Below are 72,089 nucleotides of genomic sequence, written 5' to 3'. Positions count from 1 at the left end.
ACTGTTGTACGGGCTGCACCTCTGCCCCTACCACGGTCCTGGCTGGTGGTACTTGTAGCTGGCCCTCCGGACTGGTAGCACGAGTCCTTACCATCTGTGAGAGAATGAAACAACAGATGTTTAGTTACTAGAATCAACAAATTCGCATGACAAGAATTCAAGAATGTAGAGTTTCCTAAAGGTTCTGCAGCCTTCTGAAGATAAGTACAGACATCTCCGTACCAATCCGTAAGTCTCTACTAAACCCGCTCATGACTCGTGAGACCTATGTAACCTAGGCTCTGATACCAATCTGTCACGACCCAAAACTAACCCCTGTCGTGATGACGCCTATCATGGAACTAGGCAAGCCGACTCATTTCCAAAACAAACCAATATTTTCATTTTAAAGATAATTTCAAGGTTATTTGACATAAAACCTCCATTAAAAGAGTTCAAATCAAAGAAAAATAGAAGTGCGGAAAAGAAAAGCCCGACATCGGGGTGTCACTAGTCATGAGCATATACTGCAATCTATCTAACAATATCAAGGTTAACTCAGCCTGGAAAATAGCTAAATGCAACTAGAGGAAGATAAGAGGGAGAAGATCAGGGGCTGCGATCACCAAATAGCTACCTTGCTATCTCCAAGAAAATCTGCAACCAGAACACTCAATAACCGCTACCGTGTCCAGCTACACCTAAATCTGCACAGTGTCCAGCTAAACCTAAATCTGCACACAAAGTGCGGGGAGTAACGTGAGTACACCAACTCAGTAAGTAACAATAATAAATAAAGACTGAGCAGTAGTGACGAGCAATAAAGCATATAACGTTCATATCAGGAAATCTCAGTAAAATACCACATACTTGTAAAAATCGGTATTTGAATCAAATTTTCTAGTTTAAACCCAGTTCCAATAAAAATCATTTAAAGACATTCTTCCAACAGTTTTTCAAACAAAGGCTCAATGCAAAGGCGAGCAAAAATGATGAAATCATAAACAACCTCTCGGGCAAACATCATAGTCACTCGTGCCACTCGGGCATACCTCACAATCACTCTTGCCACTCGGGCATACTTCACAATCGCTCATGCCTCCCAGTCACTCAGAACTCGGCACTCGCACTCAGTAGGTACCTGCGCTCACTGGGGGTGTGTACAGACTCCGGAGGGGCTCCTTCAGCCCAAGCACTATAATCTGTACGGACAACTCACGTGCCAAAATAATAAAGTATGCAGCAGGCGAGCAGCCCCGATCCACACTCATCCTCACAATTCAGGCCCTCGGCCTCACTCAATCATAAATATGCTGCAGGCGGGCAGCCCCGATCCACACTCATCCTCAAAAATCAGGCCCTCGGCCTCACTTAGTCATTAACCCCTCAAGCCTCTCGGGCATTTCAATAAAATAGGGCATTCGGCGCAAAACATTTATATGTATCAAAATAGAGTCATAAAACTGAGTTATGTGGTAAACAAGTATAAACATGACTGGGTATAGATTTTCAATCGAAAATAATGAGATGATGGTAAGAAACAGACCCTAAGGGTCCAAACAGCTTTGGCGGAAGGTACAAACATGGCATTCAGCCCAATTTACAGAAATTCTTTCTAAAACATATAAGTATCATATGGTTTCAACAAAGTATGCAACTTTACAGTTGCTACGGGACGGACCAAGTCACAATCCCAACAGTGCATGCCCACACGCCCATCACCTAGCATGTGCGTCACTTCAAAATAGTAGAATGATACGAAATCCAGGGTTTCATACCCTCAGGACTAGATTTACAATCGTTACTTACCTCAAAACGTGAAACTTTTTACTCTGCTATGCCTTTGCCTCGCAAATCGGCCTCAGAATGCCTCGAATCTAGTCACAAATAATTTGTTTCAGTCAATAAAATTTATTGGAATTAATTCCATAAGAAAATACTAATTTGTTTCATAAAAATCCGAAATTTAGCTCAAAAATTGCCTGTGGGGCCCACACCTCGGAACCCCGACAAAAGTTACAAAATCCGAAAGCCCATTTAACCACGAGTCTACCCATACCAATTTTACTAAAATAGGACCTCAACTCGACCCTTAAATCTACAAATCTTATTTCCAAATTTCTAAGTTCCAATCTCTGATTTACACCTAAAAATCATGTAATCTAGTCGGATTATTCGATGATAATTCAATATTATGGAGTACAAATGATCACAAGGGACTTACCTCAGGTTATCCTTGAAAATATATCAAAATTCGCCTCTCCTCAAGCTCCAATTTGTCAAAAATAACGAATGGGACGAAGTCCCTGTTTTTATAATTCTGCCCAGACAACCTCGGTTCTGCCTCGATCTTGGCCTTCGATCGAGGTCCTTGATCCTGGCCCTCGATCGTGGTTCTCGATCCTAGGCCTCTGATCATGTCTTCGACCCGGCCTTCGACCGTGACCCTCGGCCCTGGGCTCGATCATGACTTCGATCATGGCCCTCGACTCTGGGCTCGATCATAGCTTCGATCGTGGCCCTCAACTCTGGGCTCGATCATGGCTTCGATCGTGTCCCTCGACTCTGGGCTCGATCATGGCTTCGATCGTGGCCCTTGACTCTGGCTTGATCATGGCTTCGATCGTGGCCCTCGACCCTGGGCTCGATCTGGGCTCGATTTCTGGGCTCGAATCTTAGAGAAGAAATTTCCAACAGAAGAAAATTGCAGCAGCTGTTGTAGTTCAATTTTTGATCCGTTAACCATCCGAAACTCACCCGAGGCCCTCGGGACCTCAACCAAATATACCAACAAGTCCTAAAACATCATACGAACTTAGTCGAATCCTCAATCACCTCAAACAATGCTAAAACCATGAATTACGCCCCAATTAAAACCTAATGAACTTTGAAATTTCTAATTTCTACAAACAACTCCGGAACCTATCAAATCACGTCCGATTGACCTCAAATATTTCACACAAGTCCTAAATGACATAACAGAGTTATTCCAATTTTCAGAATCAGATTCCGACCCCGATATGAAAAAGTCAACCCCCCGGTCAAACTTCTCAAAAATAAAACTTTCGGTATTTCAAGAATACGAAGCTATTGGAATCATCAAAATAATATTCCGGACATGCTCCTAAGCCCAAAATTACCATACGGAGCTATTGAAATCTTCAAAATTTAAATTCGAGGTCGTTTACCCATAGGTCCATATCCGGTCCACTTTTCTAACTTAAAATTTTTAATTATGAGACTAAGTGTCTCATTTCACTCCAAGTTCCTTCCGGACTCAAACCAACTAACCCGAATATAGCTGAATAACACAAAAAGAAGTAGGAATGGGGAAAACGTGGCTATACCTCTCGAAACAACTGGTCGGGTCATTACACAACCCAAAATCCAACTAGTCGTGATGGCACCTAACCCACCCACTAGGTAAGCCAATTATCCACTAACCAATTCCAATAAATATTAATAAAGCAATTTAAGTAAAGAATTATCTTAATCTTATACATTCCCCAAGAACTGGTAGTGCAAATCACGAGCTTCTAAGAATAGAGTTTAAAAACTGGTATGAAGTAAATACATCATCTGTTCGAAAATATACATGAACAGATTTTTATAAATCTAAGGCTACCATGAACAAGAGGCAGCTACAACAGGAATGCAGGTACATCTTCAGATCCATCTCCCAATGAACACATCAACATCAACAACCAACATCTGCACGCAAGGTGCAGAAGTGTAGTATGTGTACAACCGACCCCATGTACTCAATAAGTAACAAACCTAACCTTAGGCTGAAAGTAGTGAGGAGCTTGTACCAAGGTAGAGACCAACTCCAATAACCAACAATAAGTCATAACAACATAAAACAAGTAATACCAGAAGTAACTCAACAATCAAATTCTCAACAAAAACATGATTTCTGAAAATAGTTCTGTCTTTCAAGTATATCGGTAAAAACCCAAATCGTTTACCGGAGTTTCCAAGAATATGACTAAGTTTGAACACAATAATTTTTTCCAAAATCCATTCAATAATAAATAAGATGTTTATTTTTCTTTCTAGATAACTAGTGTAAAACAAATGCATCACTATGCCTATCGGCCAACATGTGTGAGAAATCATGAATGATGTGATACCGTACAGCATGAGGAAAATACATCTCTATGCATGTATGTCATGTGTGCATGTCAATGCAATGTATCTCAGAGATGAATTATGTACTCACTCTCTCAGAGTACTCAATCTCACTATCTCACTCTTTCCACTTATCATGCTCAACCACTCGGTATTGTATATGGCCCATACGGCCGAGGGAAGATTCATCCCGGAATATATACATCACTGACCATCAGTCACTCAGTACCGAGGAAGGCCAATCCCGCCCCATGGAGAAGACCTATCTCCAAGTATATAAATGTTTCGGACAAGATCCATGTACAGGAAAGATACATCCCTCAATATAATCAACGACCCTCACTAGGGGTGTACAGACTCCGGAGGGGCTCCTTCAGTCTAAGCGCTATAAACCGCACGGCCAACTCACGTGCTGCACGGACAACTCACGTGCTATAGTACAAATATCTGGATCCGCACGGACAACTCACGTTCTATATAAAGCCTATAAGGCCTACTGCGGGTGGGCAGTCCCGATCCACATAATAATAATAATAATAATAATAATAATATATATAAAGCTAACATGGCTTGCTGCGGCGTATAGCCCGATCCCAAAAATATCCTCACAGTCAAACCCTCGGCCTCCCTCAGTCATCAATCTCTCCAGTCTCTCTCTCATAGGCTCACAGTGCCATGAAAATAGCCCGAAAATGATGATATGATGTATCAATAAATAATAAGAGAGACTGAGATATGATATGCAATAAAATGAATATGACTGAGTATAAATTTTCAATTTAAAACAAATAATTCACAATAATATGACTTGTGTGGGTCCCAATAATACTGGCACATAGCATCAACATGATTTTTAATATGATTCTCAGCTCAATTTCTATAACACATCAAATTACACAGAGAATGCCAAGATTATTTGACTACAAAATTCCACGGAACCAATTACGTCACAATTTCTATGGTGCACACCCACACACCATCACCTAGCATATGTGTCACCTTCCAACAATTCATATAATATATATATTCAGGTTTCATACCCTCAGCTCCAAGATTAGAAGAGTTACTTACCTCGAACAAGACGAATCCAATGTCGAGCAAGCTAAACAATGCTCCAAAAATTCCATTCTGCGCATATCAACTTCTAAACAGCTTGAATCTAGTCACAATAAATTTGATTTAGTCCACAAAATTATAGGAATTAATTTCATATAAAAATACTAATATTTTAAACAAAATCCGAAATTACACTTTAAAAATTGCCTGTGGGCCCCACGTCTCAGAACCCCGACAAAAATTACAAAATATGAACGCCCGTTCAACCGCTAGTCTAACCATACAAATTTTACTCAAGTCCGACATCAACTCGACCCTCAAATCTTCAAATTAAACCAAAAGGGTTTTTACAATTTTCCAACTTAATTCACCAATTAAATGTTAAAAATAACCATGGATTCGAGTAATTTGACCAATATTGAGTTAAGAATACTTACCCCGTTATTTTCCTTGAAAATCTCCCGAAAATCGCCTCTTCCCGAGCTCCAAATCGGTAAAAATGGAAAGTGGGACGAAGTCCCATTTTCAAAACTTAAACTCTCTGCCCAGTAATTTGCTCTACGCGATCGTGGACATCCACACGTGATCGCGAAGCACAAACTTTCACTGCCCAGAAAAGACCCTACGCGATCACGGAATAGTTCACGCGATCGCAAAGCACAAACGAAACTGCCCCCAAATTTGGCCTTCGCGAACGCAGTTGAATCCATGCAAATGCGGATCACTGATGCACAAACCTACGCGATCGTGGACTAATCCACGCGATCGTGAAGTGCAACTTTGCGTGACCCCCTGGTGCCTTACTTCCTCTTCGCGAACGCGGCGTTGCCCACGCGTTCATGATGCGTTCTCTCTTCCCAGCTACGCGATCGCGATTCTCCCCACGCGATCACATAGAACAAAACTTAGCTTCCCCAATTAACCCTACGCGATCGCAGACCTTCTCACACGATCGCGTTGAAGAAAACTAGATGCATATATCAGAAAATTTCCAGCAGAGTTCCAAGTCCAAAATCCAACTCGTTAACCATCAAAAACCAACCCGCGACCCCCAGGACTTTAACCAAATACACCAACAGGTCCTAAAACATCGTACGAATTTAGTAGAAGCCTCAAATCACATAAAACAACGCTAAAAACATAAATCACACCCCAATTCAAGCCTAATGAAAAGCTAGCAATTTCCATCTTCTACCTTCAATGCCGAAACCTATTAAATCAAGTCTGATTGACCTCAAATTTTGCACACAAGTCATAAATGACATATTCAAATTTTCAGAATCGGATTCCAGCTCCGATATCAAAAATTCAACTCCCCGGTCAAACTTCCAAACTTAAATTTCTATTTTAGCCATTTCAAGCCTAATTTAGCTACGGGCTTCCAAATAATTTTTCGGATACGTTCCTAAGTCCAAAATCACCATACGGAGCTAGTGAAATCATCAGAATTCGAATCCGAGGTTGTTTACATACAGATCATATCCGGTCAACTTTTCTAACTTAAGTTTTTAATTATGAGACTAAGTGTCTCATTTCACTCCAAAATCCTCCCCGGACCCGAACCAACTGACCCGATAAGTCATAAAAAAATTATAAAGCATAAATTGAGCAGTAAATGAGGAAACGAGTTGGTAATACTCAAAACGATCGGTCGGGTCGTTACAATAGATATATAAGTTATTTTATATTATAGAAATTAATCAATTTAGTAGTGCACTTGATTAATCTTCTCTCTCTTTTTTAGCATTTTAATTTGAAATCCTACAAATGATATAGATATTAGACGTGGTAAAAAGCTAGTCTTGTTTTTCATTTTGAAACACAAGTCTTTATTGTATTAAATTCATGTCTTCCTGTTGCAAATAAAATTGTAATACAATCTAATAAGGAAAGATTAACAAATAAACGTCTAGTTGATTTTAAAGTTCTAACTTAAGGATAATTATCATATATGGAAATTGAATGTTTATTCCTAAATATTAGGAAGGCAACTTAAATTACAATTTTATCTAGTGTAAAGTCGATTTTTAAGGGTAAAAAAGGCGAATGACATTTCACTAAGAGCCTTCGTGCTTTTAATATAGTATAAATAATCACTGGATATTGGATGTATAATGTTTATACATTGATTACACATTGTTTATACACTAATTTAGGGTTTTGAATAACAAAATTTAGTAGAAATGAAAAAGATATTTCTACAGCCAATTTGTTATTTTCTTTTTCATTTCAATGTATGGTTTTGTTCTGGAATTTACTTGTTATAGTGTGATAATAGGAATAAGTTTCAAAGTAATTAGTAAACTCAAAGAATAATAATTTATGAGATTGTAGCGGGATGCGAATTATCACTACTAAAAAACTGGAAATATCCGTCCAAGATTACCAACCGAAATCGGCCGAAAAAAACCTGACTGAAATCGGTCGAAAAATAAGTAATTTGGTCGCAAAAGTCAAAGAAAATATTTCTGACAACGGAAATAGAGGACCCACAACAAAGATGACCATATTCCGACTGATTGCGGTCGGAAATTGGTCAATCTTTGACCAAGACATGGTCATACTTCTGTGTTATCTACCAAAATAATTTTTAATTAAAACTTTTCAAATATACCGACCAAAATCGGTCGGTATATTTGAAATTATTCTTTCTCTATAACGACCCGACTTGTCATTTTAAGAATTAATATCCCGTTCAGTGACTTAAGGTCCCGAGCAGCTTTGCAATATGTATTATGACCCACGGGTGTGGTCGAGTTTGATTTACTGAAGATTCAAAATTAAATAAAAAGAACGATCTTTATTTAGAAGCTTAAATAGAAAGAGTTGACCGAAGAGTTGACTTTTGAACAAACGACTACAGAATAGAATTTTGATGATGTCCAAGCTCTGTATGGTGATTATGGACTTAGGAGCATGTCCGAAAAATTATTTGGAGGTCTGTAGTGGAATTAGGCTTGAAATGGCGAAAGATGAATTTTTGGGAAGTTTGACCGGGGGGTTGACTTTTTGATATCGGGGCCGGAATCCAATTCTGGAAATTTGCAATAGCTTCGTTATGTCAATTATGACTTGTGTGCAATATTTAAAGTCATTCCGGATTGATTTGATGTGTTTCGGCACAAGATATAGAATTTGGAAGTTCAAAGTTCATAGATTTTTATTTGAGGTGCGATTCATCGTTTTGATGTTGTTTGATGTGATTTGAGAATTCGACTAAGTTCGTATGATGTTTTAGGACCTGTTGGTATATTTGGTTGAGGTCTCGGGGGCCTCGGGTAAGTTTCAGATGGTTAACGGGTTGGATTTTGGACTTTGAACTCTGCTGGAATTTTTCTGATGCAGCATCTAGTTTCCTTCATCGCGTTTGCGAAGAGGAACTGAGAGGCTGGAAAAATTTGATTTTCGCGTCCGCGAAGATAGGGACGCGTTCGCAAAGGGTGGACAGGGTGTGCATCGCAAATGCGAGAAGCGTTACGCGTTCGCAAAAAAGGAAGTTCAGGGGGCAACTGATTGCTCGACGCGAATGCGAAGAGAGGCTCGCGAACGCGTAGGTGAACCTGGCAGTGCTTCGCGAACGTGGAGGCCCAACCGCGAACTCGAAGAGAAAAATAGAGAAAATAGGGCAGAAGACCTTTGGTCTACACGAACGCGATAGGAAAATCATGAACGCGACGAGTTGGACGCGAACGCGAAGCATGTTTTGGGGTAGTAGCATTTTTGTGCTTCACGAACGCGAGGCAATGGCCGCGTTCGCGAAGAAGAAACCACTGGACAGAAACTTTAAGTTCTGAAAATGGGACTTCGTCCCATTTTTTATTTTTACCGATTTGGAGCTCGGATATAGGCGATTTTGAGAGATTTTCAAGGAGAACAACGATGTAAGTGTTCTTAACTCAATATTGGTTAAATTACCAAAATCCATGGTTGTTTTTAACATTTAATGGGTAAATTAAGTTGGAAAGCTTAGAAAGCCCTCTTGGTTTAATTTGAAGATTTGAGGGCCGAGTTGATGTTGGAATTATGTAAAATTGGTATGGCTAGAAACGTGGTTGAATGGGCTTTCGGATCTTATAACTTTTGTCGGGTTCCGAGATGCGGGCTCCACGGGCAATTTTTGAGCTAAATTTCGGATTTTGATGGAAAATTAATATTTTCTTATGGAATTAATTCCAAGAAATTTTATTGACTGAATCGAATTATTTGTGGCTAGATTCAAGGCGTTTGGAGGTCAATTCAAGCAAGAAGGCAATTTTGGAATATCGGCATAATTTCAAAAAGGTAAGTATTTTGCCTAACCTTGAGTGGGGGAAATACCCCTTAGGCATTGAGTCTTATTTGCAAATTATGTAATTAAAAACCATGTACGCGAATTGACGAGTACGTACTTGGTTTATATGTGCTAATTTTATTTGCTAAAATCCTTAGACACCCTTATGTATTAAATTGCAAATTATTGGCACTTATAAAATCCTTTAGCTGTCTTGCCTAAATCCTTGTTTTGTTGGATTTGTTTTTATATGATGATTTTTGGTGTGATTGCCACCTTGATTTTTATGTGAAATATTATTTTGTTGAATTGTTCACTCTCGGATATATTTGTTAAGATTTTGTGCACATTATGGTCGAGCCATGGGCTCCTTATTGTGGAAAATAATATATTGTTGAATTTTGTGGCGAGTTGAAATATTTGAGCATTTGATATGCAATATGTGATAAATTGTAATATTTGAGCACTTGACGTGCAATCTGTGATAAATTATAATATTTGAGCACTTGAGGTGCAATTTATGAGATGTGATATTGGCACGTTATATTGTTGGGAAGTTTTATTCGGGTGTTTGCACGAGGTTTCTCCCGTGCTATTATTACTATTGATTTATGCACATGCGGAGTGACGAGGCATGCATATATATATATATATATATATATATATATATATATATATATATATATATATATATATATATATATATATATGTGTGTGTGTGTGTGTGTGTGTGTGTGTGTGTGTGTGTGTTGCGCATGTGGTGAGACAAGGTAGAAATATTATTGTGCGCGTGTGGCGAGACAGGGCGGGCATTGACATTGCTATTGCACACGTGGCGAGACAAGGTGGGCTATGTCGGGGATTGATTTGTGATAGCCTGGGGGCATTGTTGTTGTTGCATATTTACTTTTGGGACTACGAGACGGTACCTCGGGAGTGTCCTTTGTTCATATTTTTCTATGTTTGCACTTGCCTTTGGTTATTTTATTTTTCCGTGATATGTAAATTCTTGTATTCTTCTGTGATGTATTATTTGAGTTTATTACGTGTCTTTGAATTCCTTGTTGTATTGTGTTGGTTTTGGCTCTTTGTACAAGACTCTGAGGATTTGTGTTTTATGGTTTTTACTGGTTTTCTAGATTTGACTTGTTTCGAATAAAGAAATTGCTATTATATTTTAATTTAATAAATTTTTATGTCCAAATTAGTAATCATCGGATGCTTCATTTTAATTGAAATATCATTTTCTTCGCCCAAATGAATTCAAAAATAAACTCATTTCTTTGATGATTTCTTACTTGATTTATAAATTGTAAACTTACTTTATTGAAAATAAATTGATCATGCAGATCTTATATACATTGATATTTTTGACACGTGAGTTATCCGTGTGGTTGTGATAGAAATATGGGCACGAGGTGCCGTGAAAAATATGAAAGTGGGTTGAGACCCATAATTCTTTTTAGGATCGTGAAAGGAGGTGTCACATGGTGACTTTTACTTGAAAAGATATTTATTCAAAAGAAGTATATCGAAATATATTTATTCAAAAGAAGTATATTCGAAGATATTTATCTTAAAGAAAAATATGTGAATGATTTACATTTGTGAATGATTTACATTTGAAGGACTTGATTAATTGGTTGTACTTGTGTTCCTTACTCGTTTGAGCAGTAATTATGATGTTCCAGTTGCCTTGATGTTATATCACTGGTTGATTTTGTTGTTATCACTGCTAGTTATTTTCGATTATTTCAGTATGGTACAGGTTATTTGACTAGTGAGTGTCTTGACCGTACCTCGTCACTACTCCACTGAGGTTAGTCTTGATACTTACTGGGTACGGACTGTGGCGTACTCATACTATACTTTTACACATTTTTGTGCAGAGCCGGGTAATGTGGAGTTAGTCGATCGATCACTAGCAGTACGGATCTTGCTGTGGAGACTCAAGGTAAACCTGTTGATGCGTTCGCAGGCTTCGAAGTCACCTTCTAATTTGTATTCACACTGTTTACTTTATTCCAAAGAGGTGTATTTAGAAAATTGTAACAAACTCTATAGAGCTTATGACTTGTACTACCAATTTTGGAAATTATAAATTTTATAGAGATTTCTATTTCAAAAATTATTGTTGTTATTTAGAAAATGTTAGGCTTACCTAGTCCCTAAGACTAAGTGCCATCATGATACCCAACGGAGGGAAAATTGGGTTGTGACAAGTTGGTGTTAGAGCTCTAGATTCATACTTGCTACGAGTCATAAGCTAGTTTAGTAGAGTCTTGCGGATCGGTACGGAGACGTCAGTACTTATCTTCGAGAGGCTATGAAACTATTAGGACAATCTCACTTCTTTCATTCCTATCGTGCGATTTCATTGATCTCAAAGTTTTAACTTTTATCATTCAATTCTCTCACAGATGGTGAGGACACGAGCTGCACTTGCTAATAACGTTACCTCCGGGGCAGATGTCGCTAGGGGAAGAGGCAGAGGACGACGAGGAGCCGCAAGTAGTTCCAGTTGGAGGGGGGACAGTACCGGAGGCGCCTGCTGTTACCCCCGGACTTCAGGAGACCTTGGCACAGTTCCTGAGTATGTTTGGTACATTAACTCAGGCGGGATTGATCTCTGTTGCACCAAATATTTTGCGGATTGGAGGAGTAGCTCCGACTCTTACCACAACTCCTGAGCAGCAGGTTCACGTTGGTCAGTTTCTTGGTGTAGTACCGGTACAACCTGTTATTCCGGTTCAGCCTTAGGTCATGCCAAGGGCATCAGAAGTAGAACAAAAGAGACTTGAGAGGTTTAAGAGGTATAGTCCACCTACTTTCAGTGGCACAACTACAGAGGATGCCCAAAGATTTCTAGAAAATTGTCACTGTATTCTCCGCACCATGGGTATTGTGGAAGTGAGCGGAGTTGCCTTTACTACATTTCAAATGTCAGGCGCAGCGTATCAGTGGTGGAAAATCTATGAAGAAGGTAGACCAGCCGATGCAACACCACCAACTTGGGCTCAATTTTCGGAAATGTTCTTGAAAGAGTTTGTTCCCCAGATCACTCTCCGAGATGCGTGGCACACAGAGTTTGAATGGTTGCGTCAGGGCACTATGGCAGTGTCAGAATATGCTATCAGGTTCGATGAGGTAGCCCGTCATGCACCTATCTTGGTTCCTACAATCAGAGAGCGGGTCCGCAGATTCATTGAGAGGCTCGATTATGATATTAAAATATTCATGGCTCGAGAGTTGCAAACTGATACTCCATTTCAACAAGTAGTGGAGATTGCGACAAATATTGAGGGTGTTCTAGGCGAGGAAAGGGAGTCTAAGGAGGCCAAAAGGTCTCGAAGCTCTGGAGGGTTCAGCGAATTTTACTTTTCAGCTAGGACCCATTATAGCAGAGGCTCGAGCAGTTGGCCAGCTCAGTCCGCACATCAGATTACTCGGAGTGCTCCAGTAAGTTCTTGCAATGCACCACCGGCACGGGATTCCTATAATGGTTATTCCAGTTATCCGGTACAGACTCAGTATGAGCAACTGCAACCTCGGAGGGGCTATTATAAGTGTGGTGACACTAGGCACACTACGAGAGATTGTTCCAGACTTGTAAGGGGTGGATTTTATCAGAACACTCAGACTATGGGCCTCAGTGCAGCTACTACCCCACGTGCACAACCAGTTAGGGGTGGAGGACAGACGGGTAGAGGGCACCTAAGAGGTGGAGGCCCGACCCGTTGATATAATCGCTATGATTTGGCTGAGGCCGATACGCCAGGTGGTGTCGTTATAGGTATAATCACGATTTGCTATAAAAGAATAATTTTCCTTAATTCGATTCGGATCTGAATATTGAGGCGAGTCCTCCTATTATGCTCCACTTATAGGTGAACTTCGTAATTTTGTGACCCACTTATATGTTTATCCCTATTGGGAGATTTGAAGCTGTGAGCCCGTGTCTGTCATTTTTATTTTTGGGCACCATTGAGGGCTATAAGCGCAAAAGTAATTTTTATTATTCATTACAGTGGTATTGATGTGTTTCGGAGTAATTGATTCCAATTTTATGAATTATATTCCCTATCGGTATGAGGGTTCATTATGTGTTATGAAAAATATTTACGAAATTTATTGAAAAGAAGAAAGAAAGGAAATTGAAATTTCAGTTAGCACAATGTGCAAAATACTTGTGATTCAGAGTTGAGGACGAGATCCTCGCATTTTTATATGATGTGAAATATTTAAACCGGGCTACAAGCCGCAGTGGAAGTTATATAAGGACGAGGTCATTGTGGTAAAATATTTATGACTTTAAATTCTCCCTTGTGAAGATTAATTTGTATTATAGTACTAATAGGGAGTTATGCCTGATAGGCTTATGTGATAATTCTTTTATGTGTTTCTGTGCCATAATTGTGCTATAATTATTGAATTTTTGCCTACGAGGTGAGTGCCCAGGTGGCGTTAAATGTGACTCGTTAAGTCGGGTAAATAGTTATGAGGTCTTTATGCCTCACATTTTGCTGTCAGTGTTGTGAAAATTCGAAACGAGGTTTTGGTTAATATAAGGTTAATTGACGATGTTGTAATCGATTATGATCAACTATTAAGACCAGAGATGTGGTGATGGGCATACATATGATGTTCTTCATGTCCTGGCATTTATGATAATAAGGTGCTTGTAATGCTGAGATTAGTATTATTGATATATACATTGTGGTACCTTGTTGGGTTGTGGATGAGTTGTTAGGAGTTGTTTTGGTGTTACTATGTAGGTGGATAGGCCAATTACAGGGGAGACTCTGCCAAAAATTCTGAAAAATTTGGGAGTTAGTAAAATTTGGGGGATTGAGACGTGCAAAAGATGAGATAAGTTATGTTATGTGTTTGAGGGCGAATGACCCTAAGAGGGGGAGAATGTAACACCCCAGAAAAATTTTGAAGTACTTCAACACTATCAAGAAAGTTGATGTGTGCGTAGGCACGAGTTGCTATATCCAGTTGAGACTAATACCGTGCGTTGTTGTGAAAATAAGGCCTTTTGAAAATGTTTGGAGTGTAAGAAATTGGTCTTAAAATTTACAAATATGGATAAAAGAAATAATCTCAATTGAGATGGTGTTTTCGGGCTTATCTCAAATGCGGTAACGTGGGATCAACCGTGAGTATATGCGTAAAAGTAAAATCATCAAGTTGTTAACCTCAGAATAATTCTTAGCACGTTCGAGGACGAATGTTTGTTTAAGAGGTGGAGAATGTAACAACCCGACTTATCGTTTTAAGAATTAACGCCCCGTTCAGTGACTTAAGGTCCCGAGCAGCTTCACAATATGTATTATGACCCGCGGGTGTGGTCGAGTTTGATTTACTAAAGATTCTGAATTAAATTAAAAGAACAATCTTTATTTAGAAGCCTAAATAGAAAGAGTTGACCGGAGAGTTGACTTTTGAGCAAACGACTTCGGAATGGAATTTTGATGATGTCAATAGCTCCGTATGGTGATTATGGACTTAGGAGCGTGTCCGGAAAATTATTTGGAGGTATGTAGTGGAATTAGGCTTGAAATGGCGAAAGATGAATTTTTGGAAAGTTTGACCGGGAGTTGACTTTTTTATATCGGGGCTGAATCCGATTATGGAAATTTGGAATAGCTTCGTTATGTCAATTATGACTTATGTGCAAAATTTGAAGTCATTCCGGATTGATTTGATGTGTTTCGGCACAAGATATAGAATTTGAAAGTTCAAAGTTCATAGATTTTGATTTGAGGTGAGATTCGTCATTTTGATGTTGTTTGATGTGATTTGAGAATTCGACTAAGTTTGTATGATGTTTTAGGACCTGTTGGTATATTTGGTTGAGGTCCCAGGGGCCTCGGGTAAGTTTCGGATGGTTAACGGGTTGGATTATGGATTTGGAACTCTGCTGGAATTTTTCTGATGCACCATCTAGTTTCCTTCATCACGTTCGCGAGTGGAGCCTCGCGTTCGCGAAGAGGAACTGAGAGGCTGTCAATATTTGTTCTTCGCGTCCGCGAAGATAGGGACGCATTCGTGAAGGGTGGACCGTGTGTGCATCGCGAACACGAGAAGCGTTACGCGTTCGCGAAGAAGGAAGTTGAGGGGCCAGCTGGTTGCTCTACGCGAACTCGAAGAGAGGCTCGCGAATGCGTAGGTGAACCTGGCAGTGCTTCGCAAACGTGGAGGCCCAACCGCGAACGCGAAGAGGAAAATAGAGGAAATGGGGCAGAAGACATTTGGTCTACGCGAACGCGATAGTGAAATCGCGAACTCGGAGGGTTGGGGCAACGACCCATTGCGAACGCGATGAGTTGGACGCGAACGCGAAGCATGTTTTGGCGTAGTAGCATTTTTGTGCTTCGTGAATGCGAGGCAATGGCCGCATTCGCGAAGAAGAAACCACTGGAAAAAATTTTAAGTTCTGAAAATGGGACTTCGTTCCATTTTTTATTTTTACCGATTTGGAGCTCGGATATAGGCAACGTTTGAGAGATTTTCAAGGAAAACAACGGGGTAAGTGTTCTTAACTCAATATTGGTTAAATTACCTGAATACATGGTTGTTTTTAATATTTAATGGGTAAATTAAGTTGGAAAGAGTAGAAAGCCCTCTTGGTTTAATTTGAAGATTTGAGGGCCGAGTTGATGTCGGAATTAGGTAAAATTAATATGGCTAGACTCGTGGTTAAATGGGATTTCGGATTTTGTAACTTTTGTCGGGTTCCGAGACGTGATTTTTAGCTAAATTTCGGATTTTCATGGAAAATTAATATTTTCTTATGGAATTAATTCTAATAAATTTTATTGACTGAATCGAATTATTTGTGGCTAGATTCGAGGCGTTTGGAGGTCAATTCAAGAAAGAAGGAGATTTTGGAATATCGGCATAACTTCAAAAAGGTAAGTATTTTGCCTAACCTTGAGTGGGAGAAATACCCCTTAGGCATTGAGTCTTATGTGCAAATTGTGTAATTGAAAACCATGTACGCGAAGTGATGAGTACGTACTTGGTTTATATGTGTTAATTTCATTGGCTAAAATCCTTAGACGCCCTTATGTATTAAATTGGAAATTATTGGCACTTATTAAATCTTTTAATTTTCTTGCCTAAATCCTTGTTTTGTTGGATTTGTTTTTATATGATGATTTTTGGTGTGATTACCACCTTGATTTTTATGTAAAATATTATTTTGTTTAGTTGTTCACTCTCGGATATATTTGTTAAGATTTTGTGCACATTATGGTCAAGCCATGGGCTCCTTATTGTGGAAAATAATGTATTGTTGAATTCTGTGAAGAGTTGAAATATTTGAGCACTTGATGTGCAATCTTTGATAAATTGTAATATTTGAGCACTTGATGTGCAATCTGTGATAAATTGTAATATTTTAGCACTTGAGGTGCAATTTATGAGATGTGATATTGGCTCGTTATATTGTTGGGAAGTTTTGTTCGGGTGTTTGCACGAGGTTTCTGCCGTGCTATTATTACTATTGATTTATGCACATACGGCGTGAAAAGGCGGGCTATATATATATGCATGTGTGTTGGGGTGAGGGGGGTTACGCATGCGGTGAGATAAGGTGGGAACACTATTGTGCGCGTGTGGCGAGACAGGGCGGGCATTCACTTTACTATTGCACACGTGGCGAGACAAGGTGGGTTATGTCGGGGATTGATTTGTGATGGCCTGGGGGGCATGTCATGACCCAAAATCCAACTAGTCGTGATGGCACCTAACCCAACCCGTTAGGTAAGCCAATTACCAATGAAATTAACGAGGCAATTAATTAAAATAAAATATCTAAAACCAATACTTTTTCCCAAGAACTGGTAGTACAAATCATGAGCTTCTAACAATAGAGTATGCAAAGCTGGTATGAAATAAATACATCATCTGTTTGAGAAGTACATAACATAGTTTTATGAATCTAAGGCTACCATGAACAAGAGGCAGCTACAACCGGAATGCAAATACATCTTCAAATCTAGCTTCCATCGAACACAGCAACATCGGCAGCCAACATCTGCATGCAAGGTGTAGAAGTGTAGCATCAGTACAACCGGCCCCATGTACTGAGTAAGTAATAAACCTAACCTTAGGTTGAAAGCAGTGACGAGCTTTTACCAAGGTCGGGTCCAAAACTAATAGTCCACAACAATATCCAGAAAACAAATCTCATAACAACAGAATTGAGGCAGCACAATGAATAACTCAATAATTAAGTGCTCAGTTCGTTCACAGTTCCGGAATACTAAACATTTTTATTTTCAAATATAATAGTAAAACTCAATTATTTTCACTAAAATTACCAAAATATGAGTAAGTCTGAAAACTGTGATTTTCCCAAAATCCTTTCGAAAATAAATGGGATGTTTCATTTTCTTTCCAAATAACTCGTATAAAACAATTGCATCACTATGCCCATCTGCCAACATATGTGAGAAATCATGAATGATGTGATACCGTACAGCATGAGGAAAACAGATCTCTATGCATATATGTCATGTATGCATGCCAATGCAATGTATCTTAGAGATTGTACTCATATACTCACACTCTCAGAGTACTCAATCTCACTGTCTCGCATTCTCTCTCACTATGCTCAGCACACTCAATCACTCAGCGCTATACAATATTCGTTGCGGCATGCAGCCCGATCCCTATTTATAGTCGACTGCACTCACTGGGGGTGTGTATAGACTCATCAGGGGCTCCTACAGCCCAAGCGCGATAAGCACGGACAACTCACGTGCTGCACGGACAACTCATATGCTATAATATCATATCTGGATCCGCACAGACAACTCACGTGCTACACGGACTACTCACGTGCTATAATAATATCTGGATCCGCACGGCCAACTCACGTGCTGTACGGCCAACTCACGTGCAATAGTATAATATATGGATCCGCACGGCCAACTCACGTACTGCTCGGCCAACTCACGTGCAATAGTATAATATATATAAAGCCAACATGGCCTGCTGCGGCATGCAGCCCGATCCCAAAATTATCCTCACAATCAAGCCTCCGGCCTCCCTCAGTTATCAATCTCTCCAGTCTCTCTCTCATGGGCTCACAATATCATGAGAACAGCCCAAAATGATGATATGATATATCAATAAATAATAACAGAGACTGGGATATGATATGTAATGACATGAATATGACTGAGTATAAATTTTCAATTTAAAATAAATAAGTTCACAACAATATGACCTCTGTGTGTCCCAATAATACTGGCACATAGCCTTAACATGATTTTAATATGCTTTTCAGCTCAATTTCTTTAACTCATAAAACCGCATAGAAAATGCCAAGATCATTTAACTACAAAATTCCACAGAAATAATTATGTCACAATTTCTATAGTGCACGCCCACACGCCCGTCACCTAGCATGTGCGTCACCTCCCAACAATTCACGAAATGCATATATTCAAGGTTCATACCCTCAACTCCAAGATTAGAAGAGTTGCTTACCTCACCCCGTGTAAATTCTTTATTCTACTATGCCCTTGCCACGAGAATTGGTCTCCTAAAGCCTCGTATCTAGCCAAAATTAATTCGATTTAATCAATACCAATTATTGTAATTAATTTCATAAGAAAATACTAATTTTTTCAATAAAATCCGAAATTAACTCAAAAATTGCCTGCGGGGCCCACATATCGGAACACGAAAAAAGTTACAAAATATGAACACCCATCAAACCACGAGTCCAACCATATAAATTTCACCAAATTCCGACATCAACTCGACCCTTAAATCTTCAATTAAAGTCATAGAAGATTTTACTATTTTCAACCCAATCTTTACCCATTTGAACTCAATAATCTTTCCATAAACCTTATTGATATGTATAAATAATACTATTACACCCAAGAATCATACTCTTAATCACCCATCTTTACCCAAACTCAAAATTGAAGACTAGGGGTTAGAACCTTACCTCTTGGGTGAATATCTTGTGATATTTCCTTGTTGGATTTCAAAGCTTGAACAAGATCTTGATGAACAAAGCACTTGAGCTTCTTCCTCTCTCTAGAACACTCTCCCTTCTCTCTAAAAATGTCAGATTTTTGCTCCAAAATGAGTCCTAAAGCCTATTTATCAAAATGGGGTCGGGTTATGAAAATAGAAAAATTAACCCTTCGAAAATAGGTCTGCGGTCGCATAATGGACCGTAGAATGGGTATGCGGGCCGCAAAATTGATCGCAAAATCGGTGCCTAGAACTGGGCTCTTCTGGTCCATTCAGCGACCAGTTTGCAGTCGTAGAAGCAGTTTTGCAATTGCATAACTTTTTTGCGATCGCATAATTGGTCGCAGAATTGCATTTTTCCAACCTTTAGTAATTTGGTCAAAAAGTCAACCCTCCGGTCAAACCTCCCAAAAATTCAACTTTCGGCATTTCAAGCCTAATTCCACTACAGACTTCCAAATAATTTTTCGGACACGCTCCTAAGTCAAAATTCACCATACGGAGCTATTGGAATCATCAAAATTCCATTCCGGGGGTCGTTTACACATAAGTCGATATCCGGTCACTATTTTAACTTAAGTTTTCTATTATGAGACTAAGTGTCTCATTTCACTCCTAAATCCTTTCGGACCCGAACAAACTAACCCGATAAGTCATAAATCAATTGTAAGTCATAAATTGAGCAGTAAATGGGGGAACGGGGTTATAATACTCAAAACAACCGGCCGAGTCGTTACATTCTCCCCCACTTAAACATGCATTCGTCCTTGAACGTGCCATGAGTTGTTTCCAAGCCACCAGATCACTGTTCCATCTTACCACGTACTAGGGGTGATCCCACGCCACCCTTTTCCTGTAAATTGTATAGACCTGACAACACAACATAATTAAAAATCATTACTTCAACCTTAGCCTATAAACCTTGGAATTCAATTTCCAACATTTAGAATTTCTTTTTAAGACCTGAATCTCGCATCAACACGCTGTATGAGTCTGAACAAGCTATATTGAGCCATAACCATAACCCCAGATATAATCACTTAACATACTACACAACTCGCATGCTCGCAGCACCATTTTCTATCACATTAACTACTCCAAAATAACCCGGTAATAGTATTAAACCCCATATCAAACAAAACCTCATTCTAAAACTTTTGCACACTGTTGATAATGAAAGAAATACGCAAAAATCTCAAGACCCCTTATCAGATCATAAAGTAATGGAGCTCTCTCGCTCCAACCAGAACCATAATCACTTCCTAAGCCGAATTTCAATATTATCTTCCCGAACATACCGTTTCAAACCTGATAGTACTCATTCTAGGTCCAATGACCTTATATTATTAAACACAACTATCCCACATACACGCCACATCAATATAGCTCCAGCCACCACTGCGCAATCCGTGTACCCAAATATGGGAGATGTCTCAAGGAAGAGAACCATATTGCAAGTTCAACAAGCACCACCACAACCACAATATTACAACCAACTCCTCAAATTTCGTGAAGAGGATAACCGTAGGCGCATGTGCACAATTGTAGAGGAAGGAAATTAATGAACCAGATAAATTATCATAGAAATAAAATTCCCACACACGGCACAGACAACACACGTGCCAATAATATGAATCACCCGGCATGGTCACAGGCTTCCAGTCCCAGCATATCATACATGAGCAATTAAACAAGTACACTTGTATATGATAATGAAATAATATTCTCATGCTCCTAGACTGGTAGAAATAGCACGCCATAGTGTAAGCACATGCAAAGTTTGCTATCACACTTCAAATCGGAAATAATGCAGAATCAGTAACTATCCCGTTTATTTAGGGAATCATCTTCTTTATAACCTCAATTATAGCCTAGATAGTTCTCAACAAAAGTACGAATACGGGAAATGTTATGACTTTATGCTTAACAGTCAACTTTAGGCATATAATAGCCTAAGCATTCTTCCGAGTATGAATACTTTCTCTAATGACCGCAAATGGGATCAAACCTCACATATATACGCACTCATAGCGTATAGCTATCACAAATAATTAACGCAACTAGTGCCTCCACCGAGTTTTAAATAAAATAGTCACCTCAAATAGGTCGTAACCCCGAAACAATATACTTCTGAGAACTCCCAGTCTCCAAATTCATCGAACACATGAATCACCGTAACTGATCCTAACTTTAACACTAAAATGACTAACACATATTCCATTCACGATAATACCATGAGGAATATTTTCATAATTCTTTCGTGGCACATAGCAATAATTTGAATATCAGCAGTCTATCAACTAGGTGAGTACTGCAATACCGATGAACATCTGTAAGTCAAAACACAAGGCGCCTTCTGAAATGCGCACCTTTCTCAGGAATTATCAAGCAGTTATAACATTCATCGAAATATTTGAAACTGACCATGTTGTCCAACATTCGCTACCTTCTCTTCAAGACTAAATTGTCACCCTGTACATGTAAATCCTGATCCTGCACAACACATCATATCTATTATGCCATCATGTGAAAAGCACAAGAATCTTATTATCAACATTGAGTCACCAACAATTTACATAACCTATTAGTTAGAAACTATTCTCTTGCTTCTTTCCAGGAGGAAATCACAACACACAACACGTTCTCCACACCGGTAGAAAAGTATCCGATTCAAACCATGGTAGAAACCATCAAGAACACTTTGAAATCCTTCTGCACATAACCAAGTTATTAGAACTAAATTCCTCTAACTCGATCAAACAACGTAGGTCACCAAAACCCAAGAATATTGCCACCAAAACACTCGTAAGGCCTCATTATAAGACATCCTCACTTAGAACCACACCGCCCTAAGGCTCATAAGTCGTTGTATTCCTTCTTAAGCACCATATAAGTACCACCACTGAGATACCCATTCTGAAGAGACCTCATGTGAACTTAAAATTGTTCTTTTACCTTTCTTATACTGGAATGTAGAATCCATAGTCATACAGAATTACTGCGAGTCCCGATACCATCAAACGCAAATCTCAGAGTCTATCCATACACGAGTCCGAAAAAATTTTCAATTGCTATATATAAATCTCTGACCCATTAGAACCTTTTCAAGAGTCACCCACTCGGCTCAAAATTGAATTGCACTACCCAAACGGGCCAAAAGACACATGCTCTATTAGCACAATATCACTTAAAGAAATAACCATGCCTTAACACCACTGGCCAAATTCATATTCCATGCGCACTACATTCTTCGTAATTTACAACTTAATCGTTCCATGATTTTTCATATTTTCGTAAGTGCATTATATCCCGTATTCAGGAAATTTCCTTACTCGAGTCATCCTCGATCTCATCCTCTGCAGTCATAACTGCTCCACAAGTATGTCTCAGACCAAAACTTAATTTAACCTATAACCATGAAATTGAATTGTCAATAGTAGGCTCCCCCACTTGGCTCAAAGCCATAGATCAAGACATTCAGTAATTCACAATACCCATATTCAATTACTGCCATAACATCGTAGTGAGATAACTAATTTCATCCCAAGCTCCTGCATCACAACCTACATGGTACCTCAAATCATCTACTAAGCTCGCCTTCATTCTCGTGATGGTCAGGTCAACTTTCTTGACCAATTCAAATTCAAATCCCAATACATCTGCCCTACTGGTAGAAAAGAAGATTCTCCACACAACATTATAAAGATTACACCTCTGTAGTTTATTTCCCAGGTGATAACCCGCATGTTTAGCCTCAAACTGGCATCTTTCTATACCCTTTTTATTGCCACAACTCCTACGTAATCACTTAATCTTCACAAGTTTGAACTCATCCACAAGACATGAAAATTTAATTTGTTCCATAATTACACCACGTAAAAGATCCTTCAACACATTCATAACTCGAGACTCTATGTCAAATCGAGACAGAAGTCAAATACCCAATAGTCCCTCTTTACATCCCTTTTTCCCATCACTTTCAAACCATCTGAATACATCACGCGGTCACAATAAAATCATCATATGGTCACCCAGATCGAGCTAGAAATTCCACTCACAGGGACATTATCGGACATATGAGTCCAATTATATAAGTTCACACAACTGAAACTACCGAGCCTAAGCTTCGGTCAAATCCTGGCCTCAAGTCCTCCAGACTGGCCCATCACCAAAACACAGAATACACATTTCAAACCTCATACATGGAATAACAATCCAGCGATGCACAACTGATATCGAGTGCTCATGTGCGCATACGAATGCGTGGGAGGAATTCAAAGAGTTATACTTCAAGCTGAATCCATTCCGCACGCTAAAGAAAGCAAGATGGGAAATTATCCTAAATGCCCTGTTGGACGTCATTATACTGATCCGCAAGACTCTACTAGACACTTGCTCATGACTTGTAGAACCTATGAACCTAGAGCTCTGATACCACCGTGCCACGACCCAAAATCCAATTAGTCTTGATGGCACCTAACCCTACCCGTTAGGTAAGCCAATTACAAACTATCTGATTTTAATGAAATTAACGAGGCAATTAATTAAAAGAAAATATCTAAAACCAATACTTTTCTCCAAGAACTGGTAGTACAAATCATGAGCTTCTAAGAATAGAGTATACAAAGCTGGTATGAAATAAATACATCATCTGTTTGAGAAGTACATAAACAGTATTTTATGAATCTAAGGCTACCATGACCAAGAGGCACCTACAACCGGAACGCAGATACATCTTCAAAACCAGCTTCCATCGAACACAGCAACATCGGCAGCCAACATCTGCACGCAAGGTGTAGGAGTGTAGTATCAGTACAACCGACCCCATGTACTGAGTAAGTAACAAACCTAACCTTAGGTTGAAAGCAGTGACGAGCTTTTACCAAGGTCGGGTCCAAAACTAATAGTCCACAACAATATCCAGAAAACAAATCTCATAACAACAGAATTGAGGCAGCACAATGAATAACTCAATAATTAAGTGCTCAGTTCGTTCACAGTTCCGGAAAACTAAACATTTTTCTTTTCAAATATAATAGTAAAACTCAATTATTTTCACTAAAATTACCAAAATATGAGTAAGTCTGAAAACTGAGATTTTTCCAAAATCCTTTCAATAATAAATGGGATGTTTCATTTTCTTTCCAACTAACCCGTATAAAACAATTGCATCACTATGCTCATCTGTCAACATGTGTGAGAAATCATGAATAATGTGATACCGTACAGCATGAGAAAAACACATCTATATGTGTATATGTCATGTGTGCATGCGAATGCAATGTATCTCAGAGATTGTACTCATGTACTCATACTCTCAGAGTAGTCAATCTCACTGTCTCACATTCTCTCTCACTATGCTTAGCATACTCAATCACTCAGCGCTATACAATACCAGCTGCGGCGTGCAGCCCGATCCCTGTTTATAGTCGATTGCGCTCACTGGGGGTGTGTACAGACTCACGAGGGGCTCCTACAGCCCAAGCGCTATAAGCACGGACAACTCACGTGCTGCACGACAACTCACATGCTATAATATCATATCTGAATCCGCATGATCAACTCACATGCTGCACGGATAACTCACGTGTTGCACAGACAACTCACGTGCCATAATAATATCTGGATCCGCACGGACAACTCACGTGATGCATGGCCAACTCACATTCAATAGAATAATATATGGATCCGCATGGCCAACTCACATACTGCTCGGCCAACTCACATGCAATAGTATAATATATATAAAGCCAACATGGCCTACTGCGGCGTGCAGCCCGATCCCAAAGATATCCTCACAATCAGGCCCTCGGCCTCCCTCAGTCATCAATCTCTCCATTCTCTCTCTCATGGGCTCACAATGTCATGAGAACAACCCAAAATAATGATATGATGTATCAATAAATAATAACAGAGACTGAGATATGATATGTAATGACATGAATATGACTGAGTATAAATTTTCAATTTAAAATAAATAAGTTTACAACAATATGACCTATGTGGGTCCCAATAATACTGGCACATAGCCTCAACATGATTTTTAATATGCTTTTCAGCTCAATTTCTTTAACTCATAAAATCGAATGGAAATGCCAAGATCATTTAAGTACAAAATTTCACAGAAATAATTATGTCACAATTTCTATAGTGCACGCCCACACGCCCGTCACCTAGAATGTGTGTCACCTCCCAACAATTCACGAAATGCATATATTCAGGGTTCACACTCTCAACTCCAAGATTAAAAGAGTTACTTACCTCAACTCATGTAAATTATTTATTCTGCTATGCCCTTGCCACGAGAATTGGTCTCCGAAAGCCTAGTATCTAGCCACAATTAATTCGATTCAATCAGTACCAATTATTGTAATTAATTCTATAAGGAAATACTCATTTTTCCAATAAAATCTGAAATTAACCCAAAACTCGCTTGTGGGGCCCATATTTCGGAACCCGACAAAAGTTATAAAATATGAACACCCATCAAACCACGAGTCCAACCATAAAAATTTCACCAAATTCTGACATTAACTCAACCCTCAAATCTTCAATTAAAGTCATTGAAGATTTTACTATTTTCAACCCAATCTTTACTCATTTAAACTCAATAATCTTTCCATAAACCTTATTGATATGTATAAATAGTACTATTACACACAAGAATCATACACTTAATCACCCATCTTTACCCAAACTCGAAATTGAAGACTAGGGGTTAGAACCTTACCTCTTGGGTGAAGATCTTGTGATATTTCCTTGTTGGATTTCAAAGCTTGAACAAGCTCTTGATGAACAAAGCACTTGAGCTTCTTCCTCTCTCTAGAACACTCTCCCTTCTCTCTAAAAATGTCAGATTTTTGCTCCAAAATGAGTCCTAAAGCCTATTTATCAAAATGGGGTCGGGTTATGAAAATAGAAAAATTAACCCTTCAAAAATAGGTCTGCGGTCGCATAATGGACCGTAGAATGGGTATGCGGGCCGCAAAATTGATCGCAAAATCGGTGCCTAGAACTGGGCTCTTCTGGTCCATTCAGCGACCAGTTTGCAGTCGTAGAAGCAGTTTTGCAATCGCATAACTATTTTGCGATCGCATAATTGGTCGCAGAATTGCATTTTTCCAGCCTTTGGTAATTTGGTCATAACTTCTTGTAGGAATGTCCAAATGACGAACTGTTTGAAGCGTTAGAAGTTAGACTCAAAGATCTTTCATTTGATAGGTAATAAACCATATAAAACTTTGTATCATGAGAGTTATATGCATTTGAAATTAGGTCTTGTGCGAACTCACATGAAACTTTAGTCTTATGAAATTTCCAACTTCTACCTTTGATGCCGAAACCTATCGAATCAAGTCCGATTGACCTCAAATTTTGCACACAAGTCATAAATGACATAATGAATCTATTCCAATTTCCATAATTGGATTCTGACCTCGATATCAAAAAGTCAACCCTCCGGTCAAACTTCCCAAAAATTCAACTTTCGGTATTTCAAGCCTAATTCCACTACGGACCTCCAAATAATTTTTCGGACATGCTCCTAAATCCAAAATTACCATACGGAGCTATTGGAATCATCAAAACTCCATTCCGGGGTCGTTTACATATAATTCGACATCCAGTCACTATTTTAACTTAAGTTTTAAATTATGAGATTAAGTGTCTCATTTCACTCCGAAATCTTTCCGGACCCGAACCAATTAACACGATAAGTCATAAATCAACTGTAAGGCATAAATTGAGCAGTAAATGGGGGATAGGGGTTATAATACTCAAAATGATCGGCCGGATCGTTACAGGGCATTGTTGTTGTTGCATATTTACTTTTGGGACTACGAGGCGGTACCTCGGGAGTGTCCTTTGTTGATATTTTTCTATGTTTGTACTTGCCTTTGGTTATTTTATTTTTCCGTGATATGTAAATTCTTGTGTTCTTCTGTGATGTATTATTTGAGTTTATTACGTGTCTTTGAATTCCTTGTTGTATTGTGTTGGTTTTGGCTCTTTGTACAAGACTTTGAGGATTTGTGTTTTATGGTTTTTACTGGTTTTCTAGATTTGACTTGTTTCGAATAAAGAAATTGCTATTATGTTTTAATTTAATAAATTTTTACGTCCAAATTAGTAATCATCGGATGCTTCATTTTAATTGAAATATCATTTTCTTCGACCAAACGAATTCAAAAATAAACTCATTTCTTTGATGATTTCTTACTTGATTTATAAATTGTAAACTTAATTTATTGAAAATAAATTGATCCTGCGGATCTTATACACATTGATATTTTTGACACGTGAGTTGTCTGTGTGGTTGTGATAGAAATATGGGCACGAGGTGCCGTGAAAAATATGAAACTGGGCTGAGACCCGTAATTTTTTTTAGGATCGTGAAAGGAGGTGTCACATGGTGACTTTTACTTGAAAAGATATTTATTCAAAAGAAGTATATTCGAAAGATATTTATTCAAAAGAAGTATATTCGAAGATATTTATCTTAAAGAAAAATATGTGAAGAAGAATATGTGAATGATTTATATTTGAAGGACTTGATTAATTAGTTATACTTGTGTTCCTTACTCGTTTGAGCAATAATTATGATGTTCCCGTTGCCTTGATATTATATCACTGGTTAATTTTGTTGTTATCACTGCTAGTTATTTTCGATTATTTCAGTATGGTACAGGTTATTTGACTAGTGAGTATCTGGACCGTACCTCGTCCCTACTCCACTGAAGTTAGTCTTGATACTTACTGGGTACCGATTGTGGTGTGCTCATACTACACTTCTACACATTTTTGTGCAGAGCCAGGTAATGTGGAGTCAGTCGATCGATTGCTAGCAGTACAGATCTTGCTGTGGAGACTCAAGGTAAACCTGTTGCTGCATTCGCAGGCTTCAGAGTCACCTTCTAATTTGTATTCACACTGTTTACTTTATTCCAAACAGTTGTATTTAGAAAATTGTAACAAACTTTGTAGAGCTTATGACTTGTACTACCGGTTATGGGAATTATAAATTTTATAGAGATTTCCATTTCAAAAGTTATTGTTGTTATTTAGGAAATGTTAGGCTTACCTAATCCCTAAGACTAGGTGCCATCACGATACCCAACGGAGAAAAAATTGGGTAGTGACATTCCCGCCCAAGGCAATTGCTTTTTTAATATAACAATAATTATATATATATATATATATATATATATATATATATATATATATATATATATTACCTAAGAGAAATAATTTTTAATTAAATTTTTTCAACCGAATTCGGTCGGAAATTTAATTTTAAAAATTTTAAAATATTAATTTAATGAAAATACCGACCGAAGTCGGTCGGTTTTAGTCAATTTATATAAATAACATTTAAATAAATAATATTTAATATTTAATTGATATATATATATATGTGTGTGTGTGTGTGTGTGTGTGTGTGTGTGTGTGTGTGTGTGTTTAAATTACTTTTATATGGACACTATATCCTATCTGTGTATGTATATATACACATATGTACATAATATTTAATTGATTGAATAACCTAAATTGTAATATTCAATATTTAATTAATTTTGTATTAATACACACACACACAAATATATATATATATATATATATATATATATATATATATATATATATATATATATATATATATGCACACACACACATAATCTTGAATGTTTTATTCTTGATCACCTTATTAGTACTGTGCTTGGATACTTCATCAGTGGATCAATTGGAAATTCAATTATATTCGATTAAAACTTACTATAACACATCTAAAAACAAAGTGTATAGTTCTATAAGATGTAGTGCTATCTACAACTTAAGTGTATATATATATATAACACTACATCTTATAGAACTATACACTTTTTTATATGTGTTATAGTATGTTTTAATCGAATACAATTGAATTTTCAATTCATCGATTGATGAAGTATCCGAGCAAAGTACTAATAAGGTGATCGAGAATAAAATATTCAAGACTATGTCAATTGTACACATCTTGGAGCATCTTGTCACTCATTATACTGGAGCATCTTGTCACTTAAAATGTTTAAAATGTTCACTTAAACTTCAAGATTTGTTTTCTTATTTATTCACCGATCAAGCATTCGAGCGATGTAATGAACAGTTGAAAATAAATAAATAAATATATATATATATATATATATATATATATATATATATATATATATATATATATATATATATATATATAAAACAAATCACATTTTGTTTTTAAATAAGTGTCCGACCGAAATCGGTCGATATTATTGGTCAAAATGGTCAAACACACCAACACACACATATATACGCGCGCGCGCACACACACAAAAACACACACACACACACACATACACATACACACACACACACACATATATATATATATCAATTAAATAAATCACATTTTGTTTTTAAACAAGTTACCGACCGAAATCGGTCGGTATTGTTGGTCAAAATGGTCAAACACACACACACACACATATATATATATATATACAACAACATATACACGGTCAAATCACACGATTGGAGAATATATATATATATATATATATATATATATATATATATATATATATAAAATCAAATTTTGTTTTTAAATAAGTTACCGACCGACTAAAGTAATTATAAAAAACACATACACACATATATATAGACACACACACACATACACACACATACAATCACACGATTGGAGAATATATAATCACATTTTGTTTTTAAATAAGTTACCGACCGACTAAAGTAATTAAAAAAACACATACACACATATAAAAGTAATTAAAAAAAACACATACACACATATATATAGACACACACACATACACACACACACACACACACACACACACACACACACATATATATATATATATATATATATCACGACCCGGAATTCCCATGGGACGGATCACCGTGATACTTTCGAAGCATAGATACATGGAATACCGGATGAACTGATGATAACCCCGGTGGCAACGCAAGCCTGTTATCCACCTCTCCCACTCTCTCCAGAATCTCAAAAGGTCCGATATACCTAGGTCTCAACTTGCCTTTCTTTCCGAACCATATTACACCCTTTATGGGTGATACCCGAAGCAACACTCTCTCCCCGACCATGAATGCAACATCACGAACTCTGCGATTGGCATAACTCTTCTGCCTGGACTGAGCTGTGCGAAGTCGATCCTGAATAATCTTGACCTTATCCAAGGCATCCTGTACTAAGTTTGTGCCCAATAACCAAGCCTCCCCCAGCTCAAACCATCCGACCGGCGATCGACACAGTCTACCATATAGTGCCTCATATGGAGCCATCTGAATGCTCAACTGGTAGTTGTTATTGTAGGCGAACTCTGCAAGGGGCAAGAACTGATCCCACGATCCTCCGAAGTCTATGACACATGCGCAGAGCATACCTCCAAGATCTGAATAGTGCGCTCGGATTGTCCGTCCGTTTGAGGATGAAATGATGTGCTCAACTCAACCCGCGTGCCCAACTCACACTGTACTGCCCTCCAGAAGTGCGAGGTGAACTACATACCTCGATCAAAAATGATAGACACGGGCACACCGTGAAGACGAACGATCTCGCCGATATAAATCTCTGCCAACCGCTCCGAGGAATAGGTAACTACCACAGGAATAAAATGCACTGACTTAGTTAGCCTGTCCATAATGACCCAAAACGGCGTCGAACTTCCTCTAAGTCTGTGGGAGTCCAACAACTAAGTCCATAGTGATACGCTCCCATTTACACTTAGGATCTCTAACCTCTGAAGTAAACCACCAGCTCTCTGATGCTCACACTTTACCTGCTGGCAATTTAGACACTGAGCTACATATGCAACTATGCCTTTATTCATTTGCCTCCACCAATAATGATGCCGCAAGTTCTGATACATCTTGGCGACGCCCGGATGAACAGAATACCGGGAACTGTAGGCCTCCTCAAGAATCAACTCACGAAGTCCATACACGTTAGGCACACAAATACAACCTTGCATCCTCAAAACTCCATCATCTCCAACAGTAACCTGCTTGGCTCCACCGTGTCGCACTGTGTCTCTAAGGACAAGCAAATGAGGATCGTCACACTACCGATCTATGACGCGCTCAAACAAAGAAGACCGAGCAACTGTACAAGCTAGAACACGGCTGGACTCAGAAACATCCAACCTCACGAACTGATTAGCCAAGGCCTGAACATCCAATGCAAGCGGTCTCTCACCAATTGGAATAAATGCAAGGCTACCCATACTAGATGACTTTCTACTCAAAGCTTCGGCCACCATATTGGCCTTCCCGGGATGATACAAGATGGTGATTGTCATGACCCAAGATAACCCCTGTCATGATGGCGCCTATCGTGGAACTCATTTCCAAAACAAACCGATATTTTCATTTCAAAGATAATTTAAATGTTATTTAACATAAAAACCTTCGTAAAGGAGTTCAAATTAAAATAAAAGTGCGGAAGGAAAAGCCCGACATTGGGGTGTCACTAATAATGAGCATCTACTACAATCTGTCTAACAATATCAAGGATAACTCAGCCTGGAAAATAGCTAAATACAACTAGAGGAAGATAAGAGGGAGAAGAGCAGGGGCTGCGATCGCCAAATAGCTATCTTCATATCTCCAAGAAAATCTGCAACCAGAACAATCAATAACCGCTACCGTGTCCAGCTACTCCTGAATCTGCACACAAGGTGTAGGGAGTAACGTGAGTACGCCAAATCAGTAAGTAACAATAACAATTAAAGACTGAGCAGTAGTGACGAGCAATAAAGCATACAACATTCATATCAGGAAAACTCAGTAAAATACCACATGCTTTTAAAATCAGGATTTGAATCAAAACATCTTGTTTAAACCTAGTTCCAGTAAAAATCATTTAAAGTTCTTTTTCGACAGTTTTCAAACAGAGGAAAAATGCAAGGGTGAGCAAAATGGTGAAATCATAAACAGCCCCTCGGGCAAAACATCACTCATATACAGCCCCTCGGGCAAACCTCACAGTCACTCGTGCCACTCAGGCATACCTCACAATCACTAATTCCACTCAGGCATACCTCAAAATCACTCATGCCTCCCAGTCACTCAGCACTCGGCACTCGGCACTCGCACTCAGTAGATACCTGCACTTACTGGGGGTGTGTACAGACTCCGGAGGGGCTCCTTCAGCCTAAGCGCTATAATCTGCAAGGACAACTAACGTGATGCACGGACAACTCATGTGCTATAATAATAAAGTATGCTGCAGACAGGCAGCCCCGATCCACACTCATCCTCACAAATACTCAGTCATAAACCTCTCAAGCAATTCGGGCATTTCAGTAAAATAGGGCATTCGGCTCAAAACATTTATATGCATCAAAAGAGAGTCATAAAACTGAGTACGCAGTAAACAAGTATAAACATGACTGAGTATGGATTTTCAATCGAAAACAATGAGAGGATGGTAAGAAAAAGCCCCTTAGGGTCCAAACAGCACTGGTGCAAGGCCCGAATATGGAATTCAGCCCAATTTACAAAAACTCTTTCTAAAACATATAAGTATCATATAGTTTCAACAAAATATGCAACTTTACATTTGCTACGGGACGGACCAAGTCACAATCCCCAATAGTGCACGCTCTTCTCCTAGCATGTGCGTCACTAAAAATAGTAGAATGATACAAAATCCGGGGTTTCATACCCTCAGGACTAGATTTACAATCGTTACTTAACTCAAACCGGTCAAATCTCTGCCCCGCAATGCTCTTGCCTCTGGACGCGGCCTCCAAATGCTCCGAATCTATTCACAATCAGTACAATACCATCAATATGCGCTAATGGAATAAATTCCACAAGAAAAGCTACAAAATTAGACCAAAACCCGAAATTGGCTCAAACCCGGCCCCCGGGCCCACGTCTCGAAATCTGACAAAATTTACAAAACTGGAAAGCTCATTCACTCATGAGTCTAACCATACCAAATTCATCAAAATCCGACATCGTTTGGTCCTTTAAATCCTTAAATTACTCTCCAAATTTTCCAAGCCCTAACCCCTCATTTTCACTAATTACAATAATTAAACAGCAGAAAATCATCATATATACAAGTATTAGGGCTCAGGTAACTTACCTCAACGAAATCCCCTTGATTCCTCTTCAAATATCTCCCAAAAGCTCCAAAAACCGAATAGAAATGGTGAAGAATGCACCAAAATTCGCGAAGTGTGCAATATGTACCCTCTGCCGAGGATCATCGCACCTGCGGCCATTTTCTCGCACCCGCACGACCGCACCTGCTGTCCAAGGAGCCGCACCTGCGCAACTCACTTACGTGCCCAGACTCCGCATCTGCGGCAAACCCATCGCACCTGCGCATTTCTTCCGCTTCTGCGAAGCCTGCCCAGCATTTCCCTTCTCAGCATCTGCGCCCCAGGTTTCGTACCTGCGGGCTCGCAGATGCGATCTCCAACTCGCACATGCGCATCTTGCCTAGCCCAGCGTTGCCCACACCTGCGCACTCCCCACGCGCACAAGCGGCCTTGCACCTACGAGGATTTCTTCTGCAGGTGCAAAAATAGCAGTAGCAGCAGCTTTAGCTGCATTTTCCAACTTCGACAAATCCGTTAACCACCCGGAATCACCCTGAGGCCCTCGGGACCTCAACCAAAAATGCCAACAAGTCATATATCAACATACCAACTTAGTCGAACCTTCGAATCACTCAAAACAACATCAAATTACCCTCGGATTCAAGCCTAAGAACTTCTAAATTTCCAAATTCGGCAACCGATGCCGAAACCCACCAAACCAAGTCCGAATGACCTCAAATTTTGCACACACATCACAAATGACACTATGAACCTACTCCAACTTTCGGAATTCCATTCTGACCCCGATATCAAATTTTCCACTACCGACCGAAATCGCCAAATTTCCAATTTCGCCAATTCAAGCCTAATTCTACCACAGACCTCCAAATCACATTCCAGACACACTCCTAAGTGTAAAATCACCTAACGGAGCTAATGGAATCATTAAAATTTCAATCCAAGATCGTTTACACATAGATCAACATCCAGTTGACTTTTCAGACTTAAGTTTCTACTTAAGAGACTAAGTGTCTCAATTCACTCTGAAACCACTCCGGTCCCGAACCAACTAACCCGATATAACATAATATAGCTGAATAACACAAAAAGAAGTAGAAATGGGGAAAACGGGGCTATAACTCTCGAAACGACCGACCGGGTCGTTACAGTGATATCATAATATTTCAATAGCTCTAACCACCTCCTCTGCCTCAAATTGAGCTCCTTCTGCTTGAACAAATATTGCAAGCTCTGATGATCCGTGAATACCTCACATGACACGACATAAAGATAGTGCCTCCAAATCTTCAGCGCGTGAACAATGGCTGCCAGCTCTAGAACATAAACAAGGTAATTCTTCTCGTGAACCTTCAATTGCCGTGAAGCATATGCAATAACCTTGCTACCCTACATCAATACCGCACCCGGACCAATACGGGATACGTCACAATATACTGTATAAGATCCTGAACCTGAGGGTAACACCAATACCGGTGCGGTAGTCAAAGCTGTCTTGAGCTTCTAGAAACTTGTGTCACACTCGTCTGACCACCTGAACGGGGCACCTTTCTGGGTAAACCTGGTCAACGAGGCTACAATGGATGAAAACCCCTCCACAAATCGATGGTAGTAGCCCGCCAAACCCAAGAAACTACGAATCTCTATAGCTGATGTCGGTCTAGGCCAGTTTTGGACTACCTCAATCTTCTTAGGATCCACCTGAATACCCTCTGCTGATACAACGTGACCTAAGAAAGCAATTGAACTCAACAAAAACTCGCATTTTGAGAACTTAGCATATAACTGGTTTTCTTTCAGAGTTTGAAGAACGATACGAAGGCGCTGCTCATGCTCCTCTCGGTTGTGGGAGTAGATCAAGATATCATCAATAAACACAATCACAAAGGAATCCAAGTAGGGCTTGAACACCCGTTTCATCAAATCCATGAATGCTGCTGGGGTATTTGTCAGCCCAAATGATATCACTAGAAACTCATAATGCCCATACCGAGTCCGAAAAGCTATCTTAGGGACATCAGATGACCTAATCCTCAACTGATGGTAGCTAGATCTCAAATCAATCTTCGAAAATACCTGGGCAACCTGAAGCTGATCAAATAAATCATCAATCCTTGGAAATGGGTACTTGTTCTTGATGGTGACTTTGTTCAACTGCCGATAATCTATACACATCCTCATCAATCCATCTTTCTTCTTTCCAAACAACATAGGTGCACCCCAGGGCGAGACACTAGGTCTAATGAAGCCCTTATCAAGAAAATCTTGCAACTGTTCCTTCAATTCTTTCAACTCTGGCGGGGCCATGCGGTATGGCAGAATGGAAATGGGCTGAGTGGCTGGAGCCAAATTAATGCAGAAATCAATATCCCTGTCGGGTGGCATCCCCGGGAGGTCTGCAGGAAACACCTCTGGAAACTCACTAACAACCGGCACTAAATCCAAGGAAGGAACCTCCGCACTAGAATCGCGGACATAAGCCAAGTAAGCTAGACACCCTTTCTCAACCATATGCCGAGCCTTCACATAAGAGATAACCCTGCTGGTAGAATGGCCAAGAGTCCCTCTCCACCCTAATCGAGGCAACCCCTGCAAGGCTAAGGTCACCATCTTGGCGTGACAATCTAATATAGCATGATAAGGTGACAGCCAATCCATACCTAGTATGACATCAAAATCAACCATATCGAGAAGTAGAAGGTCTACACGAGTCTCAAGACTCCCAATGGTGACCACACACAAACAATAAACATGATCTAAAAAAATAGCATCTCCTACTGGTGTAGACACATACACATGAGCACTCAAAGAATCACGGGGCACAACCAAATATGAAGCAAAATAGGATGACACATAGGAGTAAGTAGATCCCGGATCAAATAGAACTGAAGCATCTCTACTGTAAACTGAAACAGTACCTGTGATAACAGTGTCAGATGACGCAGCCTCAGGCCTGGCTGGGAAAGCATAACACCGGGGCTGGGCCCCACCACCCTAAACCACGTCTCTGGGACGGCCTCTAGCTGACTGGTCTCTACCTCTAATGGCCTGACCTCCACCTCTAACAGTGTAGCCTCTACCTCTAGCTGCCTGACCCCTGCCTCTGGCTAGCTGAGCAGGTGGTGTCGGAACTATGGCACGAGAACCCTGATGCTATGAGCTGCCCGATGTCCGGGGGAAAAATCTTGCAATGTGCCTCAGATCACCACAAGTATAACATGACCTTGGCTACTGTGACTGCTGACCCTGAAACTGACCTTGTCGACCTGAGTAACCACCCTGTTAACTCTGAAGTGGAGGTGGACTAATAGGAGTTGGTGGTGCACTATAGGCTAGCTGGTCGAAATAAGGCATATGAGGACCACGACCACCTGAGGCACCGTGGCATGCCTGAAGTGCTGAATGAAACAGCCTGGGAGAATGGCCTCTACCAAAAGTACCATACCTCTAGATGAGGCACCGCTGAACTCACCGGAATGATGAGATCTCTTGTTAGACCCCTGACCTTTCTGAGCAAGAACCATCTCGACTCGTCTGGCGACATTAGCAGCCACCTGAAAAGAAATCTCACTCCCAGTCTCCTTAGCCATCTGCAATTTGATAGGCTGAGCAAGTCCGTCAATAAACCTCCCCACCCTCTCTCTATCGGTGGGAAGCAGAATAATAGCATGACGGGAAATATCCACAAAATGGGTCTCATACTGAGTAACAGTCATACTGCCCTCTTGGAGACGCTCGAACTAACGACGACGCTCCTCTCTCAATGTGATAGGCAGAAACTTCTCTAGGAAGAGCTGAGAGAACTGGTCCTAAGTAAGAGCAGGCGACCCAGCTGGTCTGGTCAATAAATAATCTCTCCACAATTTCTTGGCGGAACCAGTCATCTAAAATGAAGCGAAATCGACCCCATTGGTCTCCACTATACCCATGTTCTGTAGCACCTCATGGCACTTTTCAAGATACTCCTGGGGATCCTCTAAAGTAGCGCCACTGAAGTGAACTGGGAAGAGCTTGTAAACCTGTCCAACCTCTATAAAGCCTCTGAAGACATAGCTGACCCATTACCAGTCTGTGGCACAACAATTGGCTGAACTACTCCGGCTGGATGAGCTGTAGGAGCCTGATACTAGGGAGCTATCTACTCTGGAGCGGGAGTAGTGGGAGTCTGGGCTCCTCTTTCAGCTTGAGAGACGGCTGGTGCCATGGGAAATGCACCAGTCTGGGCCACTCTCCATAAGGCCCACCAAACAGACCAAAGCATCCTAAAGTACTGGGGTGGCAATGAACCCCTCCGGAACCTGAGCTGGCCCGGCAGGAATAGTTTGGGCTGGAACCTCCTCGTCAAGCTCTATCTGAGGCTCCACTTTTGGGGCTGATGCTCGAGCTCTGGGCTAAGCCCTGCCCCTACCTCGGCCTCTGCCCCGCGTAGGAGCTGTCACTGGAGGCTCTGGTTGCTCCTCAGCTGAGGAAGAGGTATGTGTTCTCTCCATCTGCGAGAGAATAAGAGTGGAAGAGTTCAATCAGTATTAAGAAAAAAAAATCGCACGACAGGGAAGAATAGAAGTGAAATTTGTTCCTAAACTTCATAGTCTCTGGAAGATAAGCACAGACGTCTCCGTATTGATCCTCCAGGCTCTACTAAGCATGCTCTTGAATCGTGAGACCTAGGCAACCTAGTGCTCTGATACCAACTTGTCACGACCTGGAATTCCCACCGTCGGGACTGTGATGGAGCCTAATATTTCACTTTCTAGGCAAGACAACATTAGATAATTATTAAACCAATCCTTATTCCATTCAGTAAATAACAAAAATTAGGTAAGATGAAATATAGTGAGTGGAGAATAATATAAAAACTGTATTAATTACTACCACCCGGATCTGGAGTCATAATTCACGAGCATTCTAAAATTTACTACAAATAATAGTCTAAGAGAAATACAATTGTTTGAATGAGAGAAACAATATAACAGAAAAGATAGACAGGGACTTAAGGTCTGTGAACGCCGACAGATCTACTTGAGTCTCCGGATAGCGGTCCAACAGCTAAATCTCGATCAACCCGAGCCGGTACCAAAATCTGCACAGAAAGTGCAGAGTGCAGTATCAGCACAACTGACCCCATGTACTGGTAAGTGTCGAGCCTAACAAGGCACCTACAAATCAACCAGTACAATTTAACAGTGTATATACAAGTAACATAAATGAAAAGCTAGACAGGTAATATCGGGAGGGGGAACATGCTGAGGGAAATATGAGATAAAGAACTACAGCACAATAATGACTGAAATAGCCAATATACTACGAATCAACAGGAATAACGAATATAGTAAAGGAAAAAAATAAAATGCACGACATCACCATTTGTGATTTTACTCTCAACCTCACCATAAAATCAATAGAAATGGCACGACATCACACTTCGTGCATTAACTCTCATATCATTGCACGACATCACCCTTTGTGCATTAACACTCACAATACAGCACGGCATCACCTTCTTGCATTAACACTCACAATATGGCACGGCATCACCCTTCGTGCATTAACACTCACAATATGGGATGACATCACCCTTCGTGCATTAACACTCATAATATGGAACGACATCACCCTTCGTGCACTAACACTCACAATATGGCACGACATCACCCTTCATGCATTAACACTCACAATATGGCACGACATCACCCTTCGTGCATTAACACTCTCCCTTACCATAATGCAATGAACAATTAACAACAAGGAGATAAAATAACAAATACAAGCATTACTTCAACATTTGGTTCCACAATATCAACCTTAACTTCGTAGTCAATATTCAATTATCACCAGAAGATCCATAAACATGATAAGAACAATCAACTTAACAACACTAGTCTAAACACGTAGCAATTAGGCATGGGAAAAAAGAGAGACAATATGAGAAAACTAGAGAAACAGGGAAAACAGGTAAATTGGCGGCGCATAAGTACTCGTCACCTCACATATACGCCGCTCAAATGAATTTCACATAGCAAATAATCTAAGGTTCCTAATTCCCTCAAGTCAGGATTAACCACGACACTTACCTCGCTTCGAATGCCACTCAATACTCAATCATAGCTTTTCCTCTGGAATCCACCTCCAAACCACTCGTATCTATTCAAAAATGACTCAATAATATCAAATATTGCTAAAGGAATCAATTACATTGAATAAATTTAGATTTTCTCAAACTTCCTCCAAAAAGTAAAAAATCGACCCCCGAGCCCGGATATATAATTGGTTTTGGAATCCGACCTCAAATTGAGGTCTAAATCCCCAAATTTTGAAATCCCTAGTTTCTACCCCAAACCCCCAATTCTACCATGATAACTCTAGATTTTAGGTTGAAAATCATAAAATATAATGAGTAATTGAAAGAAAATGGTTTAGAATCACTTACCAACACTTTGGGGAAGAACATATCTCTTGAAAATCGCCTCTAGCCCGTTTGATTTTTGAAAAGTTGAAGAAATGGCTTAAGTCCCCTTTTGGGACTGTTTTATGCACTGGGAGACAGTGTTCATCGTGTTCGCGAGGACACTGTCGTGTTCGCGAAGAGCAGAATTGCCAAGCCTTCGCATTCGCGAGTCCTCCTTTGCGTTTGCAAAGGATACTCTCCTCGGCCTTCGCATTCGCGAGACTATGCTCGCGTTCGTGATGAAGGATTACTGACTCCCTCCTCCAGGTCCCTAACACTACGCATTTGCGATGAGCTAGTCACGTTCATGAAGGGTAACAGCCCCCATCGCTTCGCGTTTGTAACCAAGCCTTCGCGTTCGCGAAGAAGAACATTCCAGCCTGACCAACTAACGCTTTGCGTTCGCGAGAGTACCTTCGCGAACGCGAAGAAGGACATACCAGAACAACTGCTACAGCAAAATGCCAGATCTTCTAAGTCCAAAACATCCCGTAGCCTATTCGAAACTCACCCGAGCCCTCGGGGCTCCAAACCAAACATGCACACAAGTCTAAAAACATCATACGAATTTAGCACCAAATCAAATGAAATTCTCAAGAACACTTTAAAATTCCTATCTTCAATACCGGACGTCCGAATCATGTCCAACCAACTCCGTTTCTCACCAAATTTCACAGATAAGTCGTAAATATTATATTGGACCTATACCGGGCTCCGAAATCATAATACGAACTCGGTATCAACAAGGCCAAACATTAACCAATTCTTAAAAACCATAAAATTTCAAACTTATAGCTTTTATAAAAAAATTCATAACTCGAGCTAGGGACCTCCGAATTCAATTCCGGGCATACGCCCAGGACCCATATTTCGATACGGACCTACCGGGACCATCAAAATACGGATCCGGACCCATTTACAAAACAATGTTGACCGAAGTCAGTACAACTAAAATTTTTAGGCAAAATTTCTTTTTTTTATCAGTTTTTAACATATAAGCCTTCCGCGCCAATACCCGGACTGCGCACGTAAATCGAGGAAGATAAAATGAGATTTTTAAGGCTTAAGAGCACATAATAAAGTTCTAAAATATAAGATGACCTTTTAGGTCATTACATATATATATATATATATATATATATATATATATATATATATATATATATATATATATATATATATATATGTTACGAGTAGGTCGGATAAATTGACAAAAACCGACCGACTTCGGTCGGTATTATAATTAAATTAATTATAAAAAAAATTTAAAAATCAATTACCGGCCGATTTCGGTCGGTTATGTGTAGTCAAACGGTCAAATGAACTTAATGATACCGACCGAATATTTTACGACCAACTTCGGTCGAAAATTTCTAATTAAGAGGAGAGAACACGGGGTTCTTCCCCATTTTTCTCTATACTCTTTCTCTTACTCTTTCTTCCATATCCGAATATCCTTCTCAAATCCCACCCAAATCACCTCACCACTCCCTTTATAATTTGGAATTTTTGGGATTTTATAACTAAAGTTTATTATGTAATTCAATTCTACCAAATTTAGCAACGGAAGAACTAACACTCTCCAAATATTTGAAGTGAGAATGGAGAGATTGAATTGTACATAGAATTGAATTGATGGCTTGATATGCTCTTGTCTTATCTTGTAAATAGAGAGATTAAAGAATACATTTCAGATTTGAAATGAAGACTACATTCAATTATACACAATAAATTCACACGAAATAAAATAGGAAAGGAGATGAAGAGTAATAAAGGATTAAGAAAGTGAATTTTTAAATTATTGGTAACGTAATACCAGTAATAATAGAGTTACTACACATTATTACACAAAGTAATTTATATTAATAAAAGAAAAATAAGTATTATGATTAATGAGAGGCTTTGTGGCCTCTTTAATACGTATTAATGTTACCTTTTTAAATAGTCTTTGTAGCCTCTTAAATTAAGATGGTTTAATTATACGATTTAGTAGCTTTTTTTGGACTGTCAAAATGAGAAGTAAAAGGCAAAAAAAGGAGAAAATAGATAATTAGTCTAATTGAATGGCTTAACTAATTCAATATTATAGTATTTTACTATGTTGTATTTTGTAACTAAAGTTTATTATGTAACTTAATTCTATAAATTAATTTAAATTATGATTAATATAAATATAATTTATTTATTCTTTATGTAGATAGAATATCATAGTTGGATATATAATAGAAATTATCCTAATCATCAGTTTTTTAGGGAGAAATTTATATAAGGGGTTAAGGAATTTATTAGGCATGCAATGTCACTTGAACCGTTTCGGATTTGAGAGATGATTAGGTGTACTTGTACGAAGTGCAAGAGTTTGCATTTTTTGGGTTAGGAGGATGTTACAACTCATCTTTATAGAAAGGGGTTTATGGATAATTATTTTGTGTGGACTAGCCATGGAGATGTTGATGGTACTGATGGTGTATTTCATAACGTAGCTGTTGGTGAAAGTAGTCGGTCGGTGGAGAATAGCGTTCAACATCCTAGATACCATGCAATGGTTGTGGATGCTTTTGGGATGCACTTCAATTTTGACACCCGTGAAAGTGTTGAATAACCTCCTAACGAAGAGGCAAAATATTTTTATGAATAGTTAGAGGCCGCTAGTCATCCACTAAGGGAAGGGAGTATGCACTCTCAGTTATCTGTTGCGGTTATATCATTAAGTATCAAATCAGATACCAATATTTATCAAACGGGAATAGATTGTAATGACCCAATCGGTCGTTTTGACCTCTAGCATGTCATTCAGCGGTTTAAGACTCTAAGAGCTTCACTTCATGTATTATGACTTGTACGTATGGTCGGAATTGAATTTTGGGAAGTTCGGAGTTAGTTTGGGAAGATAATTCTAATTTCAGAAGCTTTAAGTCGGAAGAATTGACTAAGGTTTAATTTTTAAGTAAACGACCTAGGAATCGGGTTGGAAGGTTCCAACAGGTTCGTATGATAATTTTGGACTTGGGCGTATGTCCGGATAGGGTTTTGGATAACCCGGGAGCGTTTCGGCGCCTATTATGAAAATTGACATTTTTTGAAGAATTTTCTAAATTTGTGTTGAAGTGCATTTCAATATTATTGATGTCCGTTTGGGACTCCGAGTCTGGGAATAGCTCTGTAAGGCGATTCTGGTATTGGAAGCACGTCCGGATGTGGATTTGGAGGTCTGTAGGTCTTTTTGGGGTCATTTGGCTAAAGTTAAAAATTTGAAGGTTTTGAGAAGTTTGACCGGGAGTGGACTTTTTGATATCGGGGTCGGATTTTGATTCCGAAAGTTGGAGTAGGTCTGTAATGTCGAATGTGACTTGTGTGCAAAATTTGAGGTCAATCGGACGTGATTTGATAGGTTTCGGCATCGAATATAAGAGTTTAAAGTTTTAAAGTTCACTAAGTTTGAAGTGGAGGTTGATTCGTGTTTTTAGTATTGTTTGATGTGACCTAAAGGCTCGACTAAGTTTGCATGATATTTTAGGACTTGTTGGAATGTTTGGTTGGGGTCCCGGAGGCCTCGGGTAAACTTCAGATGCTTAACGGATTGATTTTTGGACTAAGGGAAATGCTAAGGTAGCTGGTATCTGGTGTAACAGCACCTGCGAGGTTTTGGCCATAGGTGCGGAGCCCAGAAGCGGCCAAGAGGGTCGTAGAAGCAGTTCTGGCTGGGGAAGGCTGGGACCGCAGATGCGGTCAAGTTTCACAGAAACGGGACCGCACCTGCGCACGAAGAGCTCATAAGCGGAGGCGCAGAAGCATTGCCGGGCCGTAGATGTGGGAAATGTTGGGCTGAGCTTGAACCGCACCTGCGATAGAATTTCTGCAGATGCGGAGCCGCAGAAGCGGCTATTGGACCGCAAGTGCGAAGATCGTGGTTGGGCAGTGTTTTCTTTAAAACGAGAGTTGGGTTCAATTTCACTTCATTCTTTTCCATGGGAGCCGATTTTGGAGCAGGTTTGGAGTGCCATCTTCATCCTCTATTATGGGGTAAGTAACTTCTTCTCATTTTGGGTTAAATACTTGATTTATATATGGATTTAAATATGAAAATTAGTACAAATATGGGTTTTTGAAGAAAAATATAGAAATTGGTATTCTTGGATTTAGATCACGAATTTGGGTATGAAATTGAGAATAAATTATATATTTGAGTTCACAGTGCTATGGGTAGTGTTTGTCTTCGAAAATATTCAAAATCCGGGCATGTGGGTCCGAGGGTTACTTTATTAATTTTTCGGGCGGAGTTGGAAATTATTATAAATTGATTAATTATGAGTATTAGAGTATAATTTGATTGGGTTGCATCTTATTTGACTAGTTTTGGATCGGCGGTCACCGGTTTGAGGTGTTAGGGCGGTGTTGGAGCCGGTTTTGGAATGTCGGAGTGAGGTAAGTCTCCTGTCTAACTCTGTGAGGGGAAAGCTACCCCTATGTGGTATATTTGATGTGTACAACTTGTTGCGGGGACTACGTACGCACGAGGTGATGAGAGTCCGTACGTAGTTAGATCCATGTTATTATCCGGGTAGACTTAGGTTCACACCATGTTGTACTTGTACTATAGGAATTATCCTTGCTTGTTTAATTCCTTATTTTACATTTCTACTTGAGACTAGACTTGCTATTATACGTTTTGGGTTGAACAGTACACTAGGGAGTTGAAGGAAAATGCTTTGCAGAAAAAGGCATTTCTGCATCCTACTATGCGGCTGCAGAATTGCTCTGCGGGCCGGAAAGTGGTCGCAGAGTGAGGCAGTCAATTGGGCAACTTTTGGATTTCATTTTGCGGCCAATTATGCTACCGCAAAATGATTTTGCGGGACAGTACATCAATCGCAAAACCAGCATAGAGATTTTTTGGAGGAATGTTCTGCGGCATATTATACGATCGCAAAACGGGTTTGCGGGCCGCAAAACAGCCGCATACCCAGGCAGTGGTGCCCAGTTTTGGAGGGCCATTTTTCTGAACGCAGAAGCATTATGCGGTCGCATATGCGACCACAGAGCTGTGTTGGGGCTCTTATTTTTCTAATTTTTGAACCTGAACCCATTATAATAAAACACTCTTGGGATCGTTTTAAAGGGGAAAACATATATTTCTAGAGTGAGGGAGTGTCATAGAGTTAGAAAAGGAGTTCCTAAGCCTTCACGATTTCACGACTAGTCACCGAATAACTTTACTCCTCCTACGGCATGTTTCCGTGATATATATATATACACTTCATTGAAAGGTTTTTGTTAAAGAAATTACAACTCACACGTTTATTCATGAGTGGGGTCAAGGACCCGTCAAAGCTTCTTATTCTAATGGGATCGGGTCATTCGCCTCGGCAGGATTATGTATTTCACTCTTATGGGATCGGGTCGTTCGCCTCGGTGGGATACTGTATTTCACTCTTATGCGATCTGGTTGATCGCCTCGGCAGGATTTATATACCACACTCTAATGGGAGTGGGTTGTTCGCCTCGGTAGTTTAATAGATGTATCTATGGTTCGGGCCGTTCGACCCTCGCCAGTACACAGTTTAAATTTTTATGTTGGATCGGATCGTACGCCTCGACATTTCCTATATCATATCCTCAGGGATTCGTTGGCAAAAGGCTAGTATATCTGTGAGTTTTCCCGATTTGAGTTATGACGATCTATCTGATGAGATCCACTATATATATATATATATATATATATATATATATATATATATATATATATATATGTGTGTGTGTGTGTGTGTGTGTGCTCCGGTTAAGGAGGGAACTTCTAATGGAGAGCTTGAGTTCCTCGTAAAGAGGAGGAATTTGTACCACGTGATTTATTACTTGTTTACCTCATTTATTTACTCTGCCTCATATTTAGTTATCTCTTTACTGTACCTGATATTATTGGACCACTAGTGAGTGTCTATGTCAACCCCTCGTCACTACTCTTCTGGGGTTAGGCTATATACTTACTGGTTACGCGTTGATTACGTACTCATGCTACACTTGCTGCACATTTTTGTGCAGGTACATATGTGACTAGTGGCCGTGTGAGAGCAAAAGTGTGTATGCATGCGGGGACCTACGTGAGCTACATTCCACATTATGACCCACAACCGGCAGAGTCTCCTTCAGAGTATTTATATTTCTCCTATCCAAATTTGTATTCCGGACAGAGGCTATATTTTATTTTACATTCCTATTTGATGCTCATGCACTTGTGACATCGAGTTTTGGGGTGATTATGGATTTTTCAGTATTGAAATTGTTAAAAACATTATTATTTACTCGGTAAAGTTCATCTTTTATTATTTAATTGAAGGAAATTATGATTTAAAAAATATTAAATGAGAACTAAATTAAGTATTTAGTGTTGTCTTGCCTGACAGCGATGTCCGGTGCCATCACGACCTTTAATGAATTTTGGGTCGTGACAACATGGTATCAGAGCGCTAGGTTCACTTAGGACTCACGAGTCTTGAGCGAGTTTAGTAGAGTCTTTCGGATCGGTAAGGAGACATTTATGCTTATCTTCGAGAGGCTACAAGGCTGTTAGGAGCATTTCCCTTCTTGATTCCTCATCGTGCGAATTGAATCTTTTGAGGGGTTACCTTTATTTCTTTCCTATTCAATCTTATGCGACGTGAAGCGCTTATTATAAATTGGGAATCGAGGAATTGTAATGGTACTACAGATGTGGTGCAGGATGTTTCTCCCTACGTATTTGATTGGGCTAGAGTCGTCGCCTTACGGAAGGCTGTTCTGTCGTTTCAGCTCGGTATTAGTATTATCTAATGTTTTGACATTTGGCATTGATTGTTATGACAATTCATGTATTTCTATCGCACAGTATTTGTGTAATGGTAGGACGCTTACCTATGCGTCGAGGCAGTGAATAACTTGAAAGGAGGTTTTACTCAGTGCATAATTCAGAGATTCAGTATTTTATTTCCGGCGGAGGAAAGGCAATCGGACTGAGAATGTTCAGGTTTGGGTTGATGGAGTGATGAGACTTGGTATTTTCAAGTGTGGTCAAATTTTCATCTGTGATGTGGTGTCGTCATCCGTGTTGAACGCGTTAAGGTTTGTCGATGTTATGGTCTTCTTCAATTTGCCTTCGGGGCAGCGTGTTGTGAAATGGTGCCTGAGATGCGGTTGTCAGAGATAACGGAGTGTAGCGATTTCGTAATCGAACTGGTACTTCTAGTATTGATGGCTCGAGAAAGATGATCTTCTAAAAGATTTAGAGTTAGTGGCGACTCATGTGATCGAATGTTACAGAAATGGATTCGGGTTTTGAGGAACAATTAGGCAGCAAAGGACGAGGAAGGACATGTGGGAGGTGTCTTGCGGTGGTTGAATTATTAGGAGGTCAAGTGTGAAAAGTAGAAGTCGAGGAGTTGCCTTAGGGAGAGGGTTTGACCAAAGTGGGAGAGTGGTAGAGTAGCATATAGGTTCTGTGGTAGGATAGCCATACGCCTTGAGGGAAGCTTAGGGCAATTTGGGAACCGTGATGGGCAATGACTAGGACTATGGATTTTATTTGGATGCAACATGACTTCAAGTTTGGAATGTGTTGTTAGACTTTTAGCTGATGTCAATGGGGAAAGAGGACGTTGGCGGGTCCCAAGGTTATGTAATTGTAGCTTCAAGCTAAGTGGGAGAGTCTCGCCATCTATGATTGGATTGCGTAGTTGTCAACTTGTGAGATTTCTGGTTATCGGTGTATTGATGGTTATTACGACTAAGAAAAGAAAACATCAGTGGTAACTTGAGCAAACGATTTGAGGAATGTGTGCTATCTTTGGCCTTATCGGTTCATGTTCAGGTCTTGGGTAGACTCAAAGTCTATGCTTCGTGTGGATGTGATGTATAAGGAAAAGAATTCAACCGGTTGCTTCTTCGAGAGGGTGTTCAAGTGCTAGCAGAGCCTTGGAGTTTGATTATATTCTGGGACAAGTCAGAGTGGGTGGCTGTCAACAATGGTTCTAGTGGGTTCAAAAATTCAAAGTGCAGTTCCTAAGGATTTCGAGTCCGTGGTATGGTTAAGTATCGAGTTTTGGCAGCGGACTATGGAAAAGGGGACTTGGAATGTTCTATGTTGTCTATAGTTTGCGGTGCAACATCAGAGTTACATGAGAAAATAACTTCGGATTCATGGGAGAATTTTCAGAATTGGTGTACCAGTTGAAGATGAGAATATGCGCGTAAGGAGAGTATGAGATGGTTCGTGGGTTTTGGAGACAACGTGGTCTCGTGAAATAATGTCACTCAGGATGAGTACGGATTTGGGTTCATGATGTTTTGAATGGAGCTATCATTATTTCTAGGGCAAGTCCCGAGTAAATTAGAAGAAGTGGCTTGGTTGGTAATGGTTGAATCAGCACGGTTATGGCAGTGGCCAGTTTCTCCAGCGTGAAGTTATACATGTAGTTTGTGGTTGTACACTTAAGCTTGAGCGCCATCACGTCTTGGTTGATTTGGGAGGTATTCGATTCGTATGGCTTTGTTATGTAAAGGGATTTCCGGAAGAGTTATGGAAGTTTAGATCACGACATGAGGTTGTATTTTCTGCGGTTTGGGAATTTAGTTGCGTGTTACAATGGTTCTCCTGAAATGAGTCAAGTAAAAAGTTTCTATATAATGAAGTGTTTATCCTATTAGTGGGTCAGGGGTTATTATGGAATTCTGGTACTCTCATGTATTGGCATGTTAGGTGCAGTGAGTGGCATGGGAAATTGGAAGCTGAGGATCAAGGTTATGATTCGGTGTTGACAAGAATGTCATGAGCTCGGATGGCCAGGGAAGAATTCGGATGTTTAGAGTAAGCTGGTATTGTCTTTAGCATCACCTGAGATCGGTGTCCTATGTAGGAGGCTTTGTGTACTGATTTGCGGCTTCTTGATTTGCTTTACAACATTAGTATGGCTGGTGGTATGGATGTGTAGACTTGTTACCTGGTGCGTAAGGTCGTGGGAGCGTATCCCACGGGAAGATTGCATAAGTGTGACATGTAGTCACCTGGTCATTGTGGGTCCTCGAGAGGCGATTTAGCCAAGCATGGTATGATCAGAATCAGTTTGAGGTCCGTGGATGGATCTAAATGTGAATGTGGGTTCTATATCAGGCCGGATGTGCTCATCTCAGCATAATGTTGTTTTCAAAAGGGTCTTTAGGCCTTGAATGTTATTTCTGTCATCAGCTATTCCGTGTAATATATATTATACCAGGTGGATTGTGAGGTGGTTTAATTATTCGCACTCATATTGAGATCCCGTATGGTTTGTGGTATTATGTGAGCAGGATGTCTCTCGAGATGTAGATCATATATCGCATCTTCATTGTGCTTGAGTTTTGTAGCGCGTGACGCTACCCGTCTCCCCGGGATTTATATTTTTCACTTGGCGTGCTTATGGTTGATATTCGGGCATTTCATGAGTATAAGCGTTATGGCTCGATGTGTGTTTTCTTTAGATTACTCTGTGTGGATCGGGTGGCACGCTGCCACGGGTATATGGTTGGATTGGGTGGCACGCCGCCACGGATATGTTGTTTGGATCGGGTGGCACGGTATCATGGTTGGATCGGGTTGCACGCTGCAACGGTATCATGTGCTGATCGGGTTGCACGCCGCAACAGTGTGTTATTGAGTACAGTTTCCCATATCTATTATTGCGTGTTTTGCTTCTCATTTCCCAAGGAAGGTTCATAACATCCTTTTGATTGTTTAATTAGTTACGTGGGTTGAGTAGTTACTTCCAGAATACGTTTTTCCTTATGTATCACATTCGAGTTTGTAGCTTGTTGACACATTGTGGCATCATACGAGATTTTTGGCAGTGTCTGAGGTGGCTTATTGCCTAAGCAACTTGTACTGGGTGAGACAAGATTATTGGACTTGGGATCAATGTGATCAGATTTATATGAAGCATATTAAAGTGTAAATATTGTTATTCAATCCAGAATGAGGTAATGGTTCTTGTCGGGTGAAGAGACTCCATAAATTGTGATTCGGCAGGTGGTTATGAGTTCTACACATCTTCTCTGTCATGGCAGTATTGCGAGAGTTAAAGCAAGGCTTAATTAGTCATGAGGTATACCACGGGCTTCAGGTCAATGAAAATTTTAGCTGTTGTGCCTTGGAAAGATTGCCTTAGGCAAATTAGTTACGCGGTGCATGTAGTGATGGATACGGTGTTCATATGTTGGAAACAAACCTGGTAGAGAATTTCAGATGTTGGAATTTAGCTCTAAGGCTTATTTAACTAGATAAAAGGGAGGATTTTCAGGTTTTCTCGAGCAAATGTGCTCAACTGGGTCGTGGTAGCACGGGTAGGTGCACGAGATGTTAAACAATGATTTCGGACAACTCCAGAGCAATTCTTAGCACGTTCGAGGACGAATGTATGTTTAAGTGGGAGAGAATGTAACGACCCGACCGGTCGTTTTGGGCTCTAGCACGTCATTCAGCGGTTTCAGACCCTGAGAGATTCACTTCAGGTATTATGACTTGTACGTATGGTCGAAATTGAATTTTGGGAAGTTCGGAGTTAGTTTGGGAAGAAAATTCTAATTTCGGAAGCTTTAAGTTGGAAGAATTAACTAAGGTTTGATTTTTCAGTAAACAACCTCGGAATCGGGATTGGAAGGTTCCAACAGGTTTGTATGATGATTTTGGACTTGGGCGTATGTCTGGATCGGGTTTTGGATGACCCGAGAGCGTTTCGGCGCCTATTATGGAAGTTGGCATTTTTGGAAGAATTTCCTAAATTTGGGTTGAAGTGCATTTCAATGTTATTGATGTCTGTTTGGGATTTCGAGTCTGGGAATAGCTCCGTAAGGTGATTCTGGTATTGGGAGCGTGTACGGATGTGGATTTGGAGGTCTGTAGGTCATTTTGGGTTCATTTGGTGAAAGTTAGAAATTTGAAGGTATTTGATAAGTTTGACCGGTAGTGGACTTTTCGATATCGAGGTCAGATTCCGATTCCTGAAGTTGGAGTAGGTCCGTAATGTCGAATGTGACCTGTGTGCAAAATTTGAGGTCAATCGGACGTGATTTGATAGGTTTCGGCATCGAATATAGAAGTTTGAAGTTCTAAAGTTCATTAAGTTTGAATTGGAGGGTGATTCATATTTTTAGCGTTGTTTGATGTGACCTAAAGGCTCGCCTAAGTTCGCATGATGTTTTAGGACTTGTTGGAATGTTTGGTTGGGGTCCCGGGGGCCTCAGGTGAACTTTGGATGCTTAATGGATCGATTTTTGGACTAAGGAAAATGCTAAGGCAGCTGGTATCTGGTGTAACCGCACCTACGAGGTTTTGGCCGCAGGTGTGGAGCCGCAGAAGCGGCCAAGAGGGTCGTAGAAGCGGTTCTAGCTAGGGAAGGCTGGGACCATAGATGCGGTCAAGTTCCGAAGAAACAGGATCGCACATGCGCACGAAGAGCCACAGAAGCGGAGGCGCAGAAGTGTTGCCGGGCCGCAGATGCAGGAAATGTCGGGCTGAGCTTGAACCGCACCTGCGATGGAATTTCTACAGGTGCGGAGCTGCAGAACCGGCTATTGGACCGCATGTGCGAAGATCGTGGCTGGGCAGTGTTTTCTTTAAAACGAGAGTTGGGTTCAATTTCACTTCATTTTTTTTTCATGGGAGCCGATTTTGGAGCAGGTTTGGAGTGCCATCTTCATCCTCTATTATGGGGTAAGTGACTTCTTCTCATTTTGGGTTAAATACATGGTTTATATATGGATTTAAATATGGAAATTAGTAGAAATTTGGGATTTTAAAGAAAAATCTAGTAATTGGTTTTCTTGGATTTTGATCACGAATTTGGGCATAAAATTGAGAATAAATTATATATTTGAGTTCGTAGTGCTATGGGTAGTGTTTGTCTTCGAAAATTTTCGAAATCCGGGCACGTGGGCCCGAGGGTTGCTTTATCGATTTTTTGAGCGGAGTTGGAAATTGTTGTAAATTGATTAATTATGAGTATTATAGTATATTTTGATTGGGTTGCATCTTATTTGACTAATTTTGGATCGGCAGTCACCGGTTTGAGGTGTTAGGGCGGTGTTGGAGCCGGTTTTAGAACGTCTGAGTGAGGTAAGTCTCCTGTCTAATTCTGTGAGGGGAAAACTACCCCTAGGTGGTATATTTAATGTGCACAACTTGTTGCGGGTACTACGTACACACGAGGTGACGAGAGTCCATACGTAGTTAGATTCATGTTATTGTCCGGGTAGACTTAGGTTCACACCATGTTGTACTTGTACTATAGGGATTATCCTTTCTGTGTTTAATTCCTTATTTTACATTTCTACTTGAGACTAGACTTGCTATTGTAGAGACTTCACGATTAGTCACCGAATAACTTTACTCCTCCTACGGTATGTTTCCGTGATATATATATATATATATATATATATATATATATATATATATATATATATATATATATACTTCATTGAAAGGTTTTTGTTAAAGAAATTACAACTAACATGTTTATTCGTGAGTGGAGCCAAGGACCCGTCAAAGCTTCTTATTCTAATGGGATTGGGTCGTTCGCCTCGGCAGGATTATGTATTTCACTCTTATGGGATCGGGTCGTTCGCCTCGACAGGATATTGTATTTCACTCTTATGGGATCGAGTTGATCGCCTCGACAGGATTTATGTACCACACACTTATGGGAGCAGGCCGTTCGCCTCGGCAGTTTAATAGATGTATCTATAGTTCGGGCTGTTCGACCCTCGGTAGTGCACAGTTTAAATTTTTATGTTGGATCGGATCGTACGCCTCGGCATTTCCTATATCATATCCTCAGGGATTCGTGTGTAATATTTGGCAAAAATCAGTATATCTGTGAGTTTTTCCGATTTGAGTTATGACGATCTATCTGATGAAATCCACTATATATATATATATATATATATATATATATATATATATATATATATATATATATATATATGCTCCGGTTAAGGAGGGAATTTCTAATGGAGATCTTGAGTTCCTCGTAAAGAGGGGGAATTTGTACCGCATGATTTATTACTTATTTACCTTATTTATTTACTCTGCCTCATATTTACTTATCTCTTTACTATACCTGATGTTATTGGACCACTAGTGAGTGTCTATGTCAACCTCTCATCACTACTCCTCCGGGGTTAGGCTAGATACTTACTGAGTACGCGTTGATTACGTACTCATGCTACACTTGCTGCACATTTTTGTGCAGGTACATATGTAACTAGTGGCCTTGTGAGAGCAGAAGCGTGTATGCATGCGGGGACCTATGTGAGCTACATTCCACATTACGACCCGCAACTGGCAGAGTCTCCTTCAGAGTATTTATATTTCTCCTATCAAAATTTGTATTCCGGACAGAGGCTGTATTTTATTTTACATTCCTATTTGATGTTCATGCACCTGTGACATCGAGTTTTGGGGTGATTATGCATTTTTTAGTATTTAAATTATTAAAAATATTATTATTTACTCGGTAAAGTTCATCTTTTATTATTTAATTGAAGGAAATTATGATTTAAAAAATATTAAATGAGAACTAAATTAAGTATTTAGTGTTGCTTGCCTGACAACGGTGTCCGGTGCTATCACGACCTTTAATGAATATTGGGTCGTGACATGGATTCTTTTATTGGCCTTATGAGTAAACTAGTTGACCCAACTTTCAACATACCCGAAGATTTCTATAAGGCTAAAAGATTGGTTTCTAAGTTAGGACTCTCGTCTATGAGAATTAATTGTTGTGAAGATGGTTGCATGTTGTATTACAAGGGTGATGCAGATTTAGAAAGTTGTAAATTTTGTGAAAAACCTCGTTTTAAGCGGGTTCCAGCGGGAAGAATGTTGTTGTGAAGTCGATGTATTATTTACTTCTTATTCCTAGATTAAAGAGGTTGTATGCATCGATGAGTTCCGCTCCTCATATGAGATGGCACTATAAAAATTGAAGGTCGCCCTGTGTTATGTGTCATCCTTCAGATGGGGAATCTTGGAAGCATTTTAATAGGACGTATCCGAATTATTCTAGTGAACCGATGAATGTTCGGTTGGGTTTGTGTGCTGATGGTTTCACGTCGCTTTCTGTTTCTGCAACACCATATTCATGTTGGTCGGTCCTTATTATATCGTATAATCTTCCGCATGAAATGTGTATGACTAGTCCATATATTTTTTAAAATTGTGTCATTCCTGGTCCGCGCAATCCAAAGAGTTTGATTGATATATATTTACAATCTCTGATTGATGAGCTTAAACAGTTGTGGTATGATGGAGTTCAGACATATGATATATCAACTAAGCAAAATTTCAACTTGCGTGCTAACTTATTGTGGACCATTAATGATTTTATTGCGTCTGGAATGTTGTCTGGGTGGATGACTGCTGGAAAGTTAGCATGTCCTTACTGCATCAAAAATGGTAAAGCGTTCACTTTAAGACATAGCTGAAAGCATTCATGGTTTGATTGTCATCGTCAGTTCTTGCCAGTTGATCATGAGTTCAGAAGGATGAAGAACTCATTGAAAAAGAATACAGTTCAACATGATTTGCCACCTCCAATTTTGTCCGGTGAGAAAATTTGGGAGAGAGTTCATAACTTCACTAAAGTTACTGAGGCCCCAACTTCTAGATTTCCTGGATATGGAGTTACTCATAACTAGACAAAACAGAGCATATTTTGGGTGCCATATTGGAAGGATAATATTCTCCGACACAATCTTGATGTCATGCATATTGAGAAGAACTATTTTGATAATTTATTCAACACAGTGATGGCTGATAAGAATAAGACAAAAGATAACCCGAAGGCTAGACTGGACTTACAAGAATATTGCAGGCGACCTGGATTACATTTCAGTCAGCGAACAATGCTAAAGTGTTCAATCCCAAGGCCAGGTACACGTTCACTTTGGAACAAAGACGACAAATTTGTGAGTGGGTTGCAAACCTAAAGATGCTTGAGGGTTATGCTTCGAACCTGGGAAAACGTGCCGATATGATTGAAGGAAAGCTGACTCATATGAAAAGTCATGACTGCCATATCTTCATGGAAACCTTAATCCCTATTGCATTTTGTGGTTTGCCTGAAAATATCTAGAAACCCATCACAGAGATAAGTTTGTTCTTCAAAGACTTATGTTCTACCACAATAAGGGAAGAAAACCTATTTCAAATGAATCGAAACATTCCTCTAATCAGTAATAAGCTGGAAAGGATTTTTCCATGTCATTTCTTTGATGTGATGGAACACCTTCCAATTCACCTCGTACACGAGGTGCGACTTGGAGGGTCGGTTCTGTTACACCCTATATTTTCGTACGTAAAACTGCGTCGTGAGTAAGCTAATGTAGGACCAAAAATAAGATCATCTTTGAAAATACATAAATTAAGTTAATCATGTTACCTCGGAGGTTACAAATATTAATATCATAAACAATAAGTACAAAGAGGGTTGGAAGGTTCAGAAGCTAAAGGAATTAAAGAAAATAATGTTTCGTCGAAAGTCGACAAGTTGGGAATGTTATAGCATGTACTTTTGGGGTGATACCAGGGTGTTAAACATGATAAGGAGGTTATGTTATGAGTTTTGTTATTTGTATGATAGTCTTATGTTATATTTTTAAGTCACGCGAGTGGTGGAACAAAAGTCGATGAAAGTCATCACAAGTTACGTTCATAAGTTTTACTGAAACTTTGAGTCAAATGTAATTGCGATTTTCTCCCAATATACTTTGAGTTATGGGGTGTTCCACCCATCCAATTAAACATATATGAGTCTATTTTCTATCGCACTAACCGTTTGTCAATACGATATCGGAGTAGAGAGATATGGGCATTTTTGCGAGATTGCGCAGGCTGTCACCTACTTGGGTCGTTCACAAACGGGCCAGTTCGGGTCGTTCACAAATGGGCCAGTTTTGGTTCGTCCAAAGAGGCATTTTTAAAGGCCTATCCCCTTCATATATTAGACTAATAAAAAGGCAAAATAACCAGACATAATCTTTGCAAAAAGCCTCCAAAAAATCGCCCACATACCCCAATTGATTTTCTCTCCCTTACAAGTTCTAGTTGGAGGTAAAACCTAGAGTTTGAAGAACCAAGATAGGAGATGAGTTATCCAACAAATAATGTAAGTTTACTTCTCTTTTTCATCCATATTTTATGTTGTAGATGCATAGTAAGTCATTCTATATTTGTAAGAACTCACGGGACGGTGATCGGAAGTTGTGAGTTCGAGTTATTTACTTGTAGCGGACTGTTTTGTGTTGTTGTTGGGCTGCGTGTTTTACTACTATTTTGTGGATTATTGGAGGAGTAAGGGTGTGGAGAAACACCACATAAATAAAGGCTGGTGGGATGGTCATTCGTCATAACATTTTCGGGTTGTTTGACACTACTACGGTGGTCGTTTTGTGTATGAAGAGATTGGGGTGTGTTGGGCTGTTTTGTAGTATTTTGTGGTGTATATAAGGTTGGAAAATAATGTATATATGTTGTTATTGTTATTTTTTTGGTTTTTTTGGCGTTATCTTGATTTTGGAGGAAGTAAGGATTATAGGGGAGATGCTGCCCGTTTTAATACAAAATAAGTTTGTTGTTCGTTGTGCGATAGTTGTACCTTTCTTAACTTAAAGATAGTATTATTATCGTTGTTGTAGATTAAGGTGCGAAGAGGCGAGTTAAACTTGGTGATTGGAAAGTTTGTGATAATGTATGTTAAGGCTAAGCCCTTCCTTTATTTTGGCATGATCTCGTAGCTACGTGTGTTTGATAATGAGACATAAAGAGAAGTTTCTATTCATGAATTTATTCACATTATCCTAGTCTCATAAGTTACAGTATTCTCCCTTATCGGGACTTCATATTCAATTGAGTATTGTCTTCTTCCAGTGAAGAGAGCAGAGGGTCTATATATATACAGTATTACAGTATTTTCACCACCATCGAGCTATAATCGATGGGCAGGCCCCTATTGGGCAACCTCTGATCAGATGGTAAGTTATATAATGAGCCTACTGTGGCTGAACGCCTATGAGCGAGCCATGATGGGCGAGATACAGAGCCTAGTATGGTCGAGCGCCTATGAACGATCCTACTACGGCCGAGCAATTACACGTATCGAGTCTTATAGGGCCAGACATTTATTTTACTTATTATATTGAAGGAGTTGAGTCAGTATCAACAAGTAAGTATATCACCAGATCATATTTGACTCCCAGTTACTTTCAGTTATTATATTATCAGTTCAGTTTTGGCTTTCAGTTATGTTATTGCCTCACATACTCGGTACATTATTTTGTACTGACGTCCCTTTGCTAGGGACACTACATTTCATGCGTACAGGTTCAGATAGACAGACAGGTAGACCTCCTCAGTAGGTGTTTCCCGAGCTCTGCCTGATCGGTAAGCTCCACGTCCTTCGGAGTTGCCAGGTCTAGGGTTTTGTGTATATCTTCTATATGTATGTATATATGTTATGGGTAGGTCGGAGCCCTGTTCCGATAACAATACATCCATCAGTAAAGGCTTGTAGACATATCCTGTCAGCTAGTGCAGTATGTTGGGCTTGTAGACCTGGTATGTATAATTTGTTGGTTTGTCAGTTATAGTAGTCAAGACGGCCTTGTCGGCCCAGCTTTATATTGATGTTTAGTCAGCACTAGTTTCCGTTTAGTTTTATGTTTTGCTTCACAAAATGTCTTGCAATGTGGCCCCATGGCCAAATTATGGCATTATATGTTCAGAGTCCCTTAGTCACAATTTGGTAAGCTAGGTTAGGTGAGGCACCGGGTGCCGGTCTCGCTCCCAGATTTGGGGTGTGACAAACTTGGTATCAGAGCAGTTCTATCCTAGGGAGTCTACAAGTCGTGTCTAGTAGGGTCTTGTTTATAGATGTGTTGTGCACCATATTATATAAGCAGAGAACTATAGGGCATTCAGGAGTTGGTTACCCTTCTTTCAAATCTAAATCGTGTTGTAGAACTGAGTTATAGGAAATTTGAGTTAAACTTACATCTTGGTATTTGCATACACAGATGACGGTGACTAGGAAGAGTACGGCTAGCCAGAGGGGAGATACAGCAGCAGGTGAGGGGACCAGCAAGGTACCGCCAGTAAATGGGTCCCATTCTGAGGCCTAGGGCGAGACCCCTACTCAACCATTACCGGCTCCTCCACCACCTGAGGAGTTTCCTAAGGATGTTGCACACCCATTTCCCCTATACTTCCATCAGATCAAGACTTGAGGAGTGCGGTGCATTTGTTGACACAGTTGGTAGCTACCCAGCAACAAGCTAGGGCATCAGCTAATACAGGATCTTCTGAGGGGTCTGGGAGTTCAAGGGTCCAAAAGTTTATTGCTTTGAGTCCCCCAGAGTTCACGGGGACAGATCAGAGGGAGGACCCGCAGGATTTCATATATAAGCTTCACAGGATCTTTCGGGTTATGCATGCCATAGAGAAAGAGGCAGTTGAGCTAGCAGATTTTCGACTCCGAGATATAGCCATCCTTTGGTACGAGGGATGGGAGAGGTCCAGGGCACGTGATGAACCTCCAGCTAGTTGGGAGAATTTTTCAGATGCCTTCCTTGACCAGTACTTACCAAAGGAGATCCGACAGGCTCGGGTCGATCAGTTTCTAGCCCTCAAACAGGGCAATATGAGTGTTCAAGAGTATAGTCTTCATTTTGAATCATTGCCCAGATATGCACCATCCATAGTTGCCACTATGCGAGACAAGATCCACAGTTTTATAGCAGGGTTAGCCCAGAGTTGACCGAGGTATGTGCCACCACTGCATTGCAGGATAGAATGGATATCTCCCAGATCCAGGCATTCGCTCAGAATATAGAAAGGGGTAGGCATCGGCAGTAGGGTACAGAGAGGACTGAGCAAGGGTAGCATAAGAGGATGATATTTCCAAGATCTCAGGAGCAGTCTCAGGGTAGTTATAGGCCCCAGTACTTTGGATGGCGAACTAGGCCTCCGCTACCTCAGTTATAGGGTTACAGGTATGACCGTTATACTCAATCAGGACTAGGTGAGAGCTCACGGGCGTCGGGTTTGCAACGACAGCGAGATTCAAGCAAGACATGGTCATTTTCGCTGTGGTGTGACATCTGTGGTAGAGGACACTTGGGCCAATGCCGAGCAGGTTCTGATGCTTGTTATACATGTGGGCGTCCGGGGCATATGATGAGAGATTGCCCAAATAGAGATTCTGGAGGTGTGTCACAACCAGCGAGTTCAGCAAAAGGATCATCTATGTCCGTGCATCTTTCAGGGCGCGAGTCTCAGTCTTCGGCTAGTAGAGGTCGAGGCAGAGATAGAGGTTCCAGTTCAGGTGGTAATCAGAACCGTATCTATGCTTTAGCGGGTCAACAGGACCAGGAGTCTTCACCAGATGTTGTGACAGGTATATTGACCATTTGTTCTCACGATACTTATGCCTTGATAGACCCATGATCTACTTTATCGTATATTACCCCATTTTTCACGGGTAAGTTTAGTATAGTGCACGAAATACTAAGTGATCCTTTTGCGGTATCTATACTGATCGGAGAACCGATTTTTGCTAGACGGGTTTACCGAGGTTGTACGGTGACAATTTGTAGTTGTCAGACCTCAGCCGACCTAATTAAGCTAGAGATGATTTATTTTGATGCTATCATGGTTATGGACTGGTTGGCATCTTGCTATGCCACAGTTGATTACCGAGCAAAGGCAGCCAGATTTCATTTTCTGGGTGAGCCAGTCCTTGAATGGGTAGGTAATACAGCGACACCCAGAGGTAGGTTTATTTCCTATCCGGAGGCGAGGAAAATGATCGCAAAATGGTGCATTTATCATATTGTGCAAGTTAGAGATGCAGATGCTGAGATACCTACACTTCAGTCTATTCCCGTTGTCAAAGAGTATGCAAATATGTTTCCAGATGAGCTTCCAGTTATTCCTCCAGAGCGAGAGATTGATTTTAGCGTCGATTTGCTTCTAGGAACTCAACCAATATCCATCCCTCCGTATAGAATGGCACTTGCCGAATTGAAGGAGTTAAAGGAGCAGTTAAAAGATTTGTTGGTGAAAGGTTTCATCAGGGCTAGTACCTCAGCTTGGGGTGCACCGGTACTGTTTGTGCAGAAAAAAGACGGCTCGCTGAGGATGTGTATCGATTATAGGCAGCTGAACAAGGTAACCATTAAGAATAAATATCCACTTCCAAGGATCAATGACTTGTTTGATCAGTTGTAGGGGGCTAGACTATTTTCAAAATAGATTTGAGGTTGGGATACCACCAAGTTAGAGTTCGAGATAAAGATATTCTGAAGACAACCTTCAGGACCCGATATGGCCACTTTGAGTTCCTTGTTATGTCTTTTGGGTTGACGAATGCACCCGCCATATTTATGAACTTGATGAATAGCCTATTCCCTCAATTTTTAGATCTGTTTGTGATAGTATTTATTGATGATATTCTGGTTTATTCAAGTTCAGAGGATTAGCATGCGAACCACCTGCGAGCGGTACTCCAAACCCTCCGTGATCGTAAGTTGTATGCTAAGTTTTCTAAATGTGAGTTCTGGCTGAAGTATGTAGCATTCTTGGGGCATATTGTATCCGATGAAGGTATTAAGGTAGACACTCAGAAGATTGAAGATGTGAAATCTTGGCCTAGACCTACCACTCTGATAGAGCCTCGTAGCTTTCTAGGCTTAGTAGGATACTATCGGAGGTTCGTAGAGGGGTTTTCTTCCCTTTCGGCACCATTGATGAAGTTGACGCAGAAATCAACTAAGTTTCAGTGGATGGAGGCTTGCGAGAGGAGTTTCGAAGAGCTTAAGAACAGGCTGACCTCTGCGCTAGTTCTAACACATCCAGAGGGTCTAGAGGATCTAGAGGGTTATGCCGTGTATTGTGATGCCTCAGGTATCGGGTTAGGATGTGTCCTGATGCAACATGGAAAGGTAATTGCGTATTCTTCAAGGCAGCTAAGGAAGTATGAGAAGAATAATCCAACCCACGACCTCGAGTTAGCTGCAGTGGTCCATGCACTTAAGATATGGCAACATTATTTATATGGTGTTCATGTTGATGTATTTACCGATCATAAAAGCCTGCAATATATCTTCAAGCAAAAAGAGTTGAATTTGTGACAGAGGCGATGGCTTGAGTTATTGAAAGATTACGATGTTAACATTCTCTACCATCTAGGGAAAGCTAATGTTGTAGCAGATTCCTTAAGTCGTTGATCTATGGGTAGCTTAGCACATGTAGAGGCCGAGAAAAGACAATTAACTAGAGAGATTCATCAGTTGGCTTGTTTGGGGGTTCGCTTAGTAGATACCGACGATGGTGGAGTTGTACTCCAAAATACTGCAAAATCATCTCTCATAGCTGAAGTCAAGGAAAGGCAGTATGAGGACCCAGAGTTGGTCGAGTTGAGAGAGCGAGTTTCGCAGCAGAAGAATCCGTTGTTAGAGCTCAAGGGAGATGGGTTCTCAGATACAGGGGTCATCTGTGTGTTCCAGATGTAGCAGGGCTACGAGACAGGATTATGTCAGAGGCACATTATTCGTGGTACTCCATTCGTCCTGGGTCGACGAAGATGTATCATGACATTAAGGATGTGTACTGGTGGAACGATATGAAGAAGAACATTGATGAGTTTGTCGCCCAGTGTCCTAGTTGCCAGTAGGTGAAGGTAGAGCATCAGAATCCCAGAGGGCTAATGCAGACTATAGAGATCCCGACATGGAAATGGGAGGCGATAAACATGGACTTTGTCATGGGTTTATCTCTTTCTCATCATAAGTTTGATTCTATATGGGTGATAGTCGATAGGCTCACGAAATCATCTCATTTCCTATCGGTCAGATCTACATATATAGCAGAAGATTATGCAAAGTTATATATTAAGGAGATAGTGCGGCTACACGGAGTACAAGAATTCATTATATCTGACCGTGGGGCCCAGTTTACAGCAAATATTGGAAGTCATTTCAGAGAGGTCTAGGGACTTAGGTAAATCTCAGCACATCTTTTCATCCACAGACTGGTGGACAAGCCGAGTGCACAATTCAGACGCTCGAGGATATGTTACGAGCATGTGTGTTGGATTTTAAAAGAAGTTAGGATGAACATCTATCTCTTGTCGAGTATGCATATAATAACGGTTACCACTCCAGTATCCAAATGGCTCCGTACGAGGCTTTGTATGGGCGTAAGTACAGATCTCCTATAGGGTGGTTTGATGTTGGAGAATTTGGGTTACATGGGCTAGACCTAGTTCAGCAGGCCATAGAGAAAGTAAAGCTTATTCGGGAGCGACTGTTGACAGCTCATAGTCGTCAAAAGTCATATTTTGACGTGCGACGACGAGACTTAGAGTTCGAGGTTAATGACTGAGTATTCTTAAAGGTATCCCCTATGAAGGGCGTGATGAAGTTTGGCAAGAAAGGCAAGCTTAGCCCACGGTATATTGGGCTTTATAGGATCATTCGGAGAGTGGGCCAAGTAGATTATGAGTTAGAATTGCCATCAGAACTAGAGTTAGTCCATCCGGTTTTTCACGTATCTATGCTATGAAAGTGCATTGGTGATCCTACCAGAGTGGTGCCCACGGATGATGTACAGATTACGGAGGACTTGACATGCTAGGAAATTCCAATTGTCGTCCCAGATCGACAAATCCGCAAGCTACAAAATAAGGAGGTAGCCTCCGTGAATGTTTTATGGAGAAGCAAGAATGTGGAAGAGATGACATGGGAAGCAGAGGAAGAAATGAAGTCTAAATACCCTCACCTATTTCAAACTGAAGATATGGCTCGAGATGGAATGCTACAGCACAACTCTATTCAGGCTAGTAGGTCATCAGGTAAGCTTTTATTTCCTCACTTTCAGTTTATGATTTACGACTATGTGAGGCAAAATGTTGCTATTTATAGACATTGGCCATGTGTGGCATGCATAGTATATTTTCTGGTTGCGTGCAGGTTGGTTTTAGTCTAGTGTACGGAGAGGACTCTCGCAAAACTTTTCCAAAGTCTCTACGAGTAAACATTCGAGGACGAATATTCCCAAGGGGGGAATGATGTTACACCATATATCTTCGTACGTAAACCTGCGTCGTGAGCAAACTAATGTAGGAGCAAAAATGAGATCATCTTTGAAAATACATAAATTAAGTTAATCATGTTACCTCGGAGGTTACAAATATTGATATCATGACCAACAAGTAAAAAGAGGGTTGGAAGGTTCAGAAGCTAAAGGAATTAAAGAAAATAATGTTTCGTTGAAAGTCGACAAGTTAGGAATGTTATAGCATGTACTTTTGGGGTGATACCAGGGTGTTAAACATGATAATGAGGTTATGTTATGAGTTTTGTTATTCGTATGATAGTCGTATGTTATATTTTGAAGTCAAGCGAGTGGTGGAACAAAAGTCAATAAAAGTCATCACAAGTTACGTTCATAAGTTTTACTGAAACTTTGAGTCAAATGTAACTGCGATTTTCTCCCAATATACTTTAAGTTATAGGGTGTTCCACCCATCCAATTAAACATATATGAGTCTATTTTCTAACGCACTAACCGTTTGTCAATACGATATTAGAGTAGAGAGATATGGGCGTTTTTGCGAGACTGCGCAGACTGTCACCTACTTGCTTAAACTAAAATCCAAAAATGGGCCAGTTCGGGTCGTTCAAAGAGGAATTTTTAAGGGCCTATCCCGTTCAAATATTAGACTTATAATAGGGCAAAATAACCAGACATAATCTCTACAAATATCTTCCCAAAAATTGCCCACAAACCCCAATTGATTTTCTCTCCTTTCAAGTTCTAATTGGAGGTAAAGCCTAGAGTTTGAAGAACCAATATAGGAGCTGAGTTATCCAACAAATAAGGTAAGTTTACTGCTCTCTTTCATCTATTTTTTTCTACTATAGATGCATAGTAAGTCGTTCTATATTTGTAAGAACTCACGGGACGGTGATCAGAAGCCGTGAGTTCGAGTTATTCACTTGTAGTGGACTATTTTGTGGACTGTTTTGTGTTGCTGCTGGTCTGCGTGTTTTACTACTATTTTTGTGGAGTCTTGGAGGAGTAATGGTGTGGAGAAACACCACATAAATGAAGGGTGGTGGGCTGGTCGTTCTTCGTAACATTTTTGGGTTATTTGACACTACATGGGGTGTGTTGGGCTATTTTGTAGTATTTTATGGTGTATATAAGGTTGTAAAATAATGTATATAAGTTGTTATTGTTGTTTTTTTGGTGTTGTTAGTATTATCTTGATTTTGGAGGAAGTAAGGATTATAGGGGAGATGCTTCCCGTTTTAATACAAAATAAGCTTGTCGTTCGTTGTGCGATAGTTGTACCTTTCCTAACTTAATGATAGTATTATTATCGTTGTTATAGATTAAGCTATGAAGAGGCGAGTTAAACTTGGTGATTGGAAATATTGTGATAAGGTATGTTAAGGTTAAGCCCTTCCTTCATTTTAGCATGATCTCGTAGCTACATGTGTTTGATAATGAGACATAAAGAGAAGTTTGTATTCATGAATTTATTCACATTATCCTAGTCTCATAAGTTACAGTATTCTCCCTTATTGGGACTTTATATTAAATTGAGTATTGTCTTCTTCCAGTCAAGAGAGCAAAGGGTATATATATATATATATATATATATATATATATATATAGTATTATATTATTTTCACCACCATCGAGCTATAATCGATGGGCATGCCCCTATTGGGAAACCTCTGATCAGATGGTAAGTTATATACCGAGCCTACTGCGGCTGAGCGCCTATGAGCTAGCCCAGGATGGCCGAGATACAGAGCCTAGTACGGCCGAGCGCCTATGAGCGAGCCTACTATGGCCAAGAAATTACACGTATCGAGCCTTATAGGGCCGGACATTTATTGTACTTATTATATTGAAGGAGTTGAGTCAGTATCAACAAGTAAGTATATCTCCAGACCAACTTTGACTCCCAGTTACTTTCAGGTATTATATTATCAATTCAGTTTCAGCTTTCAGTTACGTTATTGCCTTACATACTCGGTACATTATTTCGTACTGACGTCCCTTTTTTGGGGACGCTGCATTTCATGCGTGCAAGTTCAGATAGACAGACAGGTAGACCTCCTTAGTAGATGTTTCCCGAGCTTTGCCTGATCGGTAAGCTCCACGTCCTTCGAGGTTGCCAGGTCTAGGGTTTTGTGTACATCTTCTATATGTATGTATATATGTTATGGGTAGGTTGGGGCCCTGCTCCGATCACAATACATCCATCAATAGCGGCTTGTACACATATCATGTCAGCTAGTGCAGTATGTTGGGCTTGTAGACCCGGTATGTATAATTTGTTGGTTTGTCAGCTATAGTAATCATGAAGGCCTTATCGGCCCAGCTTTATATTGATGTTTAGTCAGCGCTAGTTTCCGTTTAGTTTTATGTTTTGCTTTGCAAAGTGTCTTGCAATGTGGCCCCATGGCCAAATTATGGCATTATATGTTTAGAGTCCCTTAGTCACAAGTTGGTAAGCTAGGTTAGGTAAGGCACCGGGTGCCGGTCTCGCCCCCCAGGTTCGGGCCGTGACAAGGTCAATGCAGGTGGATGTATCCATTCGAGAGGTAATGATCAAACCTTGATTTATTCTTGTAATTTTCTTTAAAGTTATCTTCTAATATTACAATGTGCATGACTATCAGCAAGTGTAAACGATTTGTTAAACAGAGGAATAGGATTGAAGGATCCATATGTGAAGCCTATCTTGCAAAGGAAACTGTCCATTTTTGTTCTTACTACTTCGACGTTCATGTGCCATGCGCTAGAAATAGGCCCAATCGGCATAATGTCATGATTGAGATTGATCCATTATATCCACCAATGTCCATATTCAATCAACCAGACCAAGACTCTAAAGATCTAACAAAAAGGGGCCTAAGAACTATGGAGTACAAATCAGCTTCAAATCATGTGTTGTTAAATAGCCAGGAAGTTCAACCCTTCCTTAAGTAAGTGTTGACGTAAGATTAATTTACATGGACTACTATTTAATTTGGTTGATGCAACTAACAAAATTTTCAATGTGTCACTCAGTGACTTCGTGAGTCAATTTGGCCATGATGATGTATATTCTACATTTGAGGCATGGATTAAAGAGTGTGAAAGTGCATCTTACATACTTTCTCATATGTGAATATACATACTTGCTCACTTGTGAATATACTTGCTCACTTGTGATTTACTTAACACTACATGTAGGTCAATAATCCAAACAACGGTGTTAATCAATTTTTGAAAGATATATCTTGGGGACCTGCACCGATGGTTACAACTATGTCTAAGTATTTTGTGAATGGTTCCAAATTTCACACAAGGAATGCTCCAAGTATAAAAAAAGGAATAACAGTGGGGTGTGTGTCAAAGGTGTTGAAGGCAACCAGGATGGGGAAAATGATTATTATGGTGTGATCAAAGAGATTCTAGAATTATCATATTCAGGTTGGCTAAATAAGAAGATCATGCTTTTTTGATGCAAGTGGTTTGCCCTAACACCTAGAAGAGGTACAAATGTACACTCGCAGTATAACATAATTGAGGTTAATAAAAAGAGGGAGTATGATTGCTATGATCCTTTTATAATTGCAGAAAAAGTTAGGCAAGTGTATTATGCTCCATATCCATTACGGAGGGATAAGGTTGATTGGTTAGTTGTAATCAAAACTAAGCATGTTGGTAGGGTGGAAATTGAGAATGTGCTTGTCACGACCCAAACTCCCTCCGTATAACGTCGTGATGGCACCTAGTCTCTACGACTAGGTAAGCCTAACAAATTTCGGAAATAACAATATGAAAATAAAACTTGGCAACTAACGGCAGTGGATAACTGAATAGCTAATAACAATGTCGCTCGGCATGTACAATAACCAATACTCTATAATACACAGTCTTTCCCAAAACCCGGAACATCGTAAGTCACAAGCTACAGGAGGAAAACTAGTATCTCTATACACCAGAGTCTAACAAAAGAAGTATAGAAGATTAATGACATAGGAGAGAATAGAGGGGAACTCTGAGGTCTGCCGACGTGAGAGATATACCTTGAAGTCTCCAAAGTTGTCTCGACTCACTGATAATGCGGCTGATAACGAGCACCTGAATCTGCACACAAAAACATGTGCAGAAGAGTAGTATGAGTACACCACAATTCGTACCCAGTAAATACCAAGCCTAACCTCGGTTGAGTAGTGACGAGGTCAGGTCAGGCCCACTGGTATATAATAAATAAAGCAGGAAGATATACAGTATAATAAGAGACTAGAGTTCAATAAAGGAAAAACACAATGAAATAACAGTACAACACGCGAAAATAACAACAGCGGATCTCCCGAGATACCGTCTCGTAGTCCCAAAATAAATATACAGGGAGAAATCCTGAGGTACCGCCTCGTAATCTCAAAAGTAAATATGTAGGGAGAACTCTCAAGGAACCGCCTCATAGTCTCAAAAGTAAATGTGCAGGGAGAACTCCCGAGGAACCGCCTCGTAGTCTCAGAAGTAAATACATAGGGAGAACTCCCGAGGAACCGCATCGTAGTCTCAAAAGTAAATATACAGGGAGAACTCACGAGGAACCGCCTCGTAGTCTCAAAAGTAAACACACAGCTAAAATCGACAAATACAAGAGTTAACAGCAAGATTTCTACAGTTATACTGATAAAGAACAAGGAAAAAGTTGGGAATCAACTAGGCATGCTTCACAGAGTTCAAATAAGCAGTTAAAGCACGTAGACATGCGATATTAGACTAAACAGGGTAACTACACATATTGGAATAGCTCAAATTAGAATGAAAACAGACTAATACTCGTTTAAACGGTATAACTCAAATTAAAGGAAAACAGGTTGCTACACAGTAAAAATAAATCGAGTTTTTCAACAAATAGCCCGTATATGTACTCGTCACCTCACGTACACGGCGCTCACATATCACAACAGTACCAAATCCTAAGGAGGTTTCCCCCATACAAGGTTAGGCAAACCACTTACCTCGAACCAAGCTCAATCAATCGGTAACGATGCCTTTTCCATGAATATCCGACTCTGAATGGCCCAAATCTAGCCAAAATCAATTACATACCATAAATACAACTATAAGAAACTAATCTAATTAATGAAATCAAAGATAAAGCAAGAAATTAGAAAATCGCCCCAAAAAGTAGACCCGGGCCCACATCTCGGAATCGGGTAAAAGTCACAAAATATGAACACCCATTCACTCACCAGTTCACTCGCACCAAAAGTATCCAAATCCGATGTCAAAATCCCAATCAAAACCCAAAATCTTGGTTTAAGAACTTCTTTCCATGTTTCCCAAATTTTCACCCAAAATCCGAAATTAAATGATGAAATTAATGAGTGGGATGTCTCTGAAAAGCCCTCAAAATCTCGTCCAAATCCGAGCTCCCAATCTCAAGTTTTTACTAAAATGGCTTAACCCTCGATTTTGGAATGTTATATTCTACCCAGGTGCTCACAATACGCGATCGCGAAATTTCCCACGCGATCCCGTAGAAAAAAATTCCAACAGCTTTAAAACATGCCATGCGAACGCATCACCTCACCTGCGATTGGGTAACACGCCGCGCGACCGCATAGGTAAATCCTCCCAATGCCCAGGTCCTTTCTTCCTCACTGCAAACGCGGAACGGGCTATGCATTTGCATATCAATGGCCACGCAAACTTCGCGATCGCGGACGAGCTATTGCGATCGCATAGAACAAAATGGTGACTTCCTAATTCAAGGCTTCGCGATCGCATCTCCTCCTACGCGACTGCATAAGAGGAAACCACTAACTGAAAATACCAAAAATTTCTGAAATCTTTCAAGTCAAAAACTAGTCCGTTAACCACCCGGAATCCACCCGAGGCCCCCGGGACCTCAACCAAACATACCAACAAGTCCTAAAATATCATACGAACTTAGTCGAGCCCCAAAATCACATCAAACAATGCTAAAAACACAAATCGCCTTCTAATTCAAACTTAATAAACTTGAAACTTCAAATTTCTACAACTGATGTCGAAACCTATCAAACCACGTCTGATCGACCTCAAATTTTGCACACAAGTCATATTCAACATTACGGACCTACTCCAACTTCTGAAATCATATTTCGACCCCGATATCAAAAAGTCCACTACCAATCAAAATCTCTAAAAAGTCGACTTTCGCCATTTCAAGCCTAAATGAGCTACAGACCTCCATAACACAATCCGGACATGCCCCTAAGTCCAAAATCACCCAACAGAGCTCACAGAACTGACGGAACTCCATTCTAGAGTCGTATTCACACAGTTCCGACTACGGTCAAGATCCTAAGGCTTAAGCTTCCGTTTACCGACTAAGTGTCCCAAAACACTGCGAAACCAAAAACAAATCCTCCTGATAAGTCACATAAGCAGAAAAAGATATGGGAGAAACAGTTAGTAGGGGATCGGGGCTATTATGCTCAAAATGACCGGTCGGGTCGTTACATCCTGCCACTCTTAAAACAATCATTCGTCCTTGAACGAGCATAAAGACATACCTGAAGTGGTGAAAAGATTAGGATAACGGCTGCGCATATCCTGCTCAGTCTCCCAAGTCGCCTCCTCGACCTGCTGACCCCTCCACTGAACCTTCACGGAAGCAATGTTCTTTAACCTCAGCTTTCGAACCTGCTTGTCCAAAATAGCCACTGGATCCTCAACAAAAGATAGATCCTTGTCCAATTGGACTGAGCTGAAATCCAGCACATGAGACGGATCCCCATGATACTTCCGGAGCATAGAAACATGGAATACTTGATGAACTCCTGCTAGACTGGGAAATAAGGCAAGCTCATAAGCAACCTCTCCAACTTGCCACAACACCTCAAATGGACCAATGAACCTTGGGCTCAGCTTGCCCTTTTTCTCGAACCTCATAACACCCTTTATAGGCAAAACCCGGATCAAGAACCGCTCTCTAACCATGAATGCAACATCGCGAACCTTCCGATCTGCATAACTCTTCTGTCTGGACTGGGATGTGCGAAGTTGATCCTGAATCACCTTCACCTTATCCAGGGCATCCTGAACCAAGTCTGTACCCAATAATCTAGCCTCACCTGGTTCGAACCAACCCACTGGAGACCGACACCGCCTACCATACAAAGCCTCATATGGTACCATCTGAATGCTCGACTGATAACTGTTGTTGTAGGCAAACTCCGCAAGTGGAAAGAACTAATCCCAAGCATCCCCAAAATCTATCACACAAGCGTGGAGCATATCCTCCAGTATCTAAATAGTGCGCTCGGACTATCCGTCCGTCTAAGGGTGAAATGATGTGCTCAACTCAACCCGAGTACCCAACTCCTGTTGTACAGCCCTCTAGAAACGTGATGTAAACTACGTACCCTGATCAGAGATGATAGATACCGGTACTCCATGAAGCCTGACAATCTCGGGGATATAAATTCGAGCCAACTGCTCGAAAGAATAGGTAGAGCTGACTTGGTCAGCCAATCCACAATCACCCAAACTGCATCAAACTTTCGCTGAGTCCGTGGAAGCCCAACAACAAAATCCATAGTGATCCGCTCCCATTTCCACTCTGAAATATCTGACTTCTGAAGCAACCCACCTGGCTGCTGATACTCATACTTCACCTGCTGGAAATTTAGATACCGAGCTACATGTTCCACTGTGTCCTTTTTTATTCTTCTCCACCAATAATGCTGCCTCAAGTCCTGGTACATCTTCGCGGCACCTGGAGGAATAGAGTACCGCGAGCTGTGAGCCTCCTGAGGAATCAACTATCGCAAACCATCTACATTGGGCACACATAACCTGCCCTGCATCCTCAATGCACCATCATCCCTAATAGTGACCTCCTTAGCATCGCCGTGCTAGACCGTGTCCTTAAGGACAAGCATATGGGGGCCATTATACTGACACTCCCTGATACGATCATAAAGAGAAGACCGAGAGATCACACAAGCCAATACTCGACTCGGCTCAGAAATATCCAATCTCACAAACTGGCTGGCTATGGCCTAAACATCCAACGCCAATGGCCTCTCTGCTGCTGGTAGATATGCTAAACTCCCCAAACTCTCTGCCCGGCGACTCAAAGCATCGGCCACCATATTGGTCTTCCCCAAATGGTACAAAATGGTGATATCATAGTCCTTCAGTAGCTCGAACCACCTATGCTAATGCAAGTTAAGATCCGTTTGCTTAAACAGATGCTGCAAACTCTCATGATGGTGTAAATTTCACAAGGGACACCTTACAAATAGTGCCGCCAAATCTTCAAGGAATGAACAATAGCTACTAACTCAAGGGCGTGGACATGATAGTTCTATTCATGCACCTTCAGTTGTCTGGATACATAGACAATCACCCTACTATCCTGCATCAACACCGCACCAACACTGATCCGTGATGCATCACAATATATAGTATAAGACCCCGAACCTATAGGCAATACCAATACTGGGCTTTAGTCAAAGCTATCTTGAGCTTATGGAAGCTCTCCTCACACTCCTTTATCCACCTGAACGGAGCACCCTTCTGGGTCAGCCTGGTCATAGGTGCTGCAATAGTTGAGAATCCCTCTACAAAATGACAGTAATACCCTGCCAAACCAAGAAAACTTCGGATCTCCATAGCTGATGATGGTCGAGGCCAACTTTGCACTACTTCAATCTTCTTCGGATCCACCTGGATCCCATCACTCGATACTACATGACCTAAGAATGCCACTGAGTCTAGCCAAAACTCACACTTTTAAAATTTTGCATATAACCTCTTTTCTCTCAGGGTCTGAAGCACAGTCATCAGGTGCTGCTCATGATCCTCCCGAGTCCAAGAGTACACCATAATATTGTCAATAAACATAATGACGAATGAGTCAAGATAGGGCCGGAACACACTGTGCATCAAGTGCATAAAAGTTGTTGGGGCGTTGGTCAGCCCAAATGACATCATAAGGAACTC

This window comes from Nicotiana tomentosiformis, chromosome 7, assembly GCF_000390325.3.
Source record: "Nicotiana tomentosiformis chromosome 7, ASM39032v3, whole genome shotgun sequence".
NCBI classification, from domain to species: domain Eukaryota; kingdom Viridiplantae; phylum Streptophyta; class Magnoliopsida; order Solanales; family Solanaceae; genus Nicotiana; species Nicotiana tomentosiformis.
The sequence above is the reverse complement of the archived record's forward strand: the minus strand, read 5'-3'. Positions refer to the sequence as shown.